We start from the raw sequence: 72,089 nt of genomic DNA, 5'->3' as shown, positions 1-72,089 counted from the left end.
GGTTCAAGTCTCGTGGGAAGTCACGTAGCAAATCCCGTGGCAGGAATGCAGATGTTACTTGTCACCATTGTGGAAAAAAGGGCCATATTAGGCCACAATGCCATGAACTGCGCAATAATGAAAGGCGCAAAGTTAAGAAGAAAGACAAAGTGCAGGATAAGTCTTCTGATGATCACAGCATAGTGCCTGCAAAGTCCAGTGTTAAAATTGAAGAGATCAATGTTATGCAGCCTGAGGATGTTGATGATGATAATATCCTTGCAGCTTCTTCTAGTGCTTCACAGATGACAAACATACACTCTATATATGCACAGTGTTGGCTCTTGGACTCAGGTGTGTCCTTTCATGTGACACCTTGCCGAGAGTGGTTTCATTCATACCATACCGTTTCGGGTTCTGTGCGCTTGGGTGATGACAGCTCTCTTAATATTGTGGACATTGGTGATGTTAGGATGTAGTTTCCTTCTGGCAACAGTTTTGTTATGCAAGATGTACGTCATGTACCTGCTTTGACACGTAGTCTCATGTCAACTGGACAGCTTGATGATGCAGGTTATCATGTATCTTTTGGAGACTCTGCATGGAAGATCACTCGTGGCAGACTTGTGATTGCGAGAGGTGCCGAGGCTAGCAGCCTCTATCCCTTGATTGTATCCGCTTGTTCCCTTTATCATGTTTTGTCTGTGGGTTCTATCCCACATGTATCTCTTTGGCATGCCCGTTTGGGCCATATGTCTTTGAAGGGAATGAAAATGCTTTCTGATTTGCAGTATTTACTGCCCCTTGATTATGCATGTTTTGATTCATGTGAGCATTGTCTTTATGGCAAGTAGACTAGGTCTACGCATAAGAAGTCTGGTAGGCCACGCATGAGCAAGTCCTTGGCATTGGTACATTCGGATGTCTGTGGGCCCATGCCTTGTCAGTCTATGGTGGTGCAAAGTATTTTGTTACTTTCATAGATGATTTTTCACGAAAAGTTTGGGCTTATCCCATTAAGCTGAAATCCGATGTCTTGGCTATGTTTCAGAGATGGCTTGCATTGGTTGAGAACCAGTCTGGGTATAGGCTAAAATGCCTAAGGATAGATAATGGGGGTGAGTATGTCTCATGTGCTTTTGCACAGTTATGTGATGAGAAGGGTATTAAGCGTCACTTGACCGCCCCCTACACCCCCCCAGAATGGTTTGGCTGAGCGGATGAATAGAACCATCCAGGAGCGTGTACGCAGTATGCTTACCCATGCATGCCTACCACAGAGCTTTTGGGCTGAGGCAGTTAGTACAACTGTGCATATCATAAACAAATCACCTTCTAGTGGTCTGGATTTCCAGGTTGCAAAGGAGGTATGGACTGGAAAACCTCCCTCTTATGCGCATCTCCATCTCTTTGGATGTGAGGCATTTTGTCATGTGCCAAGGGACAAGAGAAGTAAGCTAGATCCTAAGAGTGTCAAATGCATTTTCCCTGGTTATGGGGATGCAGGCGAGATGAGTTACCGTCTCTGGGATCCGCAGGCGCAAAAAGTCATCCGCAGTCATGATGTAGTCTTCCATGAAGACAAGATGCATAGGCAGCCTGAGAGAGTTGTTGAGATCCACAAGTAATATTTCAGGAGGAGCCGAGGGCTCCCGCACAGCTAGTTGGACAACCTACAACTGCAGCAGATGCTCATGGTCAGGGTGTTGGACAGGCAGCTAGGCAGGCAGCAGAGCCTGTCGTGAGACGGTCTGCTAGAGATAGACCTCCACCTGATAGATTTCAGCCTCCTCGATATATTATGTCTTGGTTACAGATGCAGGAGAGCCTTTCACTTATGATAAGGCTATGCGTACGGGTGACAGTCACTCATGGGAGAGGGCTATGCAGTCTGAGATAAACTCCTTGCATAAGAATGAGACTTGGGATTTGGTTTCCTTGCCTAAGGGTAAGAAGGCTTTGCCATGTAAGTGGGTGTACAAGCTGAAAAGTACCCCTGGACACCCCAAGCCGGCATACAAGGCTAGATTGGTAGCAAAGGGTTTTAAGCAGGAGCATGGTGTGGACTTTGATGAGGTCTTTTCTCATGTGGTTAAGATGACCACCCTGCGCTTAGTCTTGGCTTTGGTTGCTCAGCTTGACTTGGATTTATACCAAATGGATGTCAAGACGGATTTCTTACACGGGGACTTACATGATGAGATTTATATGGAGCAGCCTATGGCCTTTGCAGAACCTAGCAGGGAGCACCTAGTGTGCAAATTGAAGAAAAGTCTTTATGGCTTGAAGCAGGCACCTAGGGTGTGGTATCATAAGTTTAATGCCTTTATGTAGTCACAGGGCTACAGCATGAGTGCTATGGATCCGTGTCTTTACGCAAAGAAAGCCCGTGATGGTTCTTTATTGATTTTGGTACTCTATGTGGATGATATGCTAATAGCAGGGAAAGCTCATGATGAGCTAGATGCTCTTAAGGCTCAGCTCAAGAAGAGCTTTGAGATGAAAGATCCTGGACAGCCTTCTCACATACTTGGTATGCGCATTAGATGCGACAGGCATTAGAGACTCCTCTACTTGTCACAAAGGGAGTATATTCATAAAGTCCTTGAGCTCTTCTGCATGCAGGACGTAAAGCCTATTGGCTGTCCATTTCCTTCTTATGTGAAGGTATCACAGGCTAATTTTCTGCAGGACAGATGAGCAAAGGGCCGAGATTACCAAGATTCCCTATGCATCCGTAGTGGGCAGTCTTATGTATGCCATGATAGCCACTCGTCCAAATATTAACTTTGCAGTTGGTGTTGTGGCACGCTATATGGCTACACCTTGTAAGAAGCATTGGGATGCCATGAAGGGTATCATGAGGTACCTGAATGGCACTGCAGATACGTGCATATGCTATGGCGGCCAGGATACAGGAGTCGTGGGTACAGTGACTCTGATTATGCAGGACATGCAGATAGTAGGAAGTCCACTTTCGGCTATGTATTCACCTATGCTGGAGGTGTTGTTTGTTGGACGTCCAGGGTACAGAAATGCACGGCCCTTTCTACTACAAAGGCTGAGTATGTTGTAGCCACTGAGGCTTGCAAGGAGGCCATTTGGTTGGGTCGTTTGGTTGTTGACCTTGGTATTGATGCTATCCCTACACTGCATTCAGATTCTATGAGTGCTATTCAGTTAGCCAGCCAAGAATCCGGTCTTCCATGCGAAGACAAAACACATTGAGGTGAGGTATCACTTCATACATGGGGTCGTTGAGGACAAGTCTGTTGACCTTGTCAAGATCTCGACTGACCAGAATCCTGCAGATCTGCTCACGAAAAGCCTCTCTACAAAGTGCTTTGCCTTCCTTAGGAGGTTGATGGATGTGGGATGAGATGACGTCTTTCCTCATCCTGTTGTACATGTGTACATGTTGTACTGTCTTTTTTCTTTTTTCTTTTCACTCCTCACTAGGGCAAATTTGCCTTTAAGTGGGAGGTTGTTGGGGGTAAAGGCGCCTCCGCCTAGCCACCCATGTATTACTACATTGACAGTCACCGCCACTGCACACTACAGGTGGCGGGCGCCCGTCACCCGTCACTTTATTCTTTATTCTTTTAGTGACAATTTGAATAAAGGAAGGCCCAATCACACATTGTGACTATTGGAGTTCCCATTTCTTGTCTCTCTCTTTCTTGCTCTTGCTCTCCCGCCATAGGTCCCACGTGCAAGCTTCGATCATTCTCACCTTTCACCAACATTAACTCTAAGCTTTATATTTTGATATAGTAGTGTTTCCATGGGCTTACAATCCATCATTTCATACTTGATTAACATATTCTCTACATATTATTTTTGTAGTAGACAAATTCCTTGAGGTGTAGTCACTACCCCAATGCTAAGAAAATATTTAAGCTCTCCCAAGTCTTTCACTTTGAACTTTGCTTGTAACATGGATTTCATTTTAACAATACTATGCTCATCATCTCCCCTAATGATCAAATCATCTACACAAATAACCAAGACTATATACCATGTTTTTGTCTACTTAGTGAACATACTATGATTTGTTATTTTCATCTGAAATCCAAGTTGCTATAAATACGAGTTGATCTGAGCATCCCATGCTCTTGGTACATGTTTTAACCCCTAAAGTACCCTTTTTAGGCTACATACATGATTTGGATAATCAATTATACATAGACCTCAAGTTATTCCATATACACTTCCTCAATCGAATCTCCATTTAGAAATACATTTTTGACATCCATCTTCTAAAGCTTAGACACTGCCAAAGCAATGACAATTCTCATGATTTCAATTTTTGCAACTGGGTTAAAAGTCTCCTCATAATCAAGACTATACTACTACGCATAACCTTTAGCAACCAACCATGTTTTGTATCTCTCTAGAGATCCATCTTCTTTACATTTCACTTTGTAAATCCACTCATAGCTAATGAGTGTCTTGCATTCATGCAACTTGACTAAATTCCAAGTGTCATTTTCAACCAATGTTACATATGTCTCATCCATAGTTGCACACTAATTCTCATTACCAACTTCTTCACTTAACTTTGTAGGCCCTTTGTGACCCATCACTTTAGTCATATAAGCAAAGTATCTAGCTGAATACCCACTATAAGTCAGCCTATTAATAAGGTTTTGACTCTCTTTCACCTTCTTAACTATAGTGTACTATGTGATTCCTTGTCATGAAGTGGTGCATACTCGCTTTGCCTAACTATAGGCACAGTAACAAATAGTATACCAAGTTCAATGTCAAGACTATCACTCCCAAGTGACTCATAACTAGAAGTAAGTGGCCCAGTAACATCTTCAAACACCTTCCCTTTGCCCTTATCTAATCTCCCCCTCACTAACATATCCATGTCAATGGACATAGAACCATGATTATGCATGCAACTTGTCCATGGACTAATAATCCAAGATGTGTCTCTTGTAGGCCCACTAATAGTGGTATTATCCATAGTACAAATTTCAACATGAGTATCATATGCTAGTCTATCAAAAATAACCACATTTGGACCACCATACCATGAAGCCAGCTCATCAAACACTACATCCCTTGCTAACTAATATCTCACATGGGTAGTCGAATTGTAGCATTTGTATGCTTTTCTATCCTATGCATAGCTAATAAAGATACACTTAGCAATCTTCAAATCTAACTTTTTCCTTTTCTCATTTAGCACATCTATATAAGAAATACATCCAAATAAATACTTTAAGATGGTAGATATCTGGTTTGTACCCATATAGTTTCTCATATGGTGTAAGACCATGAATACCAACTATAGGAGTTTTGTTTAAGACATTTACTGCAGTTACAACTACTTCATCCCAATAATAGCTCGATAAAATCTTCTCATTCAGCATGGATTTGGGAGCTTCCACAAGCACCCTATTTTTTCTCTCTGCCACATTGGCTTTTGTGAAATGGATCCATCATGATTGGGCCAATAAAAACCCATCCCATTTGTATCTTAGATACCCAAAAATTTGTTGTGGTGTATAGCTACATGTAAGTTTCCTTTTACTGCTATACTCAGTCAAGTACCTATCAAATTCACAAAAGACATCCTCACCACCTCCATCAAATCTCAAGCATGAGATATAACATTCAAACTCTTTTTCAACATGTGTTTTGAAGTCCCCGAAGACATCTAGAACTTTATCATTGTGCTTTAGAATATACAACTAAGTATACATGCTAAAACAATCAATGAACGAGACATAATCATTATACCATTGAAGAATACATTATGCGCTACATCCCAAATATCTAAATGCCCCAACTACACTAGTTTAGCATTATTTTTGACATGTTTTAAATGGAAGTCTTGCTTGCTTCCCAAACTAGCAAGTAGAGTATGCATGTCCTAACTCCATATACTTGAATTTTAGAAAACCAAGTACTCTCCTTCTAGTGCATGGTTTTCGGCCATTGTATGTTTACATGTCCAATGTGCTTATGCCAAATTTTCACATCTCTAAATTCTCTAATATTATGAGCAAACATGGTTGCCTTTAACTCAGGAATAGAAGCATCCAGAGTGAGCATCTTGCCATCTCTTTTACCTTTAACAATTAGCTTACATCCATTTTTATACTCTTCAATAAAATAGCCATCTCTATTAAATTTGGCTTGCAAATTCTGCTCTATTTCCATTTGTCCAAGAGATAATAATTTTTTAGTGATATATGGTACATACAACGATCATATAGACACTTTTTAGTGATAGATGGTACATGCAACCATCATAGACTCTTTTTCTTTCCATCATGCATGACTAGTGGGAAAAAACCTATATATTTGATGTCATGCTACATATCATCACTAATACATACATAGCCATGAGAGCTACAGTCATCTTATCAAACCATTCTCCATGCAGGGGCATATGATTTGAGACTCCTGAGTTAGTGTGCCACTTTTCATCTGCCTTGTCTTGCTTAGGCATACCCTTTGATACATATGTCATAGCAAATAGCTTATCTAACTAATCATCAATAGCATTACTAAAGGATGCATAGTTACCATGTTATCTACCTTTTTCTTTCATGCCAACTTGCTTTTTGTGATAGTCTTTTGATATATGCCCATACATGCCACAGTAATGATAGCCTTTGTCTTTATTCGACTAATCAGAAGACTGCTAGGGACCACCCCTGCCTCTAGGTGATGTCCCCCTACCTCTAAAAGATATTGATCCTCTTTGGCCTTATGTATTTTGATTCTACCAAGCATTTTGTTATCCATAAGCATTTTGAGTATCACCACTATCTCGAGTGGCTCCATGAGCCCTATCACTTCTAGCTCTTTAACTAGAGTAAAAGACTTTATCTCTACTCTGAGAGCTATTCAAACCAAGTAACTCATCCCAATCAAGGGGGTCTGGTCATATAGAAACTATCTCAATCAAGGGGTCTAGTTGTATAGAAATCAATGTATCGAAGGCTTTGTATTCCTTATCCAAGCCATTCAAAGTAACTACAATCGTGTCATCATCCTTGACCTTTGATCTAATAGAAACAAGCTGATATGCAATGGTTTTAATTTCTATGGTATAAGCCTATATGCTTTTGCTATTTCTTGACATGTTGTTTGACTACCGTTTTAGCTAAATTTTCTGTGTTTATGTGACATTGCCATAGTTTTTCATAAGAATCTCCCATGCATAGTGATTTGCATGGCCATAGCATCTGATATGCATAAGGAGAACCAATGCTTAACTTTACTAGCTCTTTCTATCCACTACTTATAAGCTCTCTGCTACTCAAGAGTAGGATTTCTATCAATTAATCTCGATTTAGCTTCATCTCTAGTGCATAAATCTCAATAACCTCAGGAAGTTTTGCATTTTGAATTTCCATATAGCAAAGTTCTTATTGTCCAATTTCTCCCCCACAATTTGAGTGATATTATCAGTTTCTATTGCATTAGCTATAATGCTACTAGTTCAAGAAAATATAATGTCTTTTCAGCTAGGCAACAATAGTGCCTTCAAATAGTCTCCACAAACCTATTACAGTTTACTTGTTGTAGCTGCAAATATCATCAGCAATTACTCAAGACATAAACCCAGTGTATTTACCACAATTAATGATAGTGTAACCAAGCTCAAAGATAACAAATGCAGTTTAGATTTGTAGCTTAAAAACTCTCATAAGCATCTTCATACATGTATATGACACCCAAAGATTCAATACATCCACTAGAAGTACTCAATCGATATCAAACTACCTTATGGATAACATGTCTAGATGAGTGTTGGTTGTAAATTGTATTACAATAGTACAATAACAATTTAATTGAGCTTAACTTAGGCCTTAATCAATTCAAAAACATCTCAAGATATCACCACAACATCCTAGCATCAAAACATATCCATATGAGCACCAATAGATGCATAGAATCATCAACATGAAGTAAACCCTTTCACTGTCAATGATAGACAAGCAACATGTAATAACTAACAGTGAAAAAGTGTGTTATAACTGAGGTATTCTCAGATCCATATACTTCATAGCATCTCAAACATTTGTTGTAACATCTAGGAATCTGAAGAGCATCACATATTTTATGTCCAACATGTATACATGAAGAAGGGCCTTCACTCTATGACTAATGGATCTATTATACCAGTAATAAAATACATCTTAACTAAGCAGCCAATGCTCAAACCATCTTAGATAGCAACCAAGCATCATTTGGGCACGAGTGTTGTCCACTAAAATAAATAGCTAGTCTACACACTTCTATGTTAAATATCTCAAAATCCATGCAGAATTTGAAAAAAAATTCTTCCATAAAGTTGTAGACCACATCAAAATGGTTAGAGTCTGGAGCTGTTTCTTCAAAATCCATTTTTGTAGCAAGATATGGCTTTTGAAAAAAAAAAAAGGTTGTTGTAGGTTTCTCACAAACTCAAGGTTCATAGACTGAATATCAAGTCCAACTCCATAACTACAGCTCCCACAAAGACGAGCTTTGATACCATATTAGAGGAAGAGACTAACAAGAATAGGAGCCATGAACAGAGAGAGAGCATCCACTCTCTCTTCTCCTATTATTCATTCATTGTGTAACACACAAAGGTACTATGTCTAAGTCACACATACAGTGTACTAAAATAGGTCACTAACTAACTAGAAACCTCGAATCTGAGTTAAGTTTGAATCTCAATAGAACTCACCCCTTCCAATGGTAGAGCAAAAGGTAATTACTCCTTAGCTATCGTGGGAGGTCCAAGAATAGGAATCCTCTCAAGAAGGAGATTTGATTAATGGCAAAAAGGTAATGGACATGACTTTCTCCCAGCTTCATATACCCCCCTTCTCTACCACTAAGTAATATGCTTTATTACAAGGGAGCCCAAGAAATGGATAGAATACTTGCCTTTCGTGGAGTTTTCCTACAATGCCTCATACAAACAAAGTAGTAGAATGACTCCTTTTCAAGCATTGTATAGGAAATAATGCTTGTCCCCACTCAATTTTTCTAATTCAACCTTGAGGATTAAAGCATCCAAAAAAATGTTGGAAGAGATGGAAGAGCAGACCTAGGCCATTTGGTAGGAGATCAAAGCAACACAAGACTGGAAGAAAGCCTATGTTGACTCAAGAGAACTCCCCAAACTTTCAAGGAAAGAAACATGATGTTCCTAAGAGTTTGGCCAAGAAAGAGTTCTTTACCTCTTGGGAAATTTGAAAAACTAACTCCAATATATTACGGATTCCATATGATTGTCAAATGTCTTGGTAGGCATACCTCTAGATTGAAACTTCCACCTCATCTCAAAGTTCATAATGTTATTTCATGTAATCCTTCTAAAACCCTATGTTATATATGGATTTCTTCTCTTTTTTTCCCAACATATTTCCCCCCCCCCCCCCCCCCCCCCAAAACCAATCCATTCCAAGCTCATCAATTTCATTCTACCTCTACACAATAAATTTCGATCACATATGAGTGTGTAAGATGAGACAAAATTTCCAGGTATAATCATGTGTGAGCACGGGGGATGAGGGTTAAAATTCACAAATAACATGCAAAGTAGGATAATAGGAAAAATAAGTGATTAAGGTTTAAAAACCTTATGACTAAGGGAAATAAAAGAAAAGGCTAAAAGATGGGCTATAGAAACAAATTGAATGTCTCTACCAAGAGTTAGTGTCATAGATCTCGATTCGCACCATTTTATGGGACCAAAGTTGAGATAATGCCTTATGGAGAGAGGAGTTGAGCCCAACTCCCTTTTATCTCTCACTCTCTTTAAACCAAGTGTAATGATAGTCCGCTTTCAACCTCGATGTGAGCCTTCTTGGTTGGGCACTAGATTATTTTCCCTTGTGTTGAAGCAAGTATATCACACAATTGAACTTTAGAAAAATTAACTTCATCTTGAAACAAGTCAAGCCTATTGAGTTTGATGGAAAATAAAAAGATATAGAATCTAACACTAAATATAGATAGATTCCTTGGAGAACTGTTTCTAGTGGTAGGAACTAGCATCACTAATCAAGTGTTGATAACTAAACTCAACCTAGTAAGAAAAGCTTCTATGGTGGAAGTGGTGGTGTAGAGCTAGTAGCACCTTCAAAATTATGGTGATTTGGGATGAGATCAAGCAAATTATGTGAGAAAAATATATACCTCCCATATAGATTACTCTTAAGAAGTATGTGCTAGCCATGGACATAGATGACAATGCAATGGCAATAAGAATTTTCCCAAGAGAACCTAGTCAAATCAATAGTTTGGCCAAAGGAAGAAAGGATGGGCCAACCTTGCTAGTAATTTGACCCAAACCAATAGGAATAATGATGGGTGGAGATGCTTTAATTGTGATGAACTAGGCTACTTTAAAACTCAATGCCTTGAGATGAATAAATGTAAGGGACACTCTCAGGAACAAGAAGAAGTGGATCCATACATAGGAGGGGAGATAGAGATAGGAGCCACTCACACCACCCTAGGCAGCAAAGGTTCCAATCAACAATTCTCAATGATCTAGGCACATGAAAACTATAAAAGTACTCCCTTCAAGGCCTTAATTGGTTGTGGCAATAAAAATTCCCTTATTTCTCCAAGTGTACAAGTAAATTTCCTCTAGAAATTGGGCCTACAAGAAGTTTTTCAAAATTAGAAAATGGAAAAGAGGTTCTCTCGACCCAACAAAAGAAAACAATGGGATTGAGCTAGCAATTATGTCAACCAAGGTCAGATTTAGAGTCATGAAATAGGGAGCTTATGATTGTCTACTAGAAATGGATTGACTAGTACCAAAAAATGCCAACATTCATAGTGGCAAAGGACTAGTGACCTTTTGAAACTTACAAGTAGATCTAGACATAAGGTGAAGTTGTAAAAACTAAGATCCAACTTGCTAAATCTTTCAATATAGCCCAAGGCATAAGGAAGGGTCCTCCAATATACCAAATAAATCTTAGCAAGCTAGATCAACTTTCTATGGATGAATAAACCTCCTCAATGAAATATTTTGCACATATATTCCTTGAGAAATTGATAGAGTTGCCACTAAAAAGGGAAGTTGATCATGAGGTGAAGTTAGTTCTTGGGGAAGGACCTATTACAAAGAGACCTTATAGAATGATGTCCTCAGAAAGAGAAATCATGGGCTTCTTAAAGTATCTTCTTCTTGAGATCTTGACTCCTTCATATGTATATATAGTATTGTCTTAAAGTAGACAAGTCCTACCTCTACATTGAAGTTTAGATTCTTGAGTTTGTGCTTGGGTTGCATCTCCTTAGATAGGATCTCTTTTATCATCTATTGACATCTTGGATCCTTGCTTCTTCTTTGGCCATTTCAATAATTGGATTACTAGGCCTTAACACCATTGCTATTGGAGCTCTTGCCTAAGAGGGTTCCTCTAAGACAAGGGTATTGAGAAATGCTTTGTGTCTTAGGGCATGTGCAATGGTATTCTCATTTTTCAATTTGTACTTGATATTAGAGTTATAGTCTTGCAAGATTTCTATCCATTATCTTTGCGTCCTATTTAGGTTTGACTGACTGAAGATCCATGTGAAACTCTTATGGTCACTAACTAAAGTGAACTTGTTGTCAAGCAAATATGTCTCCATAGTTTGAGAGCATAAATCATAGCAAGTAGCTACAAATCATGGGTGGCATAATTCTTCTCATGAGTCTTCAACTTCCAAGAAGAATAGGCCATTGAATGGCCTTCTTGCATGAGTACACAACCTAATGAGAAAGAGAGCTTGCATTAGTGTGACAACATCAAATTCTTAGCTCAAGTCAGGTAGTTTCAAGATAGGAGTTGTTACCAAGCTTTGTTTAGGCTTCTCATAGCTAGATTTTTATGTGGGAATCCACACAATAGCAGCTTGCTTCTTGTGAGTAAATTAGTTAGGGGTGCAATAATCAAGGCATAGTCCTTGATAAAATTCATGTGCTATCATGTTAAGCCCAAAAAACTCAGACTTCCTTAATCGTTGTTAGGGGTGCCCACTCTTGCATGTCTTTAACCTTGGTAGGGTCTACTGCAATCCCTTCATTAGATACTATAAATCTAAGATTGTCAATCTGGCTCTTGAAGAAGACACATTTCTTGTTCTTGGTATATAGGTTGTGCATCCTCATTGTTTCAAGGATAGCTCAAAGTTGCGGCTCATGATCCTCATCTTTCTTTAAGTAGGTCAAGATGTCATAAAAGAAGACAAGGACAAAGTTTTCAAGCTAGGGATGAAAATAATCTTGCATTAGTATGTTTAAGATTGCAAGTGTATTAGTTAATGTAAAAGACATCACACTGAACTCATAATATCATACATTGTGTTAAAGGTATTTTTTGAAATGTCTTCTTCTTTGATCCTTCTTTGGTAATAATGTGATCTTAAATGAATTTTTGAGAAGATCTTTGCACCTTGAAAACGGTCAAGTAGTTTGTCTATCCTCAAAATTGGATACTTGCTTTTTATCGTCACTTGGTTTAGCCCATGGTAGTTGATGTAGAGACAAAGGTTTGAGTCCTTCTTCTTTTGGAACAACAATGGGACTCCCTATGGTGAATTACTTGGCTTGATATATCCTTGGTCCAAGAGTTACTTGAGTTATTCTTTCAACTCAATGGCTTTTGGAATAGATATATGATAGAGTTATTTCACTAATGGAGCAACTCTTAGTGTTAACTTAATCTCATGATCAACTTCTCTTGGTAGGGAAAGTTCTATCAGCTCTTTCACGAATACATCTACATATTCCTTTAACCAAGTGTTTTCTTCTTCAACTTCCTTTCCTTGCTTCGTCATACTAAGTTTGATTAGGTAGATATGTAGTCCTTTTCTTAGCCCCTTCATGATCTGAGAAGCTTTTGCTAGTTGGATTATAGGGTCCCTACTGAGTGGTTACTAACTCTTCTTTTTGAGCTTGGAATGTGATTTGGCCCTTTTCACAATGGATATGAGCATCATTGGGGATTAGCCAATCCATCCCTAGCAAACACTCGTAAGCTCCAAGATTCATAACTTTGGATCCTATATTGGAAAGATTACCTCCTAAGTTAAATTTCACTCTTCTAGTCTATTGAGCAAAAATTACATATTTTCCATTTATTAATTCTACTAATAAATTTGATGCAGGTGCAATGTCTATTCCTAGTCTTTTTGCACACTTCAGTGAGATAAATGAGTGGGTACTTCCGTAGTCAATCAAAAACTTAAAGTCTTTACCTTGATAGATTGTGAGGATCTAGATCACTGAGAATTGACAATTTGGGCCCTTGTTGTTAAAAGCAACATATATTTTAGATATTTCCTTTCTTTTAATCCCTTAAAGGTTATTCCAATAGCTTTTCCCTTTGTTATAGTTGCTTAATTTTGGCCATAGGATTGTCATTGGCAGACTATTTGGCCTAACTTTCGGCATTGTCTATGAAGTGGCTGGGTTTGTTGCAACGGAAACACCTCAATGCCTCCTTATTGCCAACTGTAAGCACAAATTTTCCAAGTACATTTATCTTGGCCTTCTTCCTTTGATCAATTTAGTGTTGTCCCTGGATCCTTTGATATACCCACATAGTCCTTTATATGGAAAATCCTATCCCCAAAATTTTTTACTCTTGGATGTTGTATAAAGCTCTTGGATAATAGGCCTTGCACAAATTAATGCATCTTGTAAATTAGATGGACACATTGCTTTGAGTTCGGTATCCAATGGAGGGTTTAGTCCATGGAAAAACTTTGACACTTGCTCGGTGATGTCCATGGGTAGGGCATACTTCAAAAGGGATACAAATGTAGAATAGTAGGCTTCCAATCTCAACCCAAACTATTTCAAAGTAAAGAAGTCATTCATCTTTAAGGTATGGTATGGTAGTGGGAGGTAGGGCTCGTGTACAACTTCCTTTAGCTTTTCCCAAGTGATGGTTGCTTTCAAAACCCCTTGTTCCTTGCACCATTGGTACATAAGAGTCGGGATTCACCCGTTAACTTTAGCTTAGCTATCATTTCTTGATTATGAGGAGTAATTCGTGAAGTAGCAAAGTAATCATCCATGGATTCAATCCAAATTTTGCTTAAGATTCAACATCCTTTATTTTGTTGTCAAACTTAGCCAGGTTAATTTGCTTGAGAAGGAATTTCTTCTCTTGCGCTTCAACTGGGTTAAGCATAGGGGTGGAAAGCATAATACCTTGTAATTCTAGGATTTTTAATCATTGAATCCACAATTTCAATTTTTACGACATAAGTCTAGAATAAAGTTCAAAATCAATTTCTTTATTACATCAAGTAGAGATTATTGAGATCAAGCTAGGAAGATTTTTGTTACAACAATTTTAATAGTGTAATTTAGATGCATCAATAATTTTGTAGGTTGGAGACTCATCAAATATATTTAGGATTTTGTATCTTTGGGAAGGATTTGGAAAACCATCTTTACAATAATTGTTGCATTGGGAGCACCCTAAAATGGCAACATGCTTGGCTAGGAGAATGTAGAGCATTTGGTCATAAAGTTAACGGTTTTGGTGAATCCATTCTCCACCTATGTTGAGGATGGGATTTAGGCATAACTCTTCAAAGATGAATAGCTTGATCAGCTTAAGGTCTTCCATCCACTTGATTCTTTTGAGATTGTTTTGAAGATAGGCAAGTTGATCAGCATTAATGAAGTAGTAGATTTTACTTCACACCTGTTGTCTGCCACTTCAGATATAGTGGTGAGGGATTATACATTCACTCCAAGATTCTCATGAAATGGTCCCACCAATCAAAATCAAGCAAATGCATTGTGGATGTAAGCATTTCTTGCAACACCAATAATTTTTGCTAATCTTTGTTATTTTGAAAGAGATTCCATTGATTATTAGAGGATGAATCATATTTGTATCAAACTTTTCCTTAAACAAGATTGCAAACAAATCTTTATATGCATTAATTCATTTTTTGCTCTGATACCATATATGACATGCCCCACTGAGACATCCTCGATGGTATGATTTAGTGGTCCATTGAGGTGTTTTTCTAGGCTATGATGCTTAGTACTTTTTTAAATAACATGAGATTTATTGCCTATGCTCTCTTGAGTCCACTTCGCAACAAAAGGTCTTGGTCACTTCCACAAGAATTGATTTGAATTTTGGGATTCTAAGTAAACTAAGGTAACCTATCAACTTGACTAGCATCGGTCTTTGAGTATCTACGTATGCTAGATTGCTCAAATAAAAGCTAACTCATATCATACTTGGTTCAAAGAGAGTGAAAAACAAGGGGAGTATGGATATGTTGATCCATTTTCTTGTAGGGCAAAGTTTCACTCCATTCTCCTAAAATTACACACATTTAGGATATTACTTGATTCTACGTGGTTAATATTTCCTATATTATAAACGTCAAACTTTGGAGAAGCTCTCAACTTACCGATATCACCCTACCTTAAGATGGATTTGTTGAGAATATCACCCTTTTGCTTTTCTTGATTGGATAGCTTTAATTAACTAATTATCTAACATATTTATGTTGAAAAAATAAAATTAGTTTCCTTAATTAGTCATTTAAGTCACAATGCTCGTTCATGTAACTTAAATTACGACACACAAACAAGAAAAATACTCCTTTGAAAAATAGATTTATTTATCATATAAATTATTATACCATTTTTTAATCTTCCATCCATATAGAAGAATGACCTGAAGGCCTTACTACCACAAGATTTAGCCCCTAACTAGTAATGGGGCTCTTAGGAATTCCACCATCTTGAGTCACACTGGGGTCGAGTGACTCCTAAGAGGATAAGGGGTTTACAAGCCAGAGCCCCCTAGCACCCTCACATCCTCCTGCCCAAGGGTTCTCTATGGAGGAACATCTCACCATCGGGCCTGGTGTCCAAGAGTCTCCAAGGTAATAAAAACCAATCTCCTTAATGAAAAGTTATGAAGTTACCCCTGGGGGAGTTCTACCGTATTTCCTTTTATCATGTTGTAAATTAGGTACACTAAGGTTCTATCTTGTACAATCCAATCTCCCAAGTGCATCAAGCAAACCTTGCATGCACTAATGCAATCATAAGCAATTCTTTTCAAGCAATGTACAACAAGGAGGAAATCAAAGGTTACTATTAATATTTTCTAGCTTTTTTTTAATCTTTCCTTGCAATTTGTCTCAATCTAAACCTTTATTGAACGTTGGTCAATTGACCCTATTATGAGTCTTGGCTGTTTTGAACTAGGATTCATACTTTACTTTGATATGTGGGCTAAGCGACTCGATTAGAGCATCCTATGTAAGAGATGGGGAATACGTGGAGAATACAAAATAAAATAATGGAGGAAAAATACTTGCTACACTGACAGGTATATAAGATGTAAGGGACTTGACATTTTTACTAGCAAATTATAATAATACAAGTCTCCTTCATCTTCTCCCTCTCTCCAGCTTTCATGTCTATCTTCTCTCTCGTCATATCTTTCTCTCTCCATTTCTAATCTTTCTCTCTCCTCCTCACTCTCTCTCTCTCTCTCTCTCTCTCTCTCTCTCTCTCTCTCTCTTCTCTGCACTTCTTCTCTCTCTTCTGCAGTCTTCTCTCCCCAGTCCTCTCCTTGACATCCTAGGTTTCTAAGGGCTATGTACATAATTCAATTATTTCGACTTGACTAATAAGTGTGATTTTCTCTATCAAAGAGGGTACATCTACTCAACGAATTTAATGAACTACTTTTAGCTACCTTAATTTACTTTTTCCCATGTTCACATGACTCGTCAATGCCAAAAATATTTTTGATGTAATAACAATATTCATAATTCTTGTGAAATTTTGTTGTGGATTTTCTAGTGGACCTTTTTGAATCTAGTATTGATTTATTTGATGCACTTTGCTTACATGCAGCTAAAAAGTATGAGTCGATTTGATGCATTGTAATGCCATGCAATTATCATTCCTTTCAAAATTTATAATCTAAATTAATATTTTTCACTTTATTCCAACATTTCTTTCTTATTGAAATTTTAACTTGCTTATTTGTTAAACTATAGATTTTTCATCAAACATTGAAATTTTTATTATTTATGTTCCTAATCCTTATGCAAATGAATGTTAACCTATGAAAGGAACCTCAAATTGTGTTAGGAGAGATGGCATGTTGTCCATGCTTGCAATTTCATTTAGAGCTCCCGCACTCTTGCCTCTAGAGTATCTTCTCTTTTTGGGGCTATCGCAGATAGGAAGTTCTCATATGCTAGTCTTCTAATCTTCATCAATCTTGAAGGGTATGATTGGAAACCTTGAATCAATTGGGATATCCTATAGAGATGAAGGAGATGTTTGTAGATGTTATAGTTAAGGCGAGCAGAGTTATGTCACAGGTAGTGGTTCCTGGACTGATAATCTCAACCCTCTTTCTTTGCAACTCTCATCTTTCCTCTCTTTACTACTTCATCCTCTTCTTAAGGCTTTTATAAGCCTTGTTAAAGACTAAGTGCTTATCATGTATGCTCTGCTTCGAACATATCACACAATGTGTGGTGGATTTGTAGGCTCATGAGATGATGAGGAGTGATGATTCATGTGGTGAGCATTGGTAGTGTTGGTTGGTGTCATTTATTAGGATGGGAGATGGTGATGTGACAAATCGAGGCAAGCTTGAGGGAAAGGTGGCCGTGTTCGATTAGTCTGGCAAGTCTTTTGTTTTTTTATTAACATTTCTAAGGTTTAAACTGTTTTTAGCTCACTCGCCCCTCTTAGAGCTAGGTCATGTGGAAATATTACATCTCTTTTTGAGTGAAAAAATATCCTTTTTGATGCAGTTTCTAAGAACAATGGCTCTATTATCAAAAGTCTTTTTTGTGGAGTCTTTTAAGAGTAGCATCTCACAATTGACCATTTCCCGACATAATATTTCTATCTTCATCAAAGTGAAGCTAAGCCCTCCTATGTCCTATTGAAAGAAAAGGCAAGCATTTATCATCAAATTAAACACTACAAGTGATCAAATTGACTCATTTTTTATCTCAATATCTTACGAAACACAAATTTTTAAGCTATAGATGTATTTCCCTAACTTCCAAATGTGTTTCTTTTGAACTTAATATTAGTCAAGTTATCCACCAAGATTGTGTCGTATATGAAATACAAGTTCAATATTGATGTCTTCTATTGTCTACAATTAATCTTGCATTTCATATTTCAAGGTTTTGTTGTGAAAATATCCCACTTGATTTTTTATTTTTTCTTGCTCACTAGGGGTTGTTTTGCAATTGCTTATTTTTGCAAGGTTAGAATGTCAAAGAGAAAGTTAGGGGAATGGAGCGAGAGAACTTCAAGGATAATTGTGATGATAGACTATTTGATGTACTTCAAAAGATAGGAAACTCATCTGAGTTTATGTACATGCATTAGGGATATGCTCAATGTCCCTTTTGATTTGCAAGACCTACTAAGATATCTTGAAGAGAAGCTTGAGGAGAATAGAAATTCTATTCTAGACATGTAGAATCTCACAATTGATAATTATGTTCATTTTAATGATATAATCCAAGAAACCAATGCTCCCATGACAACTATCATTACTAGATATTATCTTATTAATGAGGAGTTTAGAATGTGTGAAACGAACTTCCCTTTTTATAAGGATCAACAATAGTACCTTTGATCTAAAAAGAGATCAATTTTCTTGTGTTTCTCTTTATATGGAAGATTCTTCTTTAGATAGTGTAAGTGAAGAAGGGAGAAGATATTGTATGCATAGATTAAGAGGTTAAAGAGAAGGTAGAGATGTTGAAAACCAGCTGAAAAAAGTACAAGGTTTTGATCCTAGTGTATTTAAGAGTTATAACATGACAAAGATAGAAGAAGAGGAGATGCAATTGAGTATAAATATTTAAGAAGGCCCTCTCCATTATATCCCTACATTTCCTACCTACCTTATCAAGCAAAAAAAGATATATGTTGCTCAATTATATTCAATATCTTTTTTATCTTAGAGAAGATTATTGCTTAGCCATCCTAGTAGTATGGGGGGTGATATTGAAAAGGATTTCATAAGTTATGAACCATGCTCACTAGTACCTCTAAATGTTGAGGGAAAGAATTTTCAAGATAGCCTTATGGCCTTGCACACATATATTAATGAGATTATAGAATATGAAAAGAAGGAGCTACCCACAAAAAAGGAGTTATTAGAGGTCTAAAAAGGACTTGGCATTGAGGGCATGGGATATGAAGACACATTAAACCCTCTATCAAAGGAAAAGCCAAAGAAGTCAATTAATATTTTTTATAAGAGCCTTCTTAAAGATGATAAAAATCCAAATATATGAAATATATTTCCAAGATCTTCATAAGCTTAATACTAGAATTTTGTTATGCTTAATGGATAAATGAATTTAATGTTTCCATCTATTGTCAAGGTTTTTTTTTTGTTTCTTATGCAGATTGAAATTGAAGACCTTGATAACTTTCTGGAAAGAGGTTCTAGACCACTAAACCTTGGGAAAAGTCAAGGACTTGGCCACTATATTGAAAGCTTAAATAATCAAACTATTACACTTTATCACAACTTATTCTCAAGCTCTCTAAGTTTACCAATGATGGCTTTAAAAGTTATTTCCAAATTCATTCGATTTGAAGTTTTTAATAGAGGAGTGAATAATATAATTTTGATGGAGAAAGAAGAAGCTATAAGGGTTTTTGGTTACATGTTTGGTTATAGTGGATCTAGAGCTACATATTTTGGAGTTCTTAGCTCCTATTTACTCTCCATGTAGGAGATACAAAAGATTTGAAGCTTCTCCTAGGCTACAAAAAACAAAAGTTTTGGAAATGTAGAGGTTGTATTGAGTAAGATGAAGCCAGAGATTCATCTGCCAAACAAAAACAAACTGAAGGATCTTAAAAGTCAAGGGCTTCTTGAGACTCATCTTTTGCATTCTCTTTGTTTAGTTTGTAATCATTCTAAAAATATTTGCTTTGCATAGGAGTTTAGATATCACTCTTTCTTTTTTTGGGTAACCATTTGTATGGTTTTTGTCAAAGATGATGTATTGTATGATTTAAAACCATTGAAAGACCTCTAATAAACTATTTTCTTTAACTTTTTCTTTTCCATATGTTATATGTTTGAAGTATTCTATTCTTGCATGATAACGTCATTTTTTGATCTCTTAGGTTAACCAGATAGATATGCTTCCATATTGTTTGATGAAATATGGAGCATGGTTGTATAAGTTATGTTTCAGAATTAAAAATTAAAGAGAGTTGTTTAAAAATCTTATATGAGCTAGACAATGAAGAAACATAATAACTTCTTACCATATAGTGAGTAAAATGTTGATTATCCCAATATTTTGTTATTGTCTTTTTTGAAAATGTTCAATTGGTCTTTAAAGTATTTGAGATCATCACCTTTTCAATCAATCTTATCATAACAAAAAAATTATACTATCTAGCACTTTTCAAACTTTGGATTTTCTATTCCAAGGATGACATATTATTAGCATGATCCTTAATTGCATTATGTATGAATTTTCATTGATTGTATTTAATAGTTGAAACCCTAGTTCTAGATTTTTTCTTGCCAAACTTTTTATGAAAGCCTAGAAACCTTCTAGCCTTCACTCTACCAATAGATGGCTTTTGGGGGACACAATTTTCACCCTTGAACTTTTGAAGATCTAGTTCAATAACAAAATTACCTCTAAGTAACCAATTGCAAATAAAACTTGCTTGATCTTTGTTATAAAATCTTGTTTAGCTTATAAGGGTTTTAGCTTCTAAGCAAACCCTATATAAAGATGAACTAGTTTTTTAATTATTCTATAGAGTACATGAAGTGTACAATATATGAGCATTGGATAAAGCACTACAAGATATAGGCCTTATACCGACGTTTAAAGCGACAAAAATGCAAATAACAAAATTTGCCCCCGTCATCGCAAAAAGCATCGTTATTGGCGATGCCATAGAACAGTCGGTATTACCGTCCCTATCAACATCAGTATTGGCGTCGGTATCTGCGACGTTGATACCGATTACACAAACCCTATGTTTGGACACCTAGGCTTTCACAAACTACTGAAAAATCTTAGACAAAAATACTATTGTCCACAAATGAGAAAAATAATTGCAAAGTATATAGGATAATGTATCAATGATCAATCTTACAAAAGTACACCAAGAAATCATGAAAAACTATAGCCAATAAAGGCTACAGCACCATTTCAAATAGTTGGCTAGGATCTCATGGGACCATTTCCGACTTCAATCACAAGGAACAAATACATATTGATCTTAACATATTATTTAACATGATTGTGTGAAACACAAGCCTTCCCAGATTGTGCTACCACAACACTACAAAATTTATGCTACACAAGGTAATCTTACAACACTCGTGTCCAAAGGTCATCCTATCAAATCAAGCACAACAATTTAGGAGTGAGGTGATGGAGATTTTGTATCACCATAATACCCTCAACTGGTCTGACAAAAAGGCTCAATAGAATGAGAAAATATATGTTAGCCATGTATATTGATCACTTGCACCAAAAGTAGAGTGAAATTCTTCCTTTTATCACTTCTACATACAAGACATCAATTCATATCTCCACAAAGATAAATCCTTTTAGAGAATTGTTTGGCTAAGATCCCATATTCCCACTTGACCTAGGTACAACACATATGGAACCAAAACACACAGATACAATAGATTGGTATGCATTCATGTCAATGACACAATCCATGATCAGATGAGCCATACATAGAATTTTTGAATAGGCACAACAGAGACAAAAAATAACTTATTGTTGAAAAATATGGTTGAGCAAGAAGAGAAGAAGAGATTATGGGGGAAAGAAGAAGAAGAAATAAGGAATCATGTTGGCATGAAAGAGACTTGATTGATTTGGTAGTGAAGCAAGTATATTGTTTTATAGCCTTTCAATTATACCACTCTTCCTCTCGTTGCTTACAACATACAACCCTCTATGCCTATAGCACTTATCACTTTTGACCTTTGCATTGTTGTGCCTTCAACACTGCCTCTAGCACCATACTTTTAACACCCCACCCCCCCCACCCCCTAAATGCATGCAAGGCCTCTAACTCATTCAATGACAACCAAAGTGTAGGCAATACAACTCAAATTTTTAGATCTTAGCTACATCATTGGTGCCAATGGTGGACATTATAATTTTTTCTTCATATTTGGTGCTTATGGTTTTTGACCCCTTGGTCTTGGTTGTCTCCTCCTTTCTTCTTGGCATTGCACTTGGACTTTTTCTCCAATTTTGATCTTCCTTTTGATTTACTTTTGTTATTTTGGCTTCCTTCATCAGTCTTTGATATGTTTGGTAGACTTCATGGTATCTTTGCTCTTCTTGATCTTCTTTGACTTCTTTGTCTTTACGACCTTCTTCTTGTTTGAGTTTGCTTTCGCATTCGCTTTTGAAAAGCAAACGTTATTTTGCCACTTTTGTTGTACGACCTTCTTCTTGTTTGAGTTTTCTTTCGCATTCGCTTTTGAAAAGCAAACGTTATTTTTCCGCTTTTGTTGTACGACCTTCTTCTTGTTTGAGTTTTCTTTCGCAAATGCTTTTGAAAAGCAAACGTTATTTTGCCGCTTCTTTTGTACCCAAAGCATTTTGAAAGTACAACAATTCTCCATGGGTTACATAGATTTTGTAAATTTATTTAGACTTCATGGATTCATGGCATACATCCCTTTTTGGAGTCTTACAATTTTTTGGGGATAATTCATTGACTTTGGAGTTCATTACATGGATCATCTTGGGATACATACGATTTGGGATTTATTAAACATTGACTTGGCATAAAACTTTTCCAATTTGTTAAGCATGCGAGCTTTTTGGAGAGGTCTTACTAAGGTATTTTTACTCGGCAATGTCTAAATCCATCACACGAATGCTCAAAGGATACTTTACAGAAAACTTCTCAAGGTTTACATGCAAACAATCCGTTATGCTATTACAGCAGTTGATTTACCATTTTTGTGTATGTAAGTATAGCCCTTTTACAACATAAACTAGTTCGAGACAGCAAGCAATGTGAAGAGGGTTTAAATAGAACAAGTTTGAAAGAGAAAAGGTGTAAGTAGGAACCAAGATAATACAAACATGGAGAAGATGTACTTCGATACCTTGATTGGTAGTCTACTCAAGAGCCTCAAGAATGTTCACACACTTTGCAAGTTTTCACTCTTGAGCCTTGGACTTCTTGAGCGACACCTCCTTGTCTTGAGCTTCTTCACCTCATGTGCAACAATGGATGCCTCTCGACCTCACGGCGTCAAGGAAAGAGGCTCTAATACCGTGTTGCAAAAAATGATTAAGCAAAAAGAGAACGAGACATTATGGGGGAAAGAAGAAGAACAAGTAAGGAATTATGTTGGTATGAAAGAGATTCGATTGATTTCATAGTGAAGCAAGTACCTCATTTTATAGCCTTTCAGTTATGCCACTCTTCCTCTCTTTGCTTGTGGGATACAAATCCATGTGCCTATAGCACTTTTCACTTTTGAACTTTAACATTATTGTGCCTTTAGCACTACTTCTAGCACCATACTTTTAACACTTATGACACAACACACACTCGCAAAGAATACATAAAGGAGATACATTAAGCACTTACTTCTAATGCACAAACCATGCCTCTAAGAATCATTTATCCACAGATGGTTAGGTCCCTACAAGAGCACAAAGAGTAAAGGGAGTGATTAACTACACATAAGTACAAGAAAGGAAAAGGACCAACAATTTTCTCCCACCAATCATTAGAAGGGAATCGACCACCAAAAAGCACACAAAGATTAGATTTTGAATGCATAGACCCTATCCACTCAAGTTCAATCCCTTTTCAAGAGGGAAGGTGTTGAGTCCTAAATATGTGATCCCCATTCAAACCAACAGAGGTGGTATAATGTCACGTCAGTTGTTCCAAATCCGATATGAATGTTTGTTATTGATGTAACATAAATAATGACTCTTTGAGCAGCCAATCTTGCCAGCAAATGTAAAAGAAGATAAATAGTAGGAAAGGAGAGAATAAGGGGTGGGATCATGGTAGACATTCTCTCTCTCTCTCTCTCTCTCTCTCTCTCTCTCTCTCTCTCTCTCTCTCTCTCTCTCTCTCTCTCTCTCTCTCTCTCTCTCTCTCTCTCTCTCTCTCTCTCTCTCTCTCTCTCTCTCTCTCTCTCTCTCTCTCTCTCTCTCTCTCTCTCTCTCTCTCTCTCTCTCTCTCTCTCTCTCTCTCTCTCTCATGTTGTCATTGCCCTCATGGTTTAATCCAATTACATAACCACAATATAACTAATTAATAGCCAAATATTAATATAGCTAATAACTACTATCGCTAAGCTAATTAGCTTGATGAAAATATGTTATCATTAATTAGTGTTTATGCTTGTTTGCTTCATTTTTTGTCCACCATAGATTAGTGGCAAGCTATAGCACTATATTTTTAAACATGTTATTAGAGTTATGATGAGTTAGAGCTAGGTTAGGCAATTGTTGGTTGGCTAGGACTTGTAACTTAAGCTGATCCTTTGTTAAAGTTAGGGCTTCATTTTCACTAAACTAACTTCTTATTGCAATTATAAGCATACCAAGGGTACTCCATGGATGAGGAAGGACTTAATTTTATTTTCAACAATTCAAATTCATTTTTGGCTCGGTAAAAATCCCAAATGCAATAGAAAGCCAATGTTATGGCACTTATAGCCTAGTGTAAGTAAGTGCACTTTTCATTAGAGGATACCATATAAGCAATTTTCAAAACTATTTTATTTCCATATTGATATTGAAATTGGTTTGCTTTTCATAAGAGATTTCTGAAATAAGAAATTTTCAATTTTTGTGCCCCTTTAGAGTGGACTTATTTCGAGGGGACGTTAACAAGTTTATGTGGGGTTTTCTACATTATTCATTCTCAATCATAATCTTTTAAGTGAGGTCAGTTGCTTTTCTAAATGCTTTTACTCTCACCTTGCTTGTGATGAGGAAGGGTATGAGTGGCATCTCCATTAGATTAACAAGAAGAGTCATTATTGTAGCCTGAGTATCTGCCTATGAATGTGTGGAGCAAATCCACATTACATTTTCCCTTATCTAAACAGTTTTTAAAGAACTAGTACGTGTTGTATCTAGCATCATAAAGAAGTGGCAACAAGACACAGCTCTAGTCAAAACTCTCACAAAGGATGTTATTGTCTTCTACATCATCTGAATCTTGTGGGAAGAAGTATGTGATTGGCTTCTACCCCATTTGCATCTTGTGGGAAGAAATCTGCAAGCCTAGGAGCTGACCACTAGCTTTTGGGCAAGTAGAACTCAACCATTTTAGTGCTACATAATAAATGAGGTAAAGAAAATAAAATTGCTCACATTTCCATCTCGCTATTGATGCCACTGCACCTACAAAGAAACAATTGTAAAAAAGTTAAAAGATTTCATTCCATGTTAGCTTGTGATTGGGGTATTGGAAAAAAAGGTACATGGCCCTCAAAAGGTACTAAAATAACTCAGCATGGATTGAGCTGATGTGTTAATCCATATGAGGCTCTCATCAACATCAAAGAAAATGGTCAAGTTAGCCACCTCCTATGAGATGATGATAGTGACACTAAATCATCTTCTCTTATGCTCTTGTTATCATTGCCAGTAAATATTGAAAAGTGAATCTTCTCATTCCATACCCTAGTTTTTTAAAAGGATGTCACATTAATGGTCCATTCAGATGTTATTCCTTAATCAAACGCCTATCACATGGCTATACACTCAAGGACTAGGTGTTTTTTCTACATATGGCTATGCACTTAAGGAGCAATGTGCATTTATGCTCGTTTGGATCCTCTGTCTTCATACTAAGTTTTCACAATGAAAAATTAAGGTTGTCCTATAAGGCCAGTCATCTACATGTAGCCTTAGATACCTAAAAAGGTGTGAAGGATACATATATCCTACTCGTACAATAATGCATGATGTGGGTCATGCTAGATGTATTGTGATGTAACCACTCTTGGTACTAATGATGTAATCAATATGGCATGAATACAAAGCCTTCCTACACAATGTATTCAAGGCTCAAGATGTATATGGGGAGGACATCTAGACTAAGAGGTAAGGAATTCGTGTGTGTGTGTGTGCGCGCGCGCGCGCACACGCCCAATTTGAAAAGCTATATAACAATGTACTCGGTTCAACTCTCCATGCAATGCAATGACATTTGTCAAGTGCATGGGTGGACAATGCACAACTATTAGGACCATAATCATGTAACGCCTTGTTACTCCAAAAAAATTCTATTGCCACCATGGGTATGAATGGTCGAGCATCAGGCCACCTCTTTGTGAAACTCCAATAAGGACATATGCATTGTGCATTGCAAAGTACAAAGTAAATGTGCCAACCCATCATCAAAGAACTAAACTTCCAAAGGACAATAGAATTTAAGATCACACCTCAAATCAAGAAATAGATGTCCTCTTAAAAAGAGTTTGTATTTAAGATGGCTACAAATAAGATTATGATTGTAGAAGCTTCAATTACAATTAACATAGATTGTGCCATATTTAGCATATGACACATATCTTAACCCAACATGTGTCTTGGCATGGTAATAACATTGTGCCTCACCATAGGGTTAACTTGTTGCTCATCATGTGGCTTGTCTTTGGTTTTCATTCCATATAATCAAGAAAGTTGGTCAAACTTTTTCTAAGACATGTCGCTTGATGCATTGATTGGCTGTCTTGTCCAAAAAGGAAAAGCACACTCCAGAAGGTGGATTGTCCTACGCAGTATACGTGGTAACCGAGGAATAGCAAATATCTAACGCGTAAGTGCATGTTTTCCAACCTAGCATTGTAATAACCATTAAGTGCATGTTATCCTAACTAGCATATGTAATAACCAATTGAATAAAAATGTCTGACAAGTCCATGCATACGTAAGTGCATGTTATCATACCTAGCATACATAATAACTATTGAATAAAAAAGTCTGAAAAGTCCATGCATGTCAAACATATCCCACCTATCTATGACTCCATTCTAAAATCATTCAAAGTTAATAGCAATATACTACAAAATGATGCAGATCAATTTCACCCGAACTTTGAGCAAGTGAGAACAAAACAAGCCTTCAGCTTATCACTGCAGAAAAGACACCCGAAAATATTATCGGGAAACTTTCTTTGACAATCTGAAATGACTGAATATACCTTAGTAATGTCTCTATGCAGCCACAGACATACATGCACAGATGCAGACAAGCACACACGTAACAGCAGGTAACCAACGATTACTAGCCAATACAGTAGACATTGGCAACACAAAAGACACTTGAACAAGGCTCATGACATGGCCTCAAGCTAGTTTAGGAAGTAGCACGACTTTCATAAATATCCCTGGAATTTGTTCATGAGAGTGTCCTTTCTAAGGCTCATAATAACCAGAGTTGCTTCTACACCCAGCTTCGAAAAAATTTTATTTCAAAAGCTACATCACTCTATTCAAAAAAATGTGTTTCACCCTTACAAAAGCAAGTGGCAGAGTGCAGAAAAGTAGGGCACAGCTACCTACTTGTTTGTCCTCTGTGCTTGACTTCCAAATGTACATCACAAGCCAAACAGATGGCATACATCAACTCAGAGTTCATCAAAAGCCTATTACTCCGGAAACTCTTCCTATGCAACAATCCTATCAAATCTATTTCTTGTATCTTATCAATGGGCAACGATAGTGTAGGCCCTGGAGTTGAGCTGAAAATCTCCCAGTGCACCTATGCAAGTCCAGCATCTTTCAATACTGTTTCAAAAGCATCATCATCATCCCAAGGGACCTGATAAAGGATCAATAAAGTTCAGCAAGAAGAACACCACAAATATCAGAAACACCAAAAAAACTACAACGTTTCTTGAAGAACAAAATGAGCATCTCTACCTATGCAATTAATGTTTCGACACCTCTCCTAAAAATCAAGAACAGAAAGATAAAGAGTAATTCCTCTTGTTCATAAAATTTTGCAAAACTTTTACTTCTATCTGAATAGTAAGTGCATGACAAAAAGAAACAGAACTATGTGTTCCCATGTTACCCTCAAATCTTCAACTACTTCAAGATTTTCAGTAAATCGTTTAATTCTAGCTCAACTGTGTGAAGATATCTAGATCCATTAATAACAGCTCCAACATATTCCATCTAAATCAACCCACTGGTGATCCACCATCTTGTGGAACACTCTAGCACAAAATAAAAGCCTTGCCTAGCAGTCATCTCATTTCTTGACAACCCTATCAGTTTAAGCTGCAGAGACAAAGATCAGATAGCTAGGCAACTATAGGACTATCTTGTTAAAAGGTTCTATTGAAATGTCTCAACAATCCTATTGATTTTAGCTTGAAAGAGGAAGACCAGATTGCTAGACAACTATAAGACTATCTTGTTAAAAGGTTCTATTGAGATGTCTCAACAATCCTATTGATTTTAGCTTGAAAGAGGAAGACCAGATTGCTAGACAACTATAAGACTATCTTGTTAAAAGGTTCTATTGAGATGTCTCAACAATCCTATTGATTTTACACGAAGTTAGTCTCCATGGGGCACACAATGTTAAGGAATGAAACATAGGTGTAAATTCATTCCTCAATTATTGGCCAATTTACTCAGCTTGTACAAACCCAAAAAGTAAAAGTAAACTAAATGAACATCAAACCGTTCTTGTCAAACAGTCATGCACCTTTCCAACTCTATATAAAGGGGCCAAGCAGGGAAAGCTACTTTCATCTCGTCACATCCCCTCCCCACCCTACTGCCCAGGCCACCCTCTCCAAGGTTGAACGCTCTGCTGCCCCAAACGCAGCCCACCAACTGCCTTGGCAATCATCTCTGCTGTTCTTTGTTGCTGCCCTGCTGCAAAAGGTATGTGTATGTTGTTGTCACTGCTCCATATGAGCTCTACCACTGCTGCAGCCTTCAACATTGCTGCTGCCCATCAAATGCAGCTTCTGCCCCAAAATCAGGATTGCCATGTCTCCAATCATCATTGCCCTACTTACAACTGCATCTTCTGCTGTCCACATAAAATGCATGCTCAACCACCCCTCCACCTAGCATCTATACCACTAAGCGCAATTGTGCTGCTGTGGACTGCTGCCACATATCCGACCTCTACTGCCCAAGTCATGACTAAATATTTTTCTGCCACACTGCTGTCTTGCATCAAACTGCAGGTTCAGCTGTTCGTTCATGCAACCTTTGCACCAATAAACAGAGTTGTTGCTGCTTCTGGCCAGTGCCTACAACAAGACACAGCCTCCTGGCATCTTTGTTTTGCAGCTCCAACATTGAGTGTTGGCTGGCTGCTCATTAACAGGATCTGTACAAATGACTGTTTCGTTGAGTTCTAAGCAATAAAAAACTCATCCACAGGATCTGTTTCAATAACAACATGCTCTGTCCTGCTGATTCCTAGAGATCAACTTCACCTATGGCATCCCTTGGACCTGAGTCCTAGAGCTTGTGAGCTCGTGTAGGCTTATTCCACCTTCTACTCATAAGCTTTTGCTCTCACTTAGTTGTTAACCAACAAAAAACTATGTCAAAATTATTGCTCAATTATTCGCCAGTTTATCTGACTGTTGTACAACCCCAAAAAAGAAATTCAATTTAAACTTAAACTAAAACCCAAGACTTAATGGTAGAACAAATGTCTCAAAGGTCTATAAAAGGGGACCAAGGAACAGCCCGTCAATCAAGTAACCCCAACACAAGAAGCAAGGTGGCAGCAACAAAAATCAGGGGCAGCGGAGTGTCAGAGTGACGCAATGTGGAAGTGAATGACCAAGACAAAGAGTGAACAGAGAGAGAAGAGAAAGAAAGAAAGAGAGAATGAAACGCAGAAAATCTGCAATGAGGAATGCTGTATAAGGATGCAGAAATATACAAACGTGCAGATAGAATATCTGCGTATGTCTCCACCTTGAAGATCTCAGTTTCCATCAGCCCCGAGGGCAGTCTACACAGTCTGCAGCTTGAAATCTGTGAAAACAACTATTGGAGACTGCTGAAATCAGGGCCAATATATAGGCCAGGAAAAATGCCAAAAATAATGGAGGTCGTCACATTTAATGCAGCCGACTGGACAGCAGCTGTCCAACCTGCACTGGCCGACTGCGGGAAATCTGGCCGACTGTGCCATGTGGCACCTGCACTCCCTGCCACCTCCTTTACAAACTGACTGCCAGGTAGACTGCCTGGAGAAACTGCTCCGATCTGAACCTGCGTATCCAGGGAATGCCAATCTCTAACACCCCCTCTCAAATCCTGGACACAACAAAAGACTAAGGGATCTAGAGTGTTGTCGAAGTCAAGCCTAGTGAAGTGCCTTGGTAAACAAATCCGCAAGATTGTCGTCTTGCAATAGTCCAAGGAAATAGTCTCATCTAGAATCTTCTCCTGGATGAAATGGTACTAGTTCTCAATATGCTTCGTCCGAGCATGAAACACAGGATTCCTAGCCAAGGCAATGCAACTCTCATTGTCGCACTGTAGAACACTAGGACCTATCTGCAGGCAGCCAAGCTCCTCCAAGAGCTTACGAAGCCACAATCTCACATGTAGTAGAAGACGCTACCCAATACTCCCCCTTAGTCAAAGCGAGGGCAACCATGGGTTGCTTCTTACTACTCCAAGAAATAGCACCAGCACCCAAGGTAAAACTATAACCTGTCGTGGATCTCCGTTGATCCACATCACCAGCCCAATCTGAATCACTCCAACCTGTAGGTACCAAGTCCGTAGCACCTGTACCAGCGGGATAATAGATCCCAAGATCAAAAGTCCCACGTACGAACCACAAAATCCTCTGAGCAGCTTGCCAATGGACCATCTTGGGTTCACTCATGAACCCGAATAGCACACCGAAAGCATAACATAAGTCAACACGGGTATTAAGAAGCCAGATCAAGGAGCCAACCAACTGCCTATATCAGGTAGCGTCCGCCAAAGGAGAATCGGAATAAGTTGTAGCCTTCCAATTCGAATCCATAGGAGTTGAGAGAGACTTGCATCCCTCCATCTCACGCGTAGTCAAGAGCTCCTATACATACCATTGTTGGGAAATAAAGATCCCCCTTGAAGTCTAATAGATCTCATGACCTAGAAAGAAGTGAAGAAGCCCCATATCCGTCATCTCAAACTTCTCATGAAGTGCTACCTTCGTCTGCTCGACCATCTGAGTATGGTCACCTGTCACAATCAAGTCGTCCACATAAAGGACAAACAAGACAAACAACGCACAACCTCCACCTAAGATGTGTACATACAACTGGGGGTCGACTTTGGAACGCCGATATCCTAATTTCTCTTGGAGAAACGAGTCAATCTTCTCATTCCAAGCACAAGGAGCTTACTTAAGGCCATAGAGGGCCTTCCTCAACCTGTACACCTTACCATCAAAAGAACCGAAGTTGAGAGGTTGCTCAACATAGATCTCCTCCTCCTACTCCCCATTCAAGAAGGCAAACTTCACATCCAACTGATAGACCGGCCATCTCCTGTGGCTAGCCACGGCAAGAACTATGCAAAAAGTAGCCATTGAAGCTGTAGGGGCAATAGTATCATGGAAATCAATGCTTGGATACTGTGCAAAACCTATAACAACAAGGCAGGCCTTATGCGTGTCCAACGTGCCATCACTGCAATATTTGGTCTTGAAGACCCATTTGACTCCAATGATCTTCTTATGAGGAGGCTTCGGCACTAGATACCAAGTGCCATTCCTCTCAATCGACTCTAGCTCCTGCTCCATCACTTTCCGCCAAGATCATACTGTAAAGCCTCCTTCATGGGAGTGGGCTCCCGATCCTGCATGACACGAGTCATCAAACAGTAATTAGTGTAAATAAGCTCAATGTGATGTGCTTGATTTCTCCGAGAATGCCGCGGGCCATCTTGCGGATACCACTCCTCGAGGAGCCCCTCAATCCCTGCATCATGAAGAGTGTCATGAGCCCAACGAGAAGGCCGGATCTCGCCTTATCGCTCTCCATCTGCAAAATTTTTTAGAAGGTCCACCGATGGCGAGGAAGCAATCGGTGAATCCGATGGCTGAGAACTAAGCTCCTCATCCTAAGAAGAGTCCTCAAGAGGCACATGCTCCAAAGGAAGTCACTGGCGCCCAGCTAACACTGGGATCTCCAAGAACAGGGTGTTCCTCACCCCCCTCTGATGCTAGAACCTCCACAAACCGAACATCATGGCTCGTGTAGAAATCCCGCTTTACAAGATCATACAATCGGTAGCCTTGAGACTGTGAGCTATAGCCCACAAACACCTATCGTTTGGAAGCCGCTTCAAATTTGTCACGCTATGTCTTTGGAATGTAAACATAGGCATCACACCCGTTAACCCTGAAATAAGAAACATCAAGCTTAGACACAAAGCACACCTCATATGGAGTGATACCAACAACAACCGAAGTAGGGAAACGATTAAGGATGTGAACTACGGTAGCCACAACCTCAACCCATAGACACTCAGGTGTGTGATGGTGCTCCATCATGGTACGGGCCATCTCGATCACAATACAATTCTTCTGCTTCAAGATATCATTCTACTGAGGGGTGTTTGTATTTGCAAACTCCCGGGGAATACCACAATCTACACAAAAACAAGCAAGCTCATTAAAAACAAATTCTCTACCCTTATCCAATTGTAAGGTCTTTAGCTTCCGACATTATAGATTCTTCTCAAAGAGCAACCAATCCTTAAAGTTGGAGAAAGCCTCCGACTTCAGCTTCAAGAAATAAGCCCATGTCATTCTGCTATAATCATCCACAATTAGCATGAAATACAAGCTCCCTCTAAGAGACTCCATCCTTATCGGTCCACAAAGATCGGTAGAAACAAGCTCCGAGGGTGCTAAAGACTGCCTTGAAGCCTTGTTGGGAACACCATCACAAGTCTGCTTCCCACAGATGCAGGATACACAAGACTACTGACTTACCACAATATCCGGTAAACCTCGAACAAGCTATCCCTTGGACACCTTCCAAAGCTTCGACTGAGTTTGTGAGATAAGAAGAAGAGAAGTGAAGGCAAAAGAAGACCGCAATTTATAGACTCCATTCTTGTCATAACCCGAAGAAAAAACCTATCTTGATCCATGATCAAGAATACGAAAAGAATCCACATCAAATTCGACCAAAAGGCGGAGAGCACAAATCTTGTGCACCGAAAGTAGACGATACCTTATGGCCAGCACATAAGGCACCTCAGATGTATCGGCACCACCTCATCCATCTAGAATAAAATGCATGTCACCTCCCTGTATTGGAATAGATGAACTATCACCGATGAATAACACCTGCTAAAGAAGGAGTCATGTCCCGGGAGACACCACTACCAACAATCCACCCTCGAGTATATGGGGCTGTCAACACAGCATCAGAAGTCGTCAAGATCGAATCCTCAACCATCTCCAAGTGGAGGAAAGCTACTGATGAGGAAGCAGTCACTGCTCCGGAATCCTTTGAATCTTTCTTCTTCTCTTTCTTCTCCTTGTCAGGGCAATCCTTCTTCCAATGACTTGTTTTGTCACAAATGTAACAAATAGACTCTTTTTCTTTGTCCTTCTTGGATTTGTCCTCCTCCTCCTCCTTTTGGTCCTTCCCCTTCTTCTATTAGGACTGACCAACCAAGACCTTAGATTTAGAAGCATTAGTCACTTTTAATTGCTCCTCTTGGTCCGAGACCATAGGAACCAACTCTTCCACCGAAGAGTCTCAGACCGTAAAGCAATCAAGGCAGAATAAAAACCATTGAAACGGAGCGATAACTGTGCAAGAAGAGTTATTGCCATGTCTTAAGAAGTGATCAACTTCCTTGCGTTTTGAACCTATATCTGAAGCTGCCTCTACTTGTTAATATTCTCCCGTATAGAAGATGACTTCTTGACACTCATCATCCACATCTACACTTCCAAAAAAACTCGCTTCATAACGGTCATCCGATTGTACATTTGATCAAGCTCTAGCCATATCTCTCAGACCACCATCAAATGCTCAATATGAGAGATAACAGCTGTAGTACAAGAGAGAAATAAAAACAAGCAAATACGAACATTGAGTTTATCCCAATGTGTCTGAACCTTTGCCAACTCCACCTTATCACTGGAAGAGAGTTGGGAGTCGTCTCGCGAAGAAGGACGATGAATAGCCTCCATAACAAGCGCCGCCAAATCATAAGACTCTAGAATGGCAAGTATCATGACCTGCCAGATTCATTAATTCTCGCTATCAAGCTTTTGATCTGATGGAAGAGTCGGTAAGACGGGCACCTTCCGATCCATGATCCCCTCAAACTCCGTCTTGGCCCCATGGCATCTTCACTTACAATGTAAACGCAAAACACAAAAAGCAGCCCCCTCTCACTGTAAGAATATAGTCTGCTAGGACTCTTGTTCGCTCAACCCGCTCCTTCACCTACCGAAGGCGATGAAAATGTAAAATCTGCACTTAAAGGCCCAAAATGCAACCTTCTTCCTTCTCTAACAGTAAAAAAAAGACAACAACTTCAGTAAATCTTCTCCTTTCTCACACGCCCACACTCGCCTCAGTCTTGTTCTCATGGTAGCCCTCCTGCTCGCACTTGAACACTGAAAACGCAACCTTGTGTCCCACCGAAATCTCCTATTCAGATGGGTCCTGAAACTTCCTTCACAACCCTAGCTATGGCTGAAAGTGGACAGCATGAAGAATCCTTCAATTTCTTGAAGATTTGATCTCTTCTTGGCTCCTACTAGCTTCCTAATAGTAAGAGCAAGCATCTACATCAAGCTTTGGACCGACATTGAGCAAATATTGGAGCTTCCAAACAAGATTGAAGCATTTTCTTCATCTCAGATTTGGAAAAAACAGGGCAGCCATCAATCTTTATCAAATCTTGCTTCATTGAGGGTTCAATTCATGGGGCTTTTGTTGCCTACAACCTCAGGAAGGTTCAATTGAAGGTATTCTTCAAAGATTGGGCTTACATTGAATAAATTCTTCAAGTTTGAAAGTATTTTCAGCCTCTTGAACATGGCAATGTCTGAAAATTCATGGAATCAATGATTCTAATGAGGATTTACATTAAAGCTCAAAGGATCTTCTTCAACAAGCTATTGTAGACTTCCATCAAATCATTGACTTCTTTTGATTGCATTGGAGCAATCTTATTGATCGGGAGCTAAAGATTACATGGGAGCAATCATATTGGACAAAGCCTTCTTGAAGTTGGTCTTATGATCTGAAATCTTGGTCTATTGATGGTGATTTATGTTGAAGGTTGATTGGTTAGAGTCATCTACTACTTTCCATCAACATTAAAGAGATAATTCTATTGCTTTCAGCTTAATCTCTCTTTTTATCCAATTGTTGAACCAATCCCATTATTCATAAGAGAGATTGAGTGCAATAGAACCCCTTAATTCCTATTGAAGGCATGTAGAATTCAGCCCAGGATTGATTATGATTGCTTGATGAGTTCTTTTCTGCCCATTCAAATGTTGAAGCTCAATTGATTGCATAAATGCTACTCACTGTCTACTTGACTTGGATTTTTGTTGGATGATTGAACATTGATGCTATAGGACTGAAATAATGATGAAAATTGTAAGTGGAAACATTGTAAAAGCAGTGAGTCACTGCAAAAGGGTAATGCCCTATCCGTAGCCCTTTCACTTGAGTCATTTCCCAATACCCAATTGCATTTCATTAAAGAAGTTAAAGGCTTTTTCAGTCAATGCATAGCATCCTTGTTTGATTAGCCATTAGAATATACTTGCCATGTTGGTTCCCACGAGGAAAAGCAAATGGCATGCGAGTCGAGAAGACAAAAGAGAGGTGACCCTTCCTTCCCAATTAAAACCCTGAAGAGGTGCACAACCCGGCTTGAGGTGGAACTTTGCATGCCCCTCTTATCTCAAAGCCCATACAATTCTCAAATTTAGGTGCAGGTACATTCCTCATTATCAGAGTTTGACACTAGTACAGCACTGATCAGCCATATTTAGGGTTCCATAAGTAGTTGAAGAACCATTGGAAGAGGTGCAGGGCATCTCCTATTTTCAGGGTACCTACAGGTGTTGGACAGAGTTTTTACAGATAAAACAGTAGGTATATACCAATCTACGGGTTATTCTTGAGCCCTACAAGTGCCCCATAACCCTCTCTTGGTTGCTACAATGGTTTACAAGGGTTTCTTCTACCCAGGGTCTTCCTACAGGGTCAAACAAGGTACTTACAGGTAGTGGACAGGGTGCAGGAATTTCCTGTTCAGACCTGAAGATTCAATTACAGAAAATTCTGTCCCAATCCAAATTAGGAGCTTCATACCTCCATTCGAAGAAGGGATCCTAAGCTTCAATTTGAATCAAAAAGTTTGGTGATCCGACATCGGGAGCTCAAGTTATCGCTGATTTTCTAACACTGGGTATGTTGAGACAGCACCCAGACAGCATACAGAGGGACACTGTTTGACATTGTTTCACCCAAAGTATCCAACCCAAGTCTATATCTTTTGAAATCTGGTATATCCCCATATAATAAGCTTTCCATAGAGCTATTAAGCATTGGGTTTGATGCTATATTCTAAGAGAAACAGGGGATTAAGTGACAAACTGTCTACTACTACATCACTGTTTCCTAATGGCCAGGAATAAGAAGAAAGATCCCATTACTGAGGCATTGAATGATGGTGTCAAAGACTTCCAAGAGAATCAAAATTACACAACTAAAGCCCATAATGTTGATCAAATAGATGAAGAATTAAGCATTGGGATTGCTTATAGCACACATCAAGGACAGCATGACATACATGAAGAGCATGTAGGGAATGATTATCTCCTATTGTCAAAAGAGTTGGGACACGTCAATGAAGGCCTTTCTAAGAATTTGAAGGCTTCAAGGTTTGTTGCAAGGGATGGCACAAGTAAACCAAGGAATCTCTGATTTGCAGCAAAGCAATAAATCTTTATTCCAAGAGCTCATCTCAGCCATAAAGGAAATTGAAAGCAAGCCACAAAGAGAACCTCAAACTATTGAAGACTCCCATGCAATTCCCTTTGTTGGTAATCCTTCCCATCCAAGCAAAGAGAAGTCTCAGCCAGTTATGCACACTTTTGAAAGGGGAGAACCATCTAGAGCGAGGGGCAACCATCATCATTCACAAATTCATGGCATTAATACCCCAAGGCCTCAGTTTAGCAGGCAAAAGGATAATCATAGAAATGAAAGGGAACAAGATAACACTCCATGGAATAATGATTATCATGGATGTGACCCCTTCTACAAGACTTTTTATCATCAACCCTCAAAAGCACAAAAAGGAAATGCAATCAACAATCAAGTTCATGAAGGTGGAAGACATGATGAGCGAAGATCAGCTCGTGACATCCCAAACCAAGAGCATGTTTCAAATGGACAACCTTCATCTCATGGTTTTGGGCCACCTACTTTTAGGCAAAATTCATGGAACAAAGATGGGACAACCATCTTACAATGACAAAGAATATAAGGAAAAGATAAATATTACTAATTTCAAAGGAGATAATGCTTCACCTTCGGAATGGAAGAAGTGGATCAATAAGCTCGAATTGTGCTTCACCCTTTATCCTAGAAGTGAAGAAGCCAAGATTTATTTCGCGGCCCTTCATCTTGAAGGTTACGCCCATACTTAGTAGCGTTACATGCAAAAGATTGGGTAAAACTTTGACTCTTGGGAGGAGTTCAAGCAAGCAATGATTAATGTCTTTGTGTCTCCTTTGGAAAAAGAAAGGCTTCAAAGAATATGGTATGCATACGCTCAAAGAGGAATGTCCGTTAGAGACTATTCCAACACTTACTTGAATCTTTTCATGTATATTGAAGGCATTTCACATTTTGCTAAGCTGAATAAATACATTTTTGGTCTTGATCCTGCCCTATTATCGGAGATAGAAGCTCAACAACCAAAAACATTACATGAGGCCATACAATTGGCTGAAAGATGCTCCTTGAAGTACAAAAGAAATGCAAGAAATTTCCAGCAAAGAAGGGCAATAATATTTCCAATCAACCTACAAAGTATGGGGAAATTTTCAGCCAATCAAGAGACTCTTTTAGACAAGAAAACAAAGGTTATAACAGTCAAAACGGTTATAACAGCAAATATCCAACATTTCCCACTGTTTATGCCTCTAAACAGGATGGAAATTTTGTACAGAAACAAGGGCAAACTTTCAAAAATGTGGCTGAGCCAAGAGGTACTTTTTTAAGAGCTGAAAATGCTCCTAAACTGCCCCAAAATAGTTCTCACAACAACTTCCTTTCTCATGACAAGCTTAGGGAAAAGCATGTAAAAGGATTATGCTTCAAACGTGGGGAGAAGTGGTCACAAGATCATAAGCTGAAGTGCAAAGCTAAGAACTCAAAAATCAACATGGTGATCACTCAAGAAGTGGAAGTTGAAGAAGAAGAAGATCAAGAGGGAAATTTACTACATGTTGATGCGTACCCAATGGTCGAAGAGATTCATGAAGAAGAGCATGCCATCCATGGACGGATTTCCTTTTGATCCAAGTGGTATTCATAATTTTCATGCTTCCTTGTGTGCCATCTCACATGATGCATGGACCAATTGCAAAGGGGAAAATACACTTAGACTCAAAAGGTTTCATTAATGACAAGGTTGCACATATTTTAGTGGATACGAGCAGCACTCATAGCTTCGTCAACACCAAATCTTTGAATGGGCTGAAGTAGCTACCCATTAATATGGACTCTTCCTTGAGGATACAAGTTGCCAATGGTGCATATGAGTCTAGTAAAAAAGTGTATCCATGCACTTCAATTGAGTTATCACCCTCTTGCACAATACAAGTAGACTTGATCACTTTGGATATAGGGCCTATTGACATTGTCATTGGATGTAATTGACTGAAAACACTTGGCAAATTCACCTTGGACTTGGAGCAAATGCAAATGGGATTTAATTGGCAAGGACAGCACATAGAGTTGAAAGGCATAGACCACAAACAAATAGAACTCATCTCCATAAAGAAATTGCGAAAAGAAATCAATGCAAAAGTCATGCGTCTTCACTCTTTTGCTTGCGAAAGTAGATGAAGGACAATCAACAAATCAGTGATCTTCTTCTTCAAAGAAAAGTGATCCAAGATTGAAAGAGTTATTGGAGGAATACAAGGATTTATTTCAGCCACCATCATCTTTACCTCCAAAGCAAAAGGTTGACCATCCTATTGATTTGTTGCCTAATACAAAGCCCATCAACAAACCTCCCTATCGCTTGTCCAAGTTTGAAAGGGAAAAAGTGGAGAAACAAGTCAAAGAATTGCTGCAAATGGGTTTAATTCAACAAAGTCAATCACAGTTTGCCTCTCCCGTGCTCTTAGTCAAAAAGAATGATGGATCATTTCACATGTGTATTGATTATCAGGATTTGAACAAGTCAACGATCAAGAATAGGTATCTTATTCCTCGAATTAATGATCTTTTGGATGAACTTAAAGATGCCAAGGTCTTCACCAAAATAGATCTTCGATTGGGTTATCATCAAATTCGAATGAAGGAAGGAGATGAGTTCAAAACAGCCTTTACGACTGAAAGAGGGTTATACCACTTCTTGGTTATGCCATTTGGACTTTCCAATGCACCCGCTACTTTTCAAGCCCTCATGAATAAAATATTGCAGCCCATCTTGTTCAAAACAGTCCTTGTTTTCTTTGATGATATCCTAATCTATAGCAAATTCAAGGATGAGCATTTGAAGCATATGAGAGAAGTCTTTGACACATTACGAAGACACACACTCTTTGCCAAGATGACGAAGTGTTCTTTCATGAAAGATGAAGTTGAATACTTAGGTCATATTGTGGAAGAACAAGGGATTAGAGTGGACCCCAATAAGGGAAAATGTCTTAAAGAGTGGCCTACTCCTACGAATGCAACCTCTTTGAGAGGATTCTTTGGGTTATAATCCTTCTATAGAAGGTTCATCAAGAATTATGCTCATGTGGCAGCTCCATTGACGGATAGAGTCAAAAAGAAGGCTTTCTTTTGGGACTCCATCACCGATCAAAGTTTCAATTAGCTGAAATCTCTTCTAATTTCAGCACCCATCCTTGTACACCCGGATTTCTCTAAGGAGTTTATCATATGTGCGGATGCTAGCGGAAGAGGAATTGGGGCTGTTTTATGTCAAGATCAAATTCATAGCTTATCAGAGCCGAAAGCTTGATAACAAGGAGCATCAATTACATGTTTATGAGTAAGAGATGTTAGCAATATTGCATGCTATCAAAAAGTGGCATCATTATATCTATGGCAACCATTTCAATGTCAAAAGCGATCATCGTGTGCTGAAATACTTTCTTTCACAACCAAATTTATCTCCTAAGCAACGAAGATGGTTAGCTACTCTTCAAGGATATGACTTTGAAGTATCTTATATGGCAGGAAAAGACAATGTGGTGACGGATGCCTTATCAAAAATGTGGGCATGTTCCATTTCTACCATTTCAACCGTGCATAAGGATTGGATCCATGACATTCAAGAGAAGTATTTGCTTGATGAGCAAGCATCAAAGATGATGAAGGAATTTCAGCGAGGCAAAGGAGAGCAGTATCCAAGTTTCAAATGGCACAACGGTCTTTTATGGTATCGTGGTAGAGTATTCTTGACACCACAATCTTCTTTCAAAGACTGTATCTTGCATGAGATGCACTCTTCACCTTTAGCAGAACACTATAGGTTGTTCAAAACATTTGACAATATCCATAAGAGTTTCTATTGGAAGGGCATTTGGATGGATGTTAAGGATTATGTTATGCAATGTCTTCCGTGTCAACAAAATAAAGATTCCTCTCTCCTATCCGGTGGTTTACTTCAGCCACTTCCTATTCCTCAAGGCAAGTAGACTGATATTACAATAGATTTTATTGTGGGATTACCTACAACAAAGCATGGGTGGAATAGCATTTATGTGGTGGTGGACCGGTTGACTAAATCAACTCATTTCATCCCTACCAAGACTCAATTTACAGCAAAGCAAGTGGCTGAACAATTTATCAAATGTATTTTTAAGCTTCATGGTATGCCATTGAGGATAGTATCCGATCGTGATATTAAGTTCATGGGAAGTTTTTTGAGAAGTTTATTCACTTCTATGGAAATAATTTTGACTTCTAGCACAACATATCATCCCCAAACCGACGGTCAAACGGAGCGTGTCAATAAATGGTTGGAAGTCTATCTTCGTCATTTTTGCCATGACACTCAAGCCTTGTGAAATCATTGGTTGCATCTTGCTGAATTCTATTAAAATAGCACTCATCATATGAGCATTGGTATGTCGCCATTTGAAGTGCCTTATGGATACAAAGTGCAAATACCTTCAGCCCTTTTTCATGAAGACGTGAATCCATAAGCCAAGGCTGAAGTTAAAAAAATGGAAGCTCTTTTGCATCAATGCAAGGAAAACATTAGGAAGGCACACGATGTTATGAAGGCTTATGCTGATGAAAAGAGAAGACCTTTGGAGTTTGAAGAAAGAGATTGGATATCTCTCAAAAATCTAGGTATGCTTCTCTCAAAGGCGGTCATAATAAGTTGGCTCATCGTTATTATGGGTCTTATCAAATCCTCAAACGAGTTGGTGAGCTTGCATACAGGCTTGATTTGCCATCTTCAACAAGGATTCATTCTACCTTCCATATTTCCCAACTTAAGAAATATGTGGGTCCAGCCATAAAGGTTTTAAAAGAGTTACCTCCCATGAATGAAGATGGTCTTATAATTTATGAACCTGAAAAGGTTATTGGCAAACAAGAAAAGGTTTTAAGGAACTGTTCGCTACTGGAATACCTTATTAAATGGCGAGGTTTGCCCATGGGGGAGTCTACTTGGAAACCATCATCATACCTTGATTCTTTTCCATGGCTTTTATAGGAAACAGAGTAATATCTGAACAGGACAGCTTGCTGTATTAAATTTCTGTCATAAAAATAATTGCTTCATGGTCATCAAAATTGGATTTTTATGGCATGGCTAGATACTAGGGATTGTCCTCTACGTTTCTATAGCTCATACATGGTGATTGGACATTTCTTCTTCAAGTTATGGTCGATCTTGTGCAGCAGCCTGTTTTGGACAGTTTCCAACAGTATATTCAAATTTCATACTTGTACTTCATTGACATATGAGATCTTCTTCAGCTTGGAGTTTCATTACAACATGGATTCATCATTTACAAAGCTATCCTTGTAATATTTCCTTGTAAATTGTCCCAATTCCAACTTTGAGGACAAAGCTCTTTTAGGCCGGAATAGCTTGTAATAAAGCATAAATGCCTTAGTCTAAGGTAAGTATAAAAGGTGGAGGTGTAACATGTGAATCATTTTTTTGGCCATTATACAACATTACTTGTTTGAGGTCTCAACATCCCACCATCTAAGAGGGTGAATACTCTTGGCCACCATAGCTTGGGGTGCATACCTTGCTGTAGCCACTCATCATTTGATTCTCAACCAACATTGGTAATACCATTTTATACCAAGCCATCCTGGCTATGGCTTCTTGGCATTTTATGTCTATTTCATGTATTTTCAGTTTAATGGCTTCCTGTGGGAATTGGCTTCAATCCTTCAATGCTCTGATACCATGTTAGAGTGAAGCAACGCGGAAGCAAATGACCAAGACAAAGAGTGAACAAAGAGAGAGAAAAAATAGAGAAAGAGACAATGAAACGCAGAAATTCTGCAGTGAGGAATACTGTATGGATGCAGAAATATAGAGGGGTGAAGAGAGAATATCTGTGTACATCTCCACCTTGAAGATCTCGGTCTCCGTCAGCCCCGAGGACAATCTCCACAGTCTGCAGCCTGAAATCTGTAAAAACAATTGTTGGAGACTGCTGAAATCAGGGCCAATAAATAGGCTAAGAAAAATGTGAAAAATAATGCAGATTGGTTGTGCATTTAATGCAGCCGATTGGACAACAGTTGTATAAACTGCACTAGCCGATTGCAAGAATCTGGCTAACTGTGCCACATGGCACCTGCACTCCCTACCGCCTCCCTGTACGAGCTGGCTGCCACGTGGAATGCCTAGAGAAACCGCAGAGAAGTCTTCTTTACTCTGACCACAATCAAGGTCATAGACTTTTAGATTGGTTTAGTGAGATTGGTCCCAGCAATGCATAGCCTAGTGGCCTCTATATGACAACTCAATTCCTTTCCCAATCGGCCATCAAGGACTCTTTTAAGTTCCACCATTCCATTGCTTTAGCCACCACACAAGCCTATGAATGGCAAGTGTCTCTAGCATTTCCACTGATGAGCTATCATGCCATCATATGGTTAAGTGCCTTCCTTGCCTAAATTATCCAAGGATATCTGTAAAGCATATTGGCTTTAAAAGCAATATCGCACGCCATTCTCTCAACAAACCATGCATAGAGCTGAGAAGCCCCTCAGTTTGATTCGTGTTGATCTTTGTGGGCCAACATCCACTACCGCCATTAATGGTATCTTGTACTTCTTTTTTATCATAGATGATTGTTCAAGATATATGTGGGTGTATTTCTTAAACCATAAATTTGACATTGTGACATACTTCACTTGGATACATCTTGTGCAAAATCAAATGGGTCATCATATAAGTCATAGTTACCTAGAACGAGAACGGAAACGGGAACGGGAATGGGAACGGGACTCTCTGGAACGGGGGAAACATCCAAGGTGGGGGAACGGCACATGTCTTAAGTGCCCCAAATATGCCCTGCAAGACCAAGTTGCCCCAAAGAATGTCTCTCTAATTGCCCCAGTACCCCTCAATGCTCCAAATTGACCCCAATGTCCCAAAATTGACTCGATTACCCGCACAGCTCCAAATTGCCCCAATTATTCTAGTTTCCCTTGAAATTAGACAATATAAATGGATGATTACCTTGGAATTGAGAATAGGCTGAAATTTGATTGTGATTTGCAAGAGTTCATAATGCATCAAATTTGAGCTTTGCATGGACTCCTAATTGACTTGTGGGTTGTCTTGATACTTTGAATATTCAATGGGAGAGAGAGAGAGAGAGAGAGAGATTAGTGTGTGCACATTAGGCAATGGAGATAAATGAACATGTGGCAAAAGGAGTGTGATACAGGCAAAAAGAAAAAACATGGAAAAATGTAAATCTTTTGTCAACACGCCTGAAACAGTCGTTCCAAACAAGGAACGGCAGGGGGAACAGCAAAGAACAGTAGGGACCGGCCCAGGGAACGGCAGGAAACGTTCCCTGGCCGTTTCACCTCCTCCAAGGATCTGGAACGTGTTAAACCATTCCTACAGGCCGGAATGGCCGTTCCCTGTTTCTATGATATAGATACTATGAGGAGTGATCGCAGTAGTGAATTTTAACTCCCATGAGTTTTTTGGGTTCTTACCTATTTGTAAACCCATACTTTCCGTGTAGCATCATCAACAAAGGTGACAAAGTATTTCTTTCCCCCTAAAGAAAACTTTGGCATCTAGCATACATCGGAATGTACTAACTCTAGAGGAGAAGATTTCAGCGAAAGAAACTTCTTATGAGACATCTGTGCATGTTTACCATAAACACAATGCTCAAAATCAGCATAACGAAGACAAGGTAAGTAACCCAAACAAGATAGCACTTTCATTCCAGCTTGACTCATGTGTCCCAACCGGCCATGCCACAAAGAAACACTTGGCTGCTCGGTCACGGCAACAACATGGTCACGCACACTAGATACATGGAAAGGATACAAGGTATCACTTTTACAACCTCTGGCAATCACTCTAGATCCCTTACACATCTTCCATTTCCCATCACCAAAGGTGGTATGAAATTCATCGTCATCTAGATGCCCTGTGCTAATCAAGCTCTTTTTGAGCTAAGGTACGTGCCGTACATGCTGAAGTGTGAAGACAGAACCATGCTAAAACTGCAACTGCACACAGCCAATACTTACAATGTTACATGCATAGTTGTCCCCAAGATGAATAACACTATTTCGACCCCCTATATAGTCAGAAAACCACTCACGATAAGGGGTGACATGAAAGGAAGCACCTAAATCTAGAATCCAAGTATGGATGCCATCAACCGTATCTGCAAGTAAAGCATGTGTACTAAAGTGTGAGGAGACAAAGAGTATGTCATTCCCACTTCACTATCATAAGTGACTACATTCACCTCTTCAATTTTGACACTGCTCTTCTTAGGTTGACTCTCTTTCTTCTCTTCCTTGCTATCATCTGTTTTCTTACCCTTTCCTTTCTCTTTCTTCCGTTTGTAGCAATCACGTTTAAAGTGACCCTTCTTGCCACAATGATGGCATTCAACATCCTTACCACTGATTTATTGCGTCCCTTGCTATTAGATTTGTCTTTCTGCTGTGATCTGCCTCTAGTATGCAAAGCATTGGAAGACTTACTAGATGCATTGTTCTGCCGATTCATTTCTTCCATGAGTAGAGTACGATCGCATTAGAATTGCTCATAGCAGTCCTGAATGTATCCCAATTCTCTGGTAGAGTACAAAGTAAGAATGTAGTGTTAAATTCTTCATCAATCATAAACTTCAAGGCAACCAACTGGCTGAAAATGGAGTTAAACTCACTCAAGTGAGTAGACATTGCTATACATGTCATGAGGACATGTATTTTTGAAACCTCACTTAACAGGTGGATTAATTTTTAATCACATGGTTAAGTAAATGATGCACATGTGAGGTGCAACTGGGGTTTAAAGTAAATTTATGAGCCCGGGACTGCTATAAGTTATGTCGCACAGGTACCTGGTGGTATCCGATGCAAGTTGTTGGCCTAGGTCATCCATTTGGCCATAAGTGTCAGTTGGTGACACTAGAGAAGTGGCGTTTAATGGTACCTAACGCCAATATGATGATCAAAGACGGCGCAGAGACACTCGGGAATGAAAGTTGCGTAGCCAATTTAATTATTGGCCAGTCAAATTATTTTTCAAGGCACCGAAATAATTATTAGATTAATTTTCAGTATTTTAAGACTGAAATTTAATATTTAATTATGAAAAATGCTGGAAAAACCATTTGGGAAGGCTACCACTTATGAAAAATGCCTATGCAAGACTGAAAAACGTCTTTAAAGGCTGGAGAGAGGCATTCCTATAATTTCAGCCTACAAGAGAGCGGGAAGGAAGGCTGCTGGTCTGATTTGCAGCCATTGGAGGACCTTCTAAGGTAGCCAAGGGCAAAAGGAGTCCAATCAACAACAGGAGACAGCATCTAAAGGCTGTTGAGGCAGGGCAACAACAGTAAATGACTGATTTTCTTCAGTTATTTGCATCTACATGCTGTTGTGGCAAGGCAGCAGTTGCACTTGACTGATTTTCAGTCATTCTTCGCGACAAAACTCTAAATTTTCTCTCTCTACGGCTTTCCCTCTCATCTCCCAACCATTTCACAGCCTTGCTCCGAAGATCTCAACATTTGGACCCTTGAAGACTGAGAAATTGCAAATTTCTCTGCTGTAAACCCTAATTTACAGCAAAAATTAGGGTTTAGCAGCAGCCTTGGAAAGCGTGCCAAAAATTGGAAGCTCCAAAACCTTAATTCAACAAGGCTAAAGGTGAATTTCATCTGAATTCAGGTGGAGGACTAGCCAACAATTGAATTTGGGGGATTTCCATCGTCTATGAAGTCGGTGAAGGTCAATTGAGTGCCCGAATCAAGGGGCAAAATAGATTGAAGACTTGTTGGTCACTTTGGACAGCAAGGGGAGTTGAAATACCGAAAGGATTGGGAGAATCCCATTGTAAGTCAACTTTTTCTTCAATAAAGCTAAAGAAATACCGAAAGGACCGCCAATTTTGGGGCCAATCAAGTGTGCATTGTCCAAGATCAGTAGGTAAATTTGTATTTTCAGATTTGCATTTATTGTTTGTTGCTGTAATTAAGTTGTTATCGGGGATTTACCACTCATCCACGGAAGGAAGGCTGGTTTCCAATCGAGTCCAAATAGCATAGGCAGAATCCAAACCTTCAATGTTAAACAGCAAGGCATCGGAAAATCGATAGCTTGATAGTTGAGCGTGCAAGCTCATTTAACTCATCCCAATCTTCCTGTTCCATATCTGCGGCCTTTGCCCCTTTGGACTTGATCGGTTTTGCCTGCTTCTTTTGCAACAGGATATTATAGCATTGTTTTTGCCAGACTGCAAAGTTATGTGCTTCTTCAAGCTTCTTAATGTGCATGAGATGACTGCTGTCATTGCTGCCAGCCATGATTTTGCTGCCAGCCATGGTTTTCAGCTCAAAATTGACCAAAAAACCAGTAAATGCAGGCCCAAATTGTCACCCATGACCAAGGTACAAACAAGTACCAATCAGCAATAAATGACCACGCAGAAGTACAGATTTCAGATCTGTAATTCAGTTTTCAGAAGCACCAAACCAAGTGCTACAGCATTATCCAACTGAGTACAGCTGTTCCAAAGGGCATATGCATCACATTACATGAGAAATCCCAAAATTTCAGCTGCAATTTCTGTTGTACGTGTACCCACGGGCATAAAATTTGACACGAACGGTCAAAAGACCCAAAATTTTGTGCTCAAAAGCGTCAAACACACATCTGCATTTCATCTGTCATGCATAGGACTGTCCAATTTTGCCAAAATAAAGCAATTTCAGCAAAAACCCTAAATTTCACCAAGCATTGATGTCCAAATTGCGCAGAATTCAACCTGCATGTACATAAAATGACCAAATGCTGCACAAATTTTGCCCAAATCGCAAAAGCCCCAAATTGCACGGGGTCCAATGTGCCTCAATGTCGAGAAATTGAGTTAATTTCAGCCCAAAATCGAATTCCCCAAATCTGGGAAAAGCCCCAAATCTCTGGCTCAATTTTGCACAAATCTGCACACTGTGCTTGCACGCACGAATGCTCGGAGGAGAGGAGTTTTTAAAAAAAGATTTTATTAAAAAAAATTGGATGACGGGTCCGTTGACCTATCACGGCTGTCCTCGCCTATCCCGCTGGTCCCGTCACGCATCGCGCGCCCCGTCAGGCCTGTTGCAAGTCAAATGCAACCTCGTCACGCGACGGCTGCTGCCCACTACCCGTCCCGTCAAGCGTAGCACCTATCGCCTGCCTCACCACGAGCCTTAGTGCACAGCTGGAGCCTGGCCCTCGCACACTCTCCACAGCCTGTCTGCTTTCTACAGCTCACGACTGCCTCAACCTGACTGACGATCGTGTTCAGCACCTCCAGCACCTTACGCTCTGATACCAGTTTGAAGGAATAGATTAGGCACGGAGATAGAGGTAGACAGACCTTACGCTCAGTGAGGGAGATAGAGAGAGTGCGAGTGAGTAGAGTATAGAGTGAACACGTTTTTCGATACAATGACGAGTGTACCACTTTAGGTTTTAGATAGATATATGTATGAAAGTACAATGTGCTAAGGGTGTGTTCACAGCCGTGCACATATGAAAGGGACAATGGCCCTTTATTCCCAACAGCTGATGTGATTTTCAACCGCCAAGATCTTTCCTACATCAAGTGACAACAGTTTGGAGCCCTAAAGAAGCAAGTGACAACAGCCCAAGGTCCTCCTGGGGCAAGTGACAATAGACAAAAAGGAGCAGCAAATTGAATTTCAAGGAGATTCAAAAGGCAAGCCAACTAGTATCAAATTTGGGGCTAAATTTGTTTCCAAGGAGCAACGTGAAGGCCAATCCCCAATCAAACCAAGGGGTAAATTGGTTCGAAGGCTTGCTAGTCACTTTTGACAACAAGAGGCACTTGGATTAGTGGAGGAGATCAAAGGATCTCAATTATACTCCTTGCAGAAGCAATATAAGATAAAGAAATACCGCAAGGGACGCTAGTTTTGGGGCCAACAAGCTGTCCATTGTCCAAGATTTATGTGGTAAAGTGTCCATTTTAGTTTATTTGGATTTTATATTTGCTGTAATAAGTGTTAAATCAAGTTATTTACCACCTTATCCAATTATTTACCACCCTATCCAAGGAAGGAAGGCTGGTTTCAAGTTGAGTCTTATGTGCCTGAGTGCCCGCAATGTCAACTTAATAAAGTTAAAAAGCACAAAGAAGCAAAGATGTTGCATCTTTATAAATTCCCGATAGAAAAGTGAAGTAGCATTTCTGTGGATTTTGTAATAGGATTGCCCTGTAAGGTCATGACACAATTTGGGTTGCGATTGACCAATTGACCAGAACGGCTTGATTCATTTCTTGACTGTGAAAAGCCACAAGTTGGCTTGTCTCTATATCAAACATCTTTATAGATATAAAGACTTTATAATTTGCCCAATTTGTCAATGATCGAAATCCTAAGTTCACAAGCCATTTCTAGCAAACAGTTTTCCAAAAACTGGAAACTCCGTTATCCATGTCACCTGCGAACGGCCCAAGATATTGCCATGTTTTATGCTAAACAACCCCGTACTCCCCAAAAGCTCCAAGAGGGCATGTGGGTTTACCTTAAGGTCCCAAAGGACTCCAATTCAATGACTACTAGCGAGTGCTATAAGTTAACTCCAAGGTATTGTGATCCTTTCTAAACTACCAAGAAGATTAGTAGCGTATCCTTCTAGCTAGATTTACCTTCAAAAATCCGAGTTCACCATGTGTTCCATGTTAGTCACTTGAAAGAACAATTGGGATAAGATGAACCGATTGTTCTAATTGAGCAAGTCTCACAGCTTGAGGATGATGCTCATTATGTTCCACTCAAACCTGCATTGGTTCTTGACCTTAGGACTAAATGATCTAATCAAACCATTTATCTCAAGTATCTGGTCAAGTGAAAGAAATGCCCAAAGACGTAAGAGTCATTTTTCTCACTTCGTCCGTGAAGATATTGCTAAGAACAGCAATCATTCATAAGGGGAACAGTGTTAAATCCTTGGACATCTAAATGTGCGCTAGTAGCATTGGGCACAATGATTACAAAGTGACTTAGTGCGAATGCACTAAAGACACTTTGGGTTTACCACAATCAAGTCCTTATAGGACTCAAGGCCCTACTATGCACATTTACTGTGTCATCACCACTCTTGCTGAACTCTTGGCCCATTGGTCAATGCATCCATACACCTTGGGATGGTGTGGGCTGTTGAGAAACCCTACATCCATAGTTTGCATTTTTTGTGTTTCTACGTTTTGCGTTCAGGGTTTGCAACCCCAAAAAGGGGCGCCATCCTAGACTGACTATGCCTATTTATAGGCCACTCTCTCATTCATTCCTCACGGCTGATTCATTTAGTCCGTCACCTCTTCTCTCCAGCCTCTCCATTGCCCTCACACCCTTTAAGAGGACATTGCGGTTCGTGGTTCGTTGCTGTCTTCATCATCTTCCTTGTACTACAACACCCTTGTTCCCTTGTATCACATTCACTCCATGATTCAGAACTTCATCATTCCATTCATCAGAGTTTCTTCTCTCTTTTCTTCTCTTCTCCATGTTTGTCGAGTTCACTCCGTGTTCCTCCCCACAAATCCTACTATCTCGCTGGTACATCATCTTTTGACATGGTATCAAAACTGGATCTGCTCAAATAGCGGCAAAGACCCCCCACTCCAGTGACGGCAAAGACCGGTGGCGGGTTCGGCATCCACTTCTCTTCTTCTTCCGCTACATCAATATCTCGTTTTTGCAGGTTTCAGGTGTTTTCAGCTTGCAGCCCAAAATCCTTTTGTGGAGGACATCGCAGTCTCAGCTATCCCTTGCTGTCATCTATAGTCTGGTGCCTATTTCTAGCTTTCCACCCATAGTTTGCAACTGTTTACAGCAGAATGACTATTGCTGATCACTCTCCATTCAGAAAACAATCTCGTTTTTGCAAATTTCAGGTATTTCAACTTGTTGTCCATACCCCGGACGCAAAGAACACCATTGTACAAGCTGGCCATTGCTGTCTAGAATAGTCTAGCACCTATTTCTAGCCTATCACACATTGTTCGAAGCTGATTTTACCATGCTGACTGCTACTGCTGGTTTTTCCTGCGTTTTTAGTCTTTCTCTCTCCTCACCTGTGTTTTTCTACTGGGGTTGCAACCTCTTACTACTGGTCACATCCTCCTCCCACTAACAACTCGCTTCCAGCCCTTCCACTGCCCTCCTAGCCCTTGAGACAGACATTGTAGTTCATGGTTCATGGTTAACCTCTTCCTTCTTCAGCAAGGCAAACTGGTACCCATGGCTACTTTACCAACAAATGACTAGACTACTAGGTGCTCCTACTGTGGCACCGAACACACCATCGATGCTTGCCGACTTCGACCTTTGCTCCCCACCCCTTCGGAGTATATGCATCTCCCACCTGAAACTACCTTTGCCACCTCTTTTCTGGGCCACAGAGATCGTTCTGCATCGGCTATCAAAGTACTATGCTCAAGGCAATAAGACACATTCGATGCGCACTAAGTCCTTTCAAGCACATGGAGGATTGATTGGCACTACGACCTCCTTGAGATCGTCGCAATGCCAACAACAGTCTTCTCCCACCTATTTTCGGGTACAGTGGCTACCACGGCCTGCAGTTCTGCAATCTACTTCATTGAGAGAGTGTCTGGTACCGTCTCCTTGTCATTCCGCTTCTTCACGAAACAGTGGCTGCTTGACTCCGTCCTCTTCTTTGGCTTCCCGGTCCGCTCCATTGTTGCCCACTCATTGCTCAGTCTAAGCCCCACCCTTCACCCTCGCTTACTTATGTTTGAGGGGCCACCTCTGGGAGTTCTTCACCATCCCAAATACCTTCTTCAACACGATCGATGGCGCTTTCTTCATCCTCAGACATTTCGAAGTCCGTGATCCATGAGTTTTTGGATTCCCTTACTACCTCAGAGGAGGATTCAAAGGGGGATAATCTTTCTTTGCCCTCCGAGGAGGCATCTACATCTACTACCACTTCGTGGGGGCTCCTATTTCTCCAGTTTCAAAGGGGGTCCCCACCCACCACTCAAACCTTCGCACACCCTGGCGGAGGCCTTTTACCTTTTTCTTTTACCCTTGGATGGGGTGGCTTCCTTCCAACAGTCATCTCACCTATTGATACCCAGGATCTTGAGGACCTAGATCAAGGCCTTGGAGGTTCACTTGCAACTTGGTGACAAGGCCTCCATATTCCTTCTTGCATGGATGCACGGAGCTAGTGGCTTCTCTCCCAAGTTTGAGTTTCAGGTTCTCCAATTCACTATGTCTACTATTCTTTACTGCAGGTTACCTTTCAAGTGGAAATCTTGGATCTTAGGGATCCTCTACATCTTCTTCCTCCTCTTCTTCTTGCCTTGGTCACTTGGTCAACATGGAGCCAACTCCCGAGATCAAGTACGAGCATATCCTTATTCCTCACGGCTGATTCATTTAGTCCGTCAACACTTCTCTCCAGCCTCTCCACTGCCCTCACACCCCTTCAGGAGGACATTGCAATTCGTGGTTCGTGGCTGTCTTCAATATCTTCCTTGTGCTACGGCACCCTTGTTTCCTTGTATCACATTCACTCCATGATTCAGAACTTCATCATTCCATTCATCAGAGTTTCTTCTCTCTTCTCTCTTCTCTTCTCCATGTTTGTCAAGTTCACCCCGTGTTCCTCCCCACAAACCCTACTGTCTCGCTGATATGTCATCTTTTAACATGGACTGGTAGTATGGGAAACCAACCCTTGAGATGTGATCGTGACCTAGAATATTGCTAGCTCCTATGCTCGAGGATAAGCCCATTTGGCTATACGATTGGGATATGAGTCTGATGCCCAATCCCTTTTGTTACGGATATGGCTTGTATCGTGTCTGATATGCCATTGGATTCTAGAGGAATGTTTCAAGAGCGTTCGACATTCATACTAGAATTTTACCCTCCTTTTGAGGCTATTGGCACCATTAGAATTGACATCAGAGCTATCGATCAAAAGATACTATTTTCAGCTGATTTTCTCTCTTGTCTACCGATTCGCCATCAGCACTTGTCAACCAATTCCAACTTGGAGTGAAGATCAATTGCAAAAATTTGCAATTGAAACCCTAATTTATAGCAAAAGTTTGAGTTTTCATAGCCACCTCGAGATCCATGCCTAATTACTAAAGACCCATTCACAAATTATTAGCGCCCACATACAAGAGATTTAAGACTCAATCCAAGCCCGGATTGTTATAAAATCAAGGGGCAAACTGTGCACAAGCAATACTAGTCATTTTGTGACAATCAATGTATTGGAGTTTGAAGACTAAAGGAGATCAATTTATATCTCATTGTACTTCAACGTTAGAGCAATAAAAATGCTACAAGGGGCGCCAGTTGTTGGGGCCAACCAGGTGTCGACTGTCTAAGAGTAAGTGGTAGTATTTGTATTTCATTTTATGTGTATTTAAAGCTCGCTGTAATTTAAGTTAAATCAGGTTTATACCACCTTGTCCAAAAAGGAAGGCTGATTTCTTGGTTCCATTGCTAGGATACCATCAACTCCTTTGATTGTTGGGTCCAAGGCACTTGTGTGCAAGTCAATGAAGTTGCATATTGCTGAAATTGGGATCACCTGAGTGCATTTACAGCAAGCACGTCACAAAACAATGATTTGGGGTCAAGTCATGATGATGTTTCACCATCAAAAGGTACATAAAGTACTAGAAGAAATGCAATGCCTAATCTTGGAATAAGTATGGGCAACAAGCTGAAAATGTTGGTGCAGATCAAAATGTAAGGCCTTCGATGTAAAATGATGCTAATAACCAATAAGTGGGTGAAGAATTTGATGACCTGTTCAAAGATCAATTGAGGATAGCAACTAACATGTTTGGACAACTGGCAAAGGATCCTGGATCTACTCGGTTCTTTGAATTCTTCCAAGAAGGACAACAAGGATAAAAAGAGAGAGTCTCCTTCCAAAGCCTTACACAACATGGTGTATTAAAGGAAATGCCAAAATGGTCTCAAGATGCTCCCAATGTTATAAATAAGCAAAAGCAATTAGTATCAATAGGGAAGGACATGCAAATGCAAGGCCATCTTGGTAATGTGAGAGTGCGCAGCGAAAGAAGAACACAAACACAGAGGAGAGGAGAGAGGAAGCAGAGAATGAAGGAAGAAAATCTGCACTGACTGAGATGAATGCTGAATACACTGGAATGGACAGAACAGTCCCTGCACGCAGCCCGGAGCGTCAGTGAGGGAACCAGGACAGACTGGAAGCAGAGGCAGCACCAATGCCGGAGACGGAGACGGAGGGAGGAGTGCTGAACCTGCAGAGCATGAATGAGATGAATGCTAGACTGACTGGGGGGGCAGCTATAAGTAGCCCCCAGCCAGAAAACTGGCCGACCAGCTAAACTGGCCGACCTGGCCAGATCTGGTCCGACTGGCCAGATCTGGTCCGACTGGCCAGTTCTGGTCCGACTGACCAGAACTGGTCCGACTGCCCAAAATAATGGGCAGTCACTCCAAAAACAGCCCAGATCTGGGCTGTAAAATGCCCAGAACTACATGCTGACTAAAGCAGACTGAAAACACACTGACAGAGCTCCTCTGTCTCCTGTCAGACTCTGACAGGAGCTCACAACCAGGAGATGACAGACTGAGACTAAATAAGAGCAGGCTAACACCCCCTCTCAACTCCTGGGAGAGACTGAAGACCCAAGAACCGCATGTGATGAAGCAAAGAAGCCTGAGGCAAAGGCTTCGTAAAGAGATCAGCTGCATTGGCCGCCGTAGGACAATAGACCACCACCAGCTCCGAATCCACGATCCGCTCTCGAACATAGTGATACTGAACCTCAATGTGCTTCGTACGAGCATGAAACACCGGGTTCTTGGCCAGAGCAAGAGCACTCTGGTTATCCACGCGCAGCTCCGTAGGGCCGGTCTGGGAAAAGCCAATCTCCGCGAGTAAGCGACGGAGCCAAACTGCCTCCATAGCGGTCGAACATAGGGCCCGATACTCAGCCTCTGTAGAAGAAAGTGCCACAGTAGGCTGCTTCTTGCTGCTCCAAGAGACAGCACCAGATCCAAGGGTGAAAGCATAACCTGTAGTGGATCGTCGCGAATCCACATCACCTGCCCAATCAGAATCACTCCATCCAGAAAGGGTAATCCCATCTCCATACATGATCCCAAAGGATCGAGTCCCCTGCAAATAGCGAAGAACCCGCAAGGCCGCCTGCCAGTGATCCTGGGTAGGAGTCTGCATAAAAGAAGACAATAAAGCCACCACAAAGGAGATATCCAGCCGAGTGTGAAGCAGCCAGATAAGAGAGCCGACAAGGCACCTGTAACGGGTGGGATCGGTAAGAGGAACTCCAGCTGTCAAAAGCTTGGACTCAGGGTCCATAGGGCATGAGATAGGCCGACACTCAGCCATATCAAACTCCGAAAGAAGCTCGGAGATGTACCTGTGCTGCGAGATAAAAATGCCCTGTGCCATCTGATAGATCTCCAGACCTAGAAAGAAGTGAAGGATCCCTAGATCCGTCATGTCAAACTCCTGCTGTAGAATGGACCGAGAATGCTCCACCTGATGAGTGTCGCTCCCTGTAATAATAAGATCATCCACATACAAGATGAGGAACACCGAAAGAGAATCCACAACCCGTAAGTAGAGGTTGGGATCATAAGCGGAGCGCGCAAAGCCACTCTGTAGAAAGAAGCGGTCAATCCGCTGGTACCAAGCACGAGGAGCTTGCTTTAGGCCATAAAGAGCCTTCCGCAGCCTGTAGACATGATCCTCCTTCCCCTGCACAAGAAAACCAGGAGGCTGTGAAACATAAATCTCCTCCTCAAGAACGCCATTCAAAAAAGCAGACTTGACGTCCATCTGATAGACAGGCCAACGGTGATGAGCAGCAAGAGCCAAAAGCACTCGGATGGTGGACATCCTAGCTGTAGGAGCAAAAGTCTCAAAGTAATCCAACCCTGCACGCTGGGCAAAACCCTTGGCAACAAGCCTAGCTTTATACTTGTCCAAGGAGCCATCTGCAAGATATTTGGTCTTAAAGACCCATTTCACACCAATCACCTTCCGTTTCGCGGGACGCGGAACAAGCTCCCACGTATGGTTTCGCTCGATGGAGTCGAGCTCGGCTTGCATAGCCTGTCTCCAAATATCCTGTGCAAGAGCCTCCTCCACAGTGGAAGACTCGGAATCCTGAAGAATCTGTGACATAAGAGCATAGTTCACACATAGTGAACTGTCCCGCTGGGCCTGTAAACGGGCTGATCGACGAGGACCTGTAGAAGAAGCAAGAAAGTGAGTAACACCTGAATCCTGCATGAGCCGGCGATACCATAAAGGAATCCTGAGAGACTCCTTCTGTGAGGGAGACCGGGGGGTCTCCGGAACCTGTAAAGCACCCAAATCGGAGAGGGACTCCCCCTCACCGAGTGAAGGTAAATCCTCCGCATCTGAAGAAGGCTGTATATCCCGTGAAGATCCCGAAGAGGCGGTAGAAGAGCTCGTAGTAGACGAAGGCACATCCACCAAAGGAGAAAGGGAAGCCGAAGGAGGAGGAGGAATAGGGAGGGTGCTCAGGGTGATCCTGGAAGGAAGTGAAGGGAGAGAAGGTGGGGGGGGGGGGGGGGAGGGGGGTCCGTCGATGATGAAGAAACATCGGAAATAGAACCATCAATCGGATCCTCTTGAGACTGAAGCCTCATCAAAGATCACATCCCTGCTCACCTCAACCTGCCGCGTCGTCGGGTCGTAGAGCCGATATCCCTTCGTGGTCATACTATAACCAACGAAGATAAGCTTTCTCGACTTAGAGTCGAACTTCGTCTTCCTCTTCTTCTTGTCCACATGGACAAAAGCATCGCACCCAAAGATGCGAAAATGGAACACGGAAGGCTTCTTTCCAAAGAAAGCCTCATATGGAGTCATGTCCTGTAATGCCGAAGTCGGAGAGCGGTTGCGTATATGCACCGCTGTAGCCAACGCCTCACCCCAAAGGAAATGAGGAAGACTCCTATGCGCCAGCATAGATCGGGCCATCTCAATCATGGTCCGATTTGCACGCTCCACCACACCATTCTCTGATGGTGTGTTCGGATGAGAATACTCCACCCGAATACCATGATCCCTGCAAAACTGAGAGAAAAGGTGAGAAGTGAACTCTCCACCGTGATCAGCTCGAACACCGCGGACTTTGGAAGTTGTTTGGGTCTCCACAAACACCTGCCACTCACAGAAACGGGAGTACGCCTCGCTCTTGTACTCCAAGAAATAAGGCCAAACATAACGACTAAAGTCGTCCACAATCAGCATCAAATACTTGGCCTTCCCAAGGGAGGCCGTGCCCATAGGTCCGCAAAGGTCGGTATGAACCAACTCAAGCGGTGAAGTAGCCCTTCGAGAAGCAACCTGCGGGTGAGGCTGCCTGTGCTGCTTGCCCCTCAAGCAGCTAGGGCACAAAGTGTGAAGAGGAGGGAAATCAGGAAGTCTCTCCACCATCTTCCTCCTAGAAGCCCGGCGAAGAGAATCAAGGTTCAAATGACCATACCGAGCATGCCAGAGCAGCCCAAGCTCATGGGAAGTCCGCGCAGCCAAGGCTGTGAGCGTATAAAGCCCACCCTCCTGTGTACCTGTCCAAAGAGCATCACCTGTAGAAGCATCCTCCACTGTGACTGCATCCTGAGTAAAAATGACTCGGGTACCTAACTGAGTAAGACCATGCACAGATAATAGGTTAAAACCCAAATCAGGCACATAGAGAACTTTGGCGGAGGAAGACCGCCTATCAGAAAACATAGGTAAAGTCCCCACTCCATGAACAGGAACTGTAGAATTGTCACCAATGGTGACTGTACCCCCTCTGGAACGAAGATCCTGAAGCCAATCCTGACGGAAGGTCATATGTGAAGATGCTCCACTGTCGACGAGCCAAGGCTTCTCCTGTGTGGTAGAAGCTAGGGCAGTGTCTTCCTCAACAAAGAGATGCACAAACGCAAATTCTGTTGTGGCTGGGGCCGCCTTGGAGTCCTTCTCCTTAGGCTTCAAATGGGGATACTTCTGCCAACACTTCTCCTCGGGATGAGTGCCCTTCCCACAATGGGGACACTTGGGCTTCTTCTCCTTCGCATCCTTCTTATCTTCCTCCTTCTTGTCCTTGGACTTCTCCTTCTTTTGTTTCTTCTTCTTGCCACCACCTGTGGCAGCCGTAAATGCCTTGGTGGAGCCACTGGCTCCCACCTCTTTGAGTCGCTCGTCATGCTCCAAGACAAGCGGGGAAAGCTCCTCCCATAGGAGAGTCTCACGGGTTCTCGTAGTGATGAGGCTGGTGTAGAAGACATCATAGCGGGGTGATGGCAGTTGAGTCAACAGAATCATCGCCATATCCTCAGACGATATCAGACGACCAAGAGAGGCGAGCTCGCCTCGCATATCCTCCATCTTCGTGATGTGCTCCTTCATGGAAGAAGAACCATCAAGACTGAGCATCCGCAACTTCTTCTCCAAGGAAATCTTGTGGGCAAATGTCTTGTGCTGATACAAAGACGCAAGCTTTGTCCATACTTCCGCCGCGGTCTTTAACCTGTGAACATGTACAAGAACAGAATCATGGAGACTCATAAAAAGAAAGGAACGGGCTCGAGAGTTGAGCCTATCCCATAAGGCTGCACGGTCCATAGAGGTGCCATCGGACGAATCCACGGGGGGTCGGTCGATGGGCGAAGAAACAAGATCCCACAGATCAAAGGTATCAAGGATGCAAGCCACCTTGCATGACCATAGGGAATAGTTGGAACCATCCAACTTGTCTTCCTTCGGAAAGGAAGGGAGAATCGGCACCTGGATAGAGGGAATCAAGGAAGGCATCCGCACAGTAGATGCAGTCTTCACTGAAGAAACCTTCGCAGTAGATGGAACCCTCTGAGATGCATGGACTGAAGAAGGACGAGTGCGAGGAGGGTCATCCCGTTGTCGAACTTCACGATAGTCCTGCCTCCGCTCAGAGGAATGATGAGAAAGAAGCTCATCCTCTGAGTCTTCAAAGCCTGAAAACTGGTAAGACATCTTCCAATCTGCAAAATACCAAAGAAAGTTGTGCCGCTACGAAATAGGACCAGCAGTGTGGTCACCAACCACCAAGATGCAGGCAGAAAGTGCCTACAGCCACCTGGATCTGCAAAACGCAAATAGATCTGATGGCGAACACCAGAAACGAGACCACCAGCACCGGGAACTTGCCCAGACAGAGGTCGCCTGCAGGATAGGAGCAGCCAGGGTAGAAGCGACCTGCAAAACAGCAAAACGCAAGCTGTAGGAGGGTCGCCCTGCAGCAGAGGAGGTCGCCTGGCAGCAAACGCAGGGTTGCTGCGTCACTGGATGACGTGGCAGCCCCTGTGTACAGCAAACGCAGGCTGTACAGCCTTCTGATGCAGTCGCCTGGCTGGAATAGACCTGTTGGCAGCCTCCTGAAGGAATCGCCTAGCAGTTGTGGGACTATGGACAGCAGCAGTAAGGTATTTCTCTCGTCCTCCGTGCTCTCAATCAGGCGATGATACCATGTGAGAGTGCGCAGCGAAAGAAGAACACGAACACAGAGGAGAGGAGAGAGGAAGCAGAGAATGAAGGAAGAAAATCTGCACTGACTGAGATGAATGCTGAATACACTGGAATGGACAGAACAGTCCCTGCACGCAGCCCGGAGCGTCAGTGAGGGAACCAGGACAGACTGGAAGCAGAGGCAGCACCAATGCCGGAGACGGAGACGGAGGGAGGAGTGCTGAACCTGCAGAGCATGAATGAGATGAATGCTAGACTGACTGGGGGGGCAGCTATAAATAGCCCCCAGCCAGAAAACTGGCCGACCAGCTAAACTGGCCGACCTGGCCAGATCTGGTCCGATTGGCCAGATCTGGTCCGACTGGCCAGTTCTGGTCCGACTGACCAGAACTGGTCCGACTGCCCAAAATAATGGGCAGTCACCCCAAAAACAGCCCAGATCTGGGCTGTAAAATGCCCAGAACTACATGCTGACTAAAGCAGACTGAAAACACACTAACAGAGCTCCTCTGTCTCCTGTCAGACTCTGACAGGAGCTCACAACCAGGAGATGACAGACTGAGACTAAATAAGAGCAGGCTAACAGGTAATGCCAATCCAATTGGTTTTGGACAACAAGGCATGCATACAAATATGGGGCAGCCAAGGTACTTTGGTGATGGTACTATTTTTCATGCTACGATGGGTCAAGGACAACATATGAAAATGCATGGCACAAATCCTTATGGTATGGAGCAACCAATGCATATAATGCAAAACCCAATGTATTCGGGTCACCTAGTGGAATGCATAACCCCATGTGTGCTAGAATTAGCATAATACCTAGGGCACAATGTGGCATGTATGGTAATGCATCTATACCTTCTCATATGTATGGGGCTCAAGGGATGAATGCACGTCGTGCAAATGCTTCTAATGGTGTTGATTATGATGCAAATGTAGTAGGTGCATCCTTTTGACAACAACCAATGTATGATAACTTGACTTCCAAATGGCAAGCAAAGAACTATGATGAGGGTGGAAAAGGGATTAAGTTTGAGGCCTTTAGTGGTGCACAAGATAGGCCGAAATCTTGGACTTCCATTCAGCAATTTGATGCAACCTATTCGGAAGATAACTAAGATTCGAAAGGCAACCACTTTTTTGAAGGAAAATGCATTGCAATGATAGTCCACACTTCTAATACAAAGTAAAATGCCATCAACACAGGAACAATTTCAGCATATATTTGCTTCTAATTGGCTAGTGAGCACCTTTGAAAACATTATGACAGCTTGGAATAAGTTGCATGTATCACAATGTTAAAATTTGGAGCATATAATAAGAAGTTTTGGAATGCATTGCTACCCGTTACTCCTTATCGTGCTATTCCCCTTCAAGAGCATGTCACAACTTAGAATTAGGGAATCAAGGATTTTTGCATTAAGACCACCATTACCAACATGTCACAACTCATAGAGACAACAAGTACAGCAAATGCTTTGCAATGTGGAAAGGATCAAAAGCTGAAAAGAGAAACAAATCTAAAAATAGAGCCCAACATAGAAAGACTTGGAAAACACTTGCACAATGCAAGGAGTTAATGGCTGCAAATACATGCTTTACATGTGAACAAGAGGGACACATAGCAAGGGACTATCCCAATAGGCAGCAAGTTGTAAGAAAGATTAGAGGTAAAGTTTCCAAGAGGCACTTGGTGAAATTTCAAAATTCACCAACGGATGCCAAATGGGATGGATGAGGATGACTTGGCAAACCACTCTCAATTGTTGCAACTTTACTTACTTCCATACAACTTCCTTGGTCATATTGAACCAACACAAGCCTCACCATTCTAAAGTGACTCCCGCCCTAACCCTTATGGCCCTCACATATGTGTGCTTCTACACTTGCAAACCATAACAAATCACCTGCAAAGCAATCTCTACCCTAGATTGGGTCTGTTTCTCTGACTAAAGAACAAGTCTCAAGCTAGAAGGCGATACAAATTGGTTGTTATTCACTCACATTTGCACAAGAATAGCGCATTGAAGGACAACAATTGCCTAACTAAAAAAAGAGAAAAAAATGCAGTCATCAAAATGTTGCACCTCAGGAATAGATCGATTGAAGTATCTTTCTATCTTCTTCAAATTTTCTTCGTCTCTTTTGTTTGCCAAGAGATTGAAAGCAGCACCTGCAAGAATTTTTCACTCGATACAGTCCTTCCCATATCATCTAAATCAGCTTAATTGAAGAAAATCACTGCATACCTTTTCTACCAAACCGACCACTCCTTCCAATTCTGTGCAAGTACAACTCATAGTCTGGCTCGTGGGGATATTCATTTTTTACTGGTAGATCATAGTTGACCACAAGAGTGACCTGAGCTACCCACCACAAAAAGGCCCCACGATCAAAAAACCAAACAATACAAACAAAGCCAAATAAAGTTACACCGAAAAAACCTGTTGGTCCATTTTCAGGAATCTTGTACCTAACAGTTTACACACAACAAACAAACATGTACACCTAAAAGGAACCTGCAGTTACCTGTACTTGATCAAAACCTCGAGCAAGCACATCTGTTGTTATCAAAATACGTGTCACTCCAGACCTAAATTCATTTATGACAAGGTCACGATCCTCAAAAGACATGCCACCATGAATGGATGTGCATGTGTGTCTCACTGCTGCCAGTCTGTCATGTAATTGCCTTGCACTACTTCGCGTTTTGACAAAAATAATTGCCTGCCCAAACTTTTCAGCAGCAGGAAATATTCGATCAATAAGCACAGACATTTTGGCTGATTCATTTGGGCACTTTACATGATATTGCTTGATAACATCAAGAGAGAGCTCTTCTTTGTTTACAAACACAGTGTTTGCCTTGGGGGCTATCTTTATTGTGAACTCCCTCACTTGATCATTGAATGTTGCAGAAAAAAACAACACCTGCACATTCAAGAAGTGTAAACGTGATCCCATTCTGAAATATGATGACGCAAATAAGGTAGCAACACACAAACAGGTAAACTTAAGTCACCATATTCAGCCTGGTTATCAAATGATGATGTGACAAATGGTTTCAAACAAAGCCAGAGGGGCAAACATAATACCAAAGCTCCTTCCCAAGAGAGTTGATACAGCAAGAGAAAGGTTATTTCTTTATTCTGCATGCTATTAAGGAAAATATCCATATATACGCACCTGACAGCCACCACTGTTTTTTGTGATGTACTTAATGATCCGTGAAGAATCATCTTGGAAACCATCCTACCAGTAGTAACAAAGAGAAAACACGGTCAGGTCCACAACTCTACAGCCAAAAATTCTAAATGTGATACCCACAGCTTCTAAAAAAGTGCACCATTATTGTTGTCAAAACATTGTTCTCTAGGAGATAACCCCAATCTGTAAGAGACAATAATGCAGAAAATAAAGATTCAAGAATCATATACAGAATAAAGCAGACCTGTGCAAGCATGTGATCAGCTTCATCAAAAACCAGCACTTTTATGTGGTTGGTGCTCATAATTTTTGCAGTCATCCATTTTTTAATGGTCCCTGGTGTACCAATCACAACTTGATCGACAATCTGCTCATGCTTTGCTCTTGAAGAAGGGTTGCTGTTGGCCGAATATGAAGAGATGGCACGAACAGAAGTGATGCCCGAAAATTTGGCCATCTTTTGAAGCACCTCATCATTCTGCCAGGAAATCACACCAAGTCAGACAACATGATCAAATTCTAGAAAGGAACTTCCTTCAAAATACATATGAAAATACCTGGATAGCCAATTCTCTGGTTGGACAGACACAGATTGCCTGAGGTGCTTTCAAAGCAGGATCGACCCTGCTCAGCATTCCGAGGACGAAACATGTAGTCTTGCCGGACCCATTGTGAGCCTGTGCAATAAGATGGTGGTATGGTGGAGTGAGGATCATAGGCAGAGTAATTGATTGGATTCTGCTAGGTCTCACAAAGTTCATCTCAGAGTAGAGCGCCTGCAGGAGCTCGTGTGATAGATTTAGATCCTCGAATGTATTCGCAGAAGCATAAATTGTATTTTTGTCTGCCGGGACCTGACACATATCAGTGACCAATGAGAAACCTAACTTAGCAGAGATACGGGAACACATTTTGTCCTTAAAGTCCAGTTCAATCCATCTCTTGGCATTGAATCCGAGCTCTCTGTCCTGAATCGCTGATTCTTTATTGTGAGATAACATATTCCTAAAAAAGCCTAATTTTAACAGAACTACAGCAAGAGAAAGAGGACGACTTACAGCTTTAATGGAAGCTTCTGACGACTCCACGAATTCATCAAGCTTGCCTGACTTCAAGCTGACCTCAGGAGTGTCAACATCATCGCCTGCGAAGTTCTGGACTTTAGAGGCCTCTTCATCTTTGGTGGCCTCTTCGGAGAGGGACAAGGATCTCAGCTTGGATGTGGACTCCTCATCTTCCGGCCCCTTGTCGCGGCCATCTTCTGGCGGCGTGGACTCCGACGGCTCTTCTTTTTCTTTCTCTCCCTCTCTGTCTGTCGGACTGGAAGGCTTTTGCGCTTCTGTGTCCGTACTGCTGCTGGTGGTGGACGCCATAGCCGGATTGCGAGAACATTTTCCTCTTATTCTGACGCTTATATGCAGTGCTCACGAAAAGGAGAGGTAAAATTATGTAAAATAAAATTTTAAAAACCTCGAATTCCCGGAAGAATAATTTTTTAGCTCTAGCTTACAAAAGGGTTAGTTGTAAAAGATGGAAACACATATAATTTGATTTGATTTCAAAATGCCTCCAAGTTATAAGTTGCAAATTTTTTTATTTATTACCAGAAATGTTACTTGTAAACGTCAATTGTGTAAATGTTTTTAAGGTTTTATCAGGAGCTAACACTTCTGAATTTTGTTAATAGTTTCATGACCTTCATTTCAGGAAAAACATGTTAGTGAGAGCTTGTTTTGCAATTTGGTTTTTGGGTAAGCAACTTTTTTCAACATCTTGCCAAAATTGGAATTCACTATAAAGCAACTAGGTGATCTTTTTAGCATGCCACCACTCTCATTACTATTTTGGGAGCTACACCGTCTCATCTTTGTTGTAAGAGGGAATTTCAAGGTGAGATGTGATCTACCATAAATTTTCAAAGTTCTTGAAATTGTCCAAAGCAAGTAGTTGGTTTTGGCCTTGCAAGAACAACTCCTTATCAAATGATTGTTCAATTTTTGTCAGTATGTGCTTCACATTGCACTACAAGGACAAAGTGCACACTAAGTTATGAAAAGAAGTATGCTTAGCATTGCGATGCTTAGATATATGTCTTTAAAAATTTAATCTTCTATTAATATCACCAAAAGGTTTTGTGAGGGGGCCACGTGGCACACACAAAGCCCCCTGCAAAACCTTCCAATAGTACCACCACATGGCACCTACACAACCCTGTCCACACACTCAACCAATCCTGTGCAACCCCGCCCAATCGCACACCTACCTGTGCACCCTACCCACCCAATCTTAGCACAAAAGCTTTTTTTCGCCCATCGCCAATTTGAAGTAAGTAGGATAAATTGTTGCAAAAAATTTCTTAGCAGAAGCTTTTTCTCGCCCCATCTTATTATTTGTGAGATGCTTTACCTTCCTTTGGAATCCCCCTCGAACAAAAGCAAGTTGGATTATTTTAGAAGGAAGTGCATGCCTCTACATCTTTTCTTGCGCAACTTGCACAAGTGCCCCCATGGATGCTCCTAGAAGCTATAGAGCTCATCGAAAGATTGACTTACATAACGTGTCTCAAAAAATATTTCAAGTTGTGGCTCACAAGTAAAACCAATGATTAAGAAGTGAACAACTACCTCATATTGACGCTCTATGGTAAGTCCTTTCTTTTGTGTAGCCATTACAATACATGAAAATAACAACCACTATAGGCAAGGACTTGGCAACCACAGCTGGTATTGAGGCATGCTTATGACACTAGTTATGTAAACAATGTTAGGTAAACGATGTAGTAGGCAGAGAGAGTCTCCAACATTTATGAAGTTCAACCATAGGCCTTACAACTGGAGCTTACTAATTGAAGGGCCATACCATTAATCAAGGCAAACATCACAGAGATGAGATAAGTGCCAATGTAGGAGGGATCAAATCAATGAGGAGAGGGGGTGTAGTGAGGAGGACAAAGGAGAGGTCAATGTTGAGGGTCAAGGCTACTAAAGACTGTAACTATGTCAAGGGCAAATAGCCTACCATGGACTCAACAACTCTTCTTGTTGATTGTGCTTCCTCCTTTCTTCCTATTCATCCAACTATTGAGATGCCATTGCCATCTAGAGAGAGAGAGAGAGAGAGAGGACTCATCACTTACATCTACACCAGAGACACATTGTTACATAGAATGTCACCTAGCATCTAGTCTCATACACACATCTTTTATCTTTTGTTTCTTTTAAGATGAGAGATATAATTCTTTGTATGTATTGGTGTTACTCATTTATGAGAGATATAATCCTTTTATGAAGTCTTGGGGTTACTCATTTTCTCTCGCTCCTCCACTGCCTACTGCATGATTGCACAATCGTCTCCCTGCTCCTCCATCGCCCGATTGCTCCCCGGTTTTTCCGCTCGTCCTCCATTGCCCAAGCATTGGCTTTGCTTCTCCACCAGCTTTCTGCTCCTCCACTCGACTATTTAAACCGTATGTTTCGCCAACACCGTCATATCTAAGCAACGTTGTTCCTCCGCTCATGGTTTTAATGAAGCTCTTCCCGTCTTCTGGCACCCGTACGGCAGGGGATGTGCGATGGAGAGGGATATGTGAAGATGGCCGACGTGCGGATGAATGTGCACGTGTGAGGAGTGTCGCCATCTCCACCAGCATCGCTAATGCCACCACTCTCATTGTCTCGACCAATGCACATGGATGGCTTTATGCATGGCATATTGTGGTTCCCATGGGTTCAAATTGCCCGCCAGGGTTACTATGACATGCCTATAAATCATTCTCTGCATGATATTACGTTCCGCACATTTCTCTACATAAGATTATAGGGTCTTGCTAGACATTATGGAATCTTGCACGTTGATGGTTCTATGTGTTACATGCAATAGTTTCTACGGGTTCTCTAAGCCTAAAACTATAATTGCTTGGGAAATCAAACATTATAGTTCTATGTGTGACATTAGTGGTTCAAATGGGTTATTTGAGCTAGTAGGGGTTAACGTGGGAAATAAAACATTATATCCCTGCTAGGATTACAATAGATTGTGTGGGTTCTTCAAGCCTACAAGGGTTACTTGCAAAAATGAGACATTATCGTTCTCTATGGGACGGATGACAGTTTGTATTGGTTGTCCAAGTCTATAGGGGATACCATGGAAAATCAAACAATATTGGGGTGGTGCATGTTTAGGGTTGTCAAGGTTTTCCACTCCAAATATGGTAGATTGCATGGGTTCTATGAGCCTACTAAGCTTACCTACAAAGATTGGACATTATTGGGTGTAGTGCAAACTGCATGGTTCAGGGTAGGATGGTTGTGAATCAGACTATTCGTTTATTATTTGATGCACGGGATACAACCATTTGCATGGGTTTACCGAGGCTGCCATGGTCACAATGTATTGCATATCCTCTAAACAAAGGAGAATTATTCTTGACTTTTTAATTTTTCATGAATTTCCACATTTGGCAGTTGTTGTAGGTGCCTCATTTGGAAGACCTTTGTTTGCCTTGTTTGGAAGACAAAGATTGCAATGGAGCAGTTGAAGAGGTTGCAGACTTGGAGAGGTGAGTAAGGCATGTGAAAGCATGCTACTAGGTTACATGTTTCACAATGTATGTTCCTAAATTTGTTTTTTAGTCTCTTTGCCAAAGGTGGCCGTCGAGAGGCGTCTATGCAAGAGGGTTGAGGAGTTTGTGCGATAGGCAAGGGACGGGGTTGATTCTCTGTCATGCAGTGGTGCAGTGGAGACCTATCCCCCAATGTGGAAGGGTGCACCACAACACATGCAAGATGCCGAGACAATTGCAATGGACGTTGATAAAGTGATTGACGAGGACTAGTTAGACAATGCTCCCATTCCACTAGTAGGTAACTCTATTGATGAGGGCTAGTTAGGCAATGCCCCCATTCCACTAGTAGGTGAACTCTTAGTTTCAAATAAGTTTTGCCTTCAGGGCACTACAAATCAAGTTATTTGATGAATACTTATGATGTCCATGTTGTTGATTTGCAAGTCTTGCAAATGAACACCCTTATAAAGAATACAGGGATGAGACTAAAATCTTTGCATACAAGTGTGTTATAAACATATATTTTCTAAAAAAGCATATCCTGTTTTGTAGGCCAGTTTCCTTGGTTGCTTGCCTAAAGAAGGAGCATGGGATTGATATACACTCCCCCAATAAGCAACTTGGGGTGAAGAGGGACCCACTTGTGAAGGGGGAGGGCTGAAGTCCAATGGCTACTATGAGACTGAGGGCATTATTACTTGGTTCCTTGACAGAAACTACAAACTCAAAATCAATTGTTAGAAGCATGAGTGTGGCTAGCCAAGAGGGTTGCATTTATGTGGGACCTCTTGCCACATGAGGAACACCCTATCACTAGAGACAAGTATATTATCATGTATCTGTGGAGGGTCATGGAAAAATATATAGTCACCAAGGATGCATGCTTGGAGTGCATAAAGAAAAGAGGATAGTGGATGGCCATGACTGCCATGTAAGTGCTTCATCCACCTTGTGTTGAGTGACTTGCATCAGTTTATTTGCATGTTTTGTATGTGAATGCTAACTTCTCATGCAAGTCCGAAAGAGGGCCTCGATACAACTTGTGAGGTTGGCACTCATGGATTCATTGTTGTCATCAACCAAGGTGCCAACATGCTCCATGACCTTGTTTGCATTGTGGCTGTGATACGGGCTCCGAGAGCATGCCCTATGTTGGATTTGTATCATAGATTTGATTTGGGGCCTCTAACCCTAAAGGAGAAGACAAAATCGCTTGCCTACAAATGTTTTTTTTTTATAAATAGTGTTGGCAATATGATTGACTCCCTTTTCTTGCCACTTGTGCATGTGTCAGTAACCATTCATAAGCCCAACAAAAGATTGCATTTTGCCCTTCATCCCTTACTTTGTGGAAATGTGCAAGGGTCTGTGGAGCTTATTTGTTATTGTTAAATGCAAGGAGCGTGGCTTGCCCAAGGTGCCTTCATCTCCCTATATTCTGTACCTAAACTCGATGAGGGTGGCATCACCCTCAAAATAACATCACTCATTGCTCAATAGGTAACAATGGTGAATTTCTTTGGTCCAAATGCTTAGGGCTCTAGGGCTTTCGTGTGACTATGTCTTGATGGGTTTTCTTTTGCATACATATGTCTTAATGGGGTTTGCATGTGTGTCATGCATTGAGAGGCTAGGGTTGCACCACAAGTTCAAGGACTACACCAAATTGAAGATTGAGGCCACACATGTATCTATGTAGTCTAATGCCCACAATTGTGGCTATTGTGTGATGTTCTATATTGATACTTTGGTGAAGGGTAGCCACAATTGTGGCTATTGTGTGATGTATCTATGTAGTCTAATGCCCACAATTGTGGCTATTGTGTGATGTTCTATATTGATACTTTGGTGAAGGGTGCTATTTCGGAGAGTTCCCAAGCAAACTAGGTGAGTGCTTCACACGGTTTCTTGCATGCGTTTGATGGTTTCTTTGCATCTATAGATAATGCGCTCGTGGTTCACCCATGCAAATGTGCTAGAGATGAAGAATAGGTTGCATGCATGGTGCAATATCTTACTTATGATCTACGAGTGTTAGAGGGCCAAGGGCACTTCCCTAGCTCATTGGAGTTAGTCTCTTGGGCATTCATGGTACCTTGATGCATCCATTGACTATTGGATTCATTTATGCATCCTCTTGGTGTCCCTTGGTGTCTTCTGTCTCTTGGTTTAGGGTGGTCCCGTGATCTCTTTTTCTTCTAGTGGTCTCTTAGTACCTCATTGTATGTTCAATCTCTTGGTATGTTTGTGGACTCAAATATATAATCTTTAGCTTTTTGGCAATCTTATGAATATGTTTGTAGACTTAGCTTTCTCCAATCACTAATATAATTTAAAGTCTTCTTTGACATGGTATTTCTATTTGAAAATTGTAAGTTTGCTCAATGAATCATGAATGGTGATTCAATTCACAAACAGTAATTGTAGTTATATGTGGCAATTGTGATCCACAACCTCTAATTCATTGATTGCGCAAACTATTTTTGTACTCGCAAACTACACAAACTATGATTCATGTAACTCACAAAATGTAATTTGTGTACTCACAAAATGCTCAAATTGTTATTCACTATTGACGAATTGATATTCAGGTGGTGGTATGGAGATTCACAAATTGTCATTCACAGTCACTTTGTATTTTATAAGTATGGTGATTTAAAAACTATGATATAAGAATTTGAAACTGTTTTTGTAAATTGAAATGTACCTACAATTGGCTTGAACCCCTTCAAGGGGAATCTTGGTCTATGTATAGGGTTTAGGCTCACATAAAGGTGTAGGGGATACTTTCCCGCTTGGATCCAACACAATGATGTAATTCCCAACATTTACATTTTCTATCTATGCAAGCTACCTTTGGAGCATGGGTTACCATGTTTGTAGTTTTTTATGCCCTTTGTCAAGTTACTTTGAAGGGTAAGGGTTAATAGATTTGCACCTTGTTCTCTCTGCCATGTTATTTCAGAAGGTAAGGGTTATTGGATTTGTATTGTGTTATCATAAATGCTCCCCTTCATGGGCATAAAATTGTCCATTGGCAGAACAAATTTATCAAGGATACTATTATGTTGAATGAGATGCAAATAGCACATCTCTCACTTTGCCTTGTCAAACAAGTGACGGAAGTTATTTCTCCATCGTTTCAAGATCATGCTTCATCTTTTGGATCAAAAGAAGGGCATGTGCAAGTATGTTGTTGTTGCTATGCTTGGGAGACATGGTAATGGTAGGGATATCATCATTGTTGCAAGGTGATAACCAAAATGCTCATGCATTGTCTATCATTGGAAGGACCACACTCAAATGTGTGTAGTGTCTTTAGATATCAATTGCAAGCAATAGAGGTGTTTGCATTCTATGGTCTAATTCAGCAATCACAATAAGCAGACCACATGATGTTGATGTGATACCATGTTCTTGGGCTTGATGTACTAACATGATACCACATGCTTAGGCTTAACGTAATGCACAGCCTAAACAATGACACATACTTATTCAAGATCCCTATGGAGATAGGATCGTCCTTGTATCTTTCTAGAATGTGCTCTCCTTGCACTAGAATTTTGGTTGCACTTTACTAGAGCCATTGGCATTATGTCATCGTAGATCAATTGTGTAAAAAATGCTTGTTAGAGGAAAACACACTTTTAAATTATCCAAATGTATGTATTGTAGTCAATAGACCAATGTCTTTCTTTTGTTTGAAGAACTCCAATGCCATCCCTCCCATTTGAGCTTCAAGTTTTGAGTCTTCGACAAGGGTGTGGATAGATGGCTCAGGTCAACACCTTCTCCAAATTCAAGCAAGGCCACACCATCCATTAGTAATGTGCCTCTTAGAACATTGGGATATTTGAAGTGCTTCTTAAGGAGGACATGGCATTTGGTGTCAAACTTGTCCTTGTGCATGAGTGCATCAAGTATTACATAACATGACATGTGGAGCACCTACATGCAACTAGAGAAGACTTTTGGACCTATGAGAAATCCTCAAGGTCTAAGAGACACTTGTCAATGATGATTGTTGATGGCCATATGTTCTTCATGTGGGAGAAAACCTTATGGATAGTCATCCGTAGAGCCACTCTCTCCTCCCAATTAGAGTGAAGATTACATTACATGTACACATCATGAACCACATGGGGAGCTAATCTCCAATTGGCAAGGTGACACTACTATGTAGAGAGGAAGCCCACACACATTTGTTTCAAAAGTGTTATCAATGACCCATGCATTATTAGGAGATAGATGCATCACCATCTCAAGCATCCACTCATCTTGGATGTTCAAAATGAATGGTCTCTTGATTCCATTGTTTGCCATAGGGTTGTATTGTTGGAAATAGAGCACATTGCCTTGGGTGAGAAGTTGCTTTGCCTCCATGCACATTGAGATCTAGTCATTGTCACGTGGTCTCCTTATGCTCATCAGCATATATCAAGTTTTCATTATTTATGGCAAAAACCACAAAGCAAACATACATTGTAGATGAATACATTGGTTTTCATCTAGAATAGCATCATTTGGACCTCTTTTTGGATAATAAAGAACCTAGAAAATCACATATCCAATTTAGATGTTCCTTTCATATGAAATTTCTCCTTAGAGAGGGTCATTTTTGGCCACGTGGTGACATATGCCCATGTCAAATAGATCATCCATACAACTTTGGATCACACTCGGGTGGATTTGAAGGTGACTCAAAATGAGCAACCACATTTCTTTGAAGTCCTATCCCTTCATATCTTTCAACCTCTTTAGAGCTTTTTT

The 72,089-nt window shown here is 40.7% G+C and overlaps 1 protein-coding gene across 1 annotated transcript; it reads right to left on the bottom strand.

Moving 5' to 3' along the window:
• Window positions 1-27,468: 27,468 nt before the first annotated feature.
• On the bottom strand, window positions 27,469-64,158 carry LOS4 (P-loop containing nucleoside triphosphate hydrolases superfamily protein). The gene is made up of 8 exons (XM_087660822.1): window positions 63,814-64,158; window positions 63,313-63,609; window positions 63,000-63,233; window positions 62,735-62,800; window positions 62,078-62,479; window positions 61,798-61,909; window positions 61,636-61,721; window positions 27,469-27,825 (listed from the first exon to the last, which is right to left on the bottom strand). The coding sequence occupies exons 1-8, from the start codon at window positions 64,126-64,128 to the stop codon at window positions 27,766-27,768; spliced, it is 1,572 nt and encodes a 523-aa protein (XP_087516948.1). The 5' UTR covers window positions 64,129-64,158; the 3' UTR covers window positions 27,469-27,765.
• Window positions 64,159-72,089: the final 7,931 nt, after the last annotated feature.

This window comes from Lygodium microphyllum, chromosome 20, assembly GCF_053477565.2.
Source record: "Lygodium microphyllum isolate KBCC chromosome 20, Lygodium_microphyllum_v1.1.10, whole genome shotgun sequence".
NCBI classification, from domain to species: Eukaryota; Viridiplantae; Streptophyta; class Polypodiopsida; order Schizaeales; family Lygodiaceae; genus Lygodium; species Lygodium microphyllum.
Note: the sequence above shows the minus strand (reverse complement) of the source record. Positions and strands in the feature narration are given on the sequence as shown.

Bases quoted from the DNA above. Each gene is read 5' to 3' on its own strand.
- LOS4 (XM_087660822.1), bottom strand. From the start codon at position 64,128: ATGGCGTCCACCACCAGCAGCAGTACGGACACAGAAGCGCAAAAGCCT. The intron at 61,910-62,077 runs GTAACTGCAGGT...TGGGTAGCTCAG, and splicing joins GAGGTTTTGATCAAGTACAG to GTCACTCTTGTGGTCAACTA. The intron at 27,826-61,635 runs GTGCAACATTTT...ATCCTTTATCAG, and splicing joins TCAATCGATCTATTCCTGAG to GTCCCTTGGGATGATGATGA.